The sequence below is a fragment of the Lathyrus oleraceus genome, chromosome 1 (assembly GCF_024323335.1).
Source record: "Lathyrus oleraceus cultivar Zhongwan6 chromosome 1, CAAS_Psat_ZW6_1.0, whole genome shotgun sequence".
NCBI lineage: Eukaryota > Viridiplantae > Streptophyta > Magnoliopsida > Fabales > Fabaceae > Lathyrus > Lathyrus oleraceus.
The window spans coordinates 114,613,799-114,685,887 of record NC_066579.1 but is presented as its reverse complement, the minus strand read 5'-3'; the positions used below and the strand labels follow the sequence as shown (position 1 = coordinate 114,685,887).

At 35.5% G+C, this 72,089-nt stretch overlaps 3 protein-coding genes across 4 annotated transcripts; 2 read left to right on the top strand and 1 right to left on the bottom strand.

The window, feature by feature from the left end:
- The first annotated feature begins 49,657 nt into the window (after positions 1 to 49,657).
- On the top strand, positions 49,658 to 50,508 carry LOC127115504 (stress-induced protein KIN2). Its single transcript, XM_051047034.1, has 3 exons — positions 49,658 to 49,780; positions 49,988 to 50,056; positions 50,270 to 50,508. Exons 1-3 carry the CDS (start codon positions 49,727 to 49,729, stop codon positions 50,342 to 50,344), a joined length of 198 nt encoding a protein of 65 aa, XP_050902991.1. The 5' UTR covers positions 49,658 to 49,726; the 3' UTR covers positions 50,345 to 50,508.
- Positions 50,509 to 51,602: 1,094 nt separating this feature from the next.
- Positions 51,603 to 56,054, bottom strand: LOC127120664 (uncharacterized). Of its 2 annotated transcripts, none has more exons than XM_051051188.1 (9): positions 55,675 to 56,054; positions 54,722 to 54,944; positions 54,409 to 54,610; positions 53,677 to 53,847; positions 53,485 to 53,601; positions 52,914 to 53,111; positions 52,772 to 52,831; positions 52,586 to 52,684; positions 51,603 to 52,330 (listed from the first exon to the last, which is right to left on the bottom strand). In XM_051051188.1, exons 2-9 carry the CDS (start codon positions 54,862 to 54,864, stop codon positions 52,211 to 52,213), a joined length of 1,110 nt encoding a protein of 369 aa, XP_050907145.1. In that variant the 5' UTR covers positions 54,865 to 54,944; positions 55,675 to 56,054; the 3' UTR covers positions 51,603 to 52,210. The 2 variants fall into 2 exon arrangements, with proteins under 2 accessions (XP_050907145.1, XP_050907136.1); XM_051051179.1 differs by having other exon boundaries at positions 55,822 to 56,053.
- A 12,425-nt stretch (positions 56,055 to 68,479) lies between these two features.
- Positions 68,480 to 69,472, top strand: LOC127094656 (uncharacterized). The gene has a single exon (XM_051033464.1). The coding sequence runs from the start codon at positions 68,480 to 68,482 to the stop codon at positions 69,470 to 69,472; it is 993 nt and encodes a 330-aa protein (XP_050889421.1).
- The last annotated feature ends 2,617 nt before the right edge of the window (positions 69,473 to 72,089 follow it).

Below are 72,089 nucleotides of genomic sequence, written 5' to 3'. Positions count from 1 at the left end.
ACCCAAATAACCCTCCTTTCTTCACCCAATGAGCCTTTATCTCATACTTCTTCAAGTGAAGAGCTTCAACAATAATACTAGACCGGGGAATCTCCTCCAATCCGCTAAAAGGTACTCTACTAGAAACAGGTATCCCTAAAATATGAGAATACTCCTCCAAGGTAGGCACAAGATGAAAATTTGGGAAAGTGAAACAACGGTAGAGAGGATCATAGAACTACACCAATACACTCAAAAGTCCTTCAACTACATCAACAGATAAGATGGACAGAAGCTTTCCATGACGTTGTTTGAAGTCCAAGGGATCTAATACAAAGGATTCCAGCTTCCTTAACTCTTTCAAATCTGGACATCTGAAACTGTACTTCTTAGTGTTCCTTCGTCCATAATCCATGGTCTGAAAATATTTTCAAATGATACCTTAGTTCCTTGAAATTTTCGTGTGATGAATGTTATGATGCGCATGAATGCATGAATGCAACAATCACAAATAAGGGATCACACACAAGGCAAACAAAGGTCAAGGGATGAATCAAGTCATTGTCAAGATCAATCATCCATTTTGGTGGATTATGGTTTTCACCTTATCAACACCCAAGTTCCATTGATATTGACAAGACTTGATTGGATCAACCAAGAATCAAGGGTTTCTTGCAAGTCACGAGCATGGAGTCTGGGTAAGAACCATCCCAAAGGAGTGAACTAAGGATAAGAACCTGTAGATCATGTTCTAAAAATTTCCCTGAGTCTTAATTCCATCTATCGGATATTACAATTTAAGATGAGTGACTCATCGACCCATAATATTCTCAAGAGAAACTCGTCTGAATGTAGTATCGCATAACAACTGTTATCAAGTCTACACTTGAACAGTTTCCGTACTATGTCCTAAATAGGCTAAGATGGGTTAAATGTTCTAAGGTTCTTAACTTCTCAGACCCAATTAGAAATAGTAATTCCTAACCATAAATACTTGTGTGATATTCTTAAATCCAAAGGAGTTTCCACTAAGCAGATGGATCTCAAGCCAACTTGTTAAGGACTACTCCACATAAGTCGAACATGACTATACCATCCTCCTATCTCAATTGCTCTCAAGTTCGGGTTAGAACTTATCTCACCACTCAGAGATCACCAAGCATAACAAGCAGATTATATCACACATACATATATACAAACATCCCATATATACAAAGATATTCACCCAAAAAGTAGGTTAAACCCACTGGAGACTACTCCCCAACAGACTCGCCACTTAATTTCTATAGCGGTAAATTCATGATCATCAATTTATTGACAAGCTAGAGATCTATTAACAAGAGTCGTCACCGCGCTTTTATTGTTTCCAAGGGAAAAGGGAAAAAGTACGAACAAAACCCAAAAATAAGAAGTTTTTAAATTAAAACTAAAAAAAGTCAGAGATCACAGGTAAAGGGGTTGGTTACACAGAGGGAAGGTGTTAGCACCCAAAGTGTCTTAGGTACTCCTAGGGAGCCCTTTTTGTGTACATATGTATTTTGTAAAAAGTGATGTTTACAAATAAATAGAATGGGGGATGAGAAAAGAATCCATTAATTATTTTTTTGTCTTTGGCAAGACCTTCGGTCTTGTGCCTACGTACCAACATAAAAATGAGGGATCAAAACCTCGTAGTTCGTGATACAAATTTCAAAATGAGTGTGTTGATTTTAACAAACTTTAAGTTTGAAAGGCACAAAGGCCTAAAATGATTTGAATGAGTTAATTCTTTTTGGCCTTTTTTTAAAAGTTTAAGTCAAGTATGGTTAAGTTTATTTACAAGTTTGATTTAAGAAAACAAGTTTGAAAAAGCAATGGCATAAGGCCAAAGTTTCTATCTTTTTGCAAAGTAGTCAAAGTTTAGAACAAAAGTAGTTCACACAAAGAAGGTTTTAAAAATGGAGGGAGAGATTTTGAAATTAAAGAGATGGGGAGAAGATGAATAGACTATCCTATGTACAAAATTAAAAGTTTAGAGTTGAAAAGATCTGACCAAATGGGTAGCACTCCAATAGACAAAAATGTCAATAGAAACACAGAATTCCCTTGGACTTTTAGAATTAAGCAACACACAAATGCACAATTACATTATCTTGAAGAGCAAGGTATCAAATAAATATGGCCTCATCCAAGCTTATCCATTTCATGATCTTCTTCAAAATAGCCCATGCAACAGCTAAATTCCAGAAGTCGCAAGTTCAAAATAACAGCTTCACAATGATCATGTTGCAGATGTATCTTATAGAGATCTCCAAAGATGTATCAGATGAATTTCAAATTGCAAGTACTTGGTTCTTCAACAACTTGGCATTGGCCAAGTCCTTTAGCTTAGGGAGGTTGCCTAGATTCTAAGTCCATTTGCCTAAGATCAAGCCAACAGTCCACTCAAAAGTTTTTTAGGGTTTTTATGATTATTATGTACATTAATGGTCAAAGACCACACAAACAAACAAAGTAACACAAAAAAAATATATCACACAATATGGTCCAAATGGACAAAGTGAAAATTACATTAACATAAACAATTAGAATGATATGTATAATGGCAAATGAAATAAAGTGCTAAAAGTAAATTGCATTAAAGTAAAAGCTTGAAGTTAAAAGTTAGTAGTTAGTAGGTTAGAGGTTATTTTTGTTTTGCTTTTGCTTTTCAATACATTCTTTAGAGAACACTAAATCCACTTATCACAAGCATGGATCCTTGAACAAAAACATCTTCCAAAGGAAGGAAAGAAGGTCAAGTTTCCACACAATACCATGAAAGAGGGGAGACTTACAATCTCACTAACTAGAATGCTTATGCCTTTTATGTCACAAATTTAGCGATATGTTAAGCAATCGTAATTGGACTTATGTAGAAGTCACAACTATTTGAGGCCGGGTAATAGAACTTTGGTGTTAATGCATGTTAGAGACATAGTATAATGGACTATGCTCATCAAACATACCACACACAAAAAGAATATGCAAAAGGTGTGGCCTAATTTCATCCATACTCATGTCAATTTTTCAATCAACTAGCATTAGGACTTTGAGATGTCATAGGCCAAATGGAGTGAATGAATTAAGAAGAGGAATGAGATGAAATGGGAAGGGGATGAATGCAATCACAAATTGGTCAAAGGAGGACTTTTACCAAATTAATATCATTCATTCATTTTGGGAGATGGAATGTACATTCCATCAATCCCCTAAATCCAATGATATTAATTTAACAAAGTCAAATCAACCTTGATCAAAGCCCCACAACAATAAGCAAACTCAATCAAGTCAATACAAATGGTCAACAACATTTAATTGGCATTTATTCAATTAAAAATAATAAAATAATGCATTTAAATCAAATATATTTTGTCCAATTCCTAAAATCTCACCAAAACACCAAATAAATGGCCTTGAGATTTATCATAGGTCAAACAAGGTCAAAGGACCTTGGAGAAAAAATTTCATAATATTTGGACATTTAAAAATATTTTTAAACAATTAAAAACAAATGAAAAATCAATTAATTCATAAAAAATATTAATAATGATCCAAAAAAAAGTTTTAATTCAGAATATGAAAGAGAAAAATATTTGAAATTTTTTGGTGAAAGTCCCATATTTTTGGATCAATATTGAATTTAATTTAAATTATTGAAGAAAATTCAATTAAAATAAAAATTCAGAAAACCTAAATTACGTGGACCATCAGATCTCCCTCATTAATTGAGGTGGCAGATCAGATGGTCCCTAGCATGCTATCCACCATGGACCTTAGTCAACGCGTTGCAAATGTGGTATTCAAAACCAATGCTCAGGATTAAAATAAAACACATGGATCCTATGGTTCAGATGCTAGTCAACTCATCGTCGGAGCCAGAGCTCCGGTCATCTTCTCCGGTGGACCTCACCGAACTGGTCCATCATGAACCATCACCATAATGAAAAACAAGGACATGATCTTGAAGAAAAAATGGCACTGAGCTCGAATCTGACCTCCATTCACTCCAATTCCAAATATATTGAGAGATACATGGAATTGAAATTTGAGGTACATGAACTGAGTTGCTTCGATTTGACCTCAAAGCAACTCAATCTTCTTGCCTGCATTGGTAGGAATTCAGACAACCAAAGAATCAATAGAATTGAGCAAGAATTTAAGAGAATAAAAGAGTTTAAAATTTCTGTAAAATACCTTCAATGAAGGTCTGAATTCAGTTGATCTTGATCTTGCTTGTGCTTGGACTCACTCCACTTGCTGGCAGGAGAAGGATTGAATGGTTAAAAAGCTATGGATTCCTGGAGAATTGAATTCCAAAATAGTGGAGATTCAAGCTCAAATTCAAGAGAATTTTTTAGGCTTATCCTTTGAGAATTGAGGGTTTGAAATAGGGGATCAAAGTTGGCGCTATTGTGTGTGAATTTCTGAGCAATTAAAGCTCTATTTATAGCTGAAATGGTTGATAATTGCACACTCACTTCCCAATTTTGGTAAATGGTGATGCAGTGGTACATGGGAATGCATAGGCCCGTGAAATGATTGCTAGAGGTCCAAAAATGAACATCAGATGCTCTGAAGTAAGCTTGGATTGCAAGGCAAATGTACATTGATGTTTGAAGTTTGACCCATGCCAAGTGATGTCACCCTGTTTAAGCCATGCGCAGCCTATGCATTTCTTGTCCAAAATGAATGAATTTGAGCTCTTTGGAAAGGTGAGATTAAGAGGAACAACTTTCATGTTCAACACTTTTTCATTTGGAGCTTGTAACTTGGAGAAATTTGAGGTGGAAGTTTGGAAATTTTTGACATATCAAAAATTTTCTGAGTGCCAAGCCATATGTCTAAATATTCCACCTTGCTTAACTTTTTACATGAGCTTCAAATGGGAAAAGTGTCTTCATAAAAGTTGTAGCTCTCTCAAATATCTTAAAAATGATAAAGTTATGCATTTTTGAAGTTTGGAAAAATCACTTGATATATGGTATAGGTCAAAAGTGACCTATAATATAGCCTCATATCACATGCTCAAAAAAGTTGAATTAGCTCCCACTCCAAACATAAAAGTTGAAGTAGACACATTGAATTTTATTTTTCAACTTGTAAATCTTTCATCTCATAAAAATTGAGCAAGTTATGGTCTTGGGAAGTTGACTTTCAAATTAGGGTTTAGACAAAATGACCTATAATGTTTCAACATAGAAAATGATTTTCCAAGCAAAACTAGCTCTAGGTCTCAACATGACAGTTGTTTTGAATGTCATTTAGAGTAAGTTTTATCTTGGAATCATTTTCATATGGTGAAAATTGTAGGAGATAGGGTCTAACGAGACCCAGTTTTGATCAGATGGATCCATCTGGCCAACCACCATCAACCAACTTCCTAATTTCCAATTCTCTTGACTTTCTTGGCTCATGGTAGATCATATATGCATAAGAGGATGAATTTTGAAATTTCCCTTGAGAAATTTGATCAATTGGTTAGATAGCTTGTTGGAGAAGTTACTCAAGATACCCAGTCAAACTAGGGTTTCCAAGGCAAATCACCCTCAAACTCTTGAAGAAAACTTGATCAATATAACATGTAGAGATAATTAGGATTCATATATGATGTTCATAACCATTCTTGAATCAATTCTTGGTTGTCCTCTTTGTTCTTAAGGGTCTCAAACCCTATATGTGAACTTGATGAATCAATGGAGATCATGCCCTTCCTACAAAAGAGTTAGACAAACACAAAGACATATTTTGGTATTTTGGTTAGTAAATGATAATATACAAGTATGATATAATCACAAAGTTCTTGGTGATCTCTCCCAAAACAAAACCCAATGAAAGAGGGGTAAAGAGGATGCCAAGACATGATCCCAATAATGATGCTTATCATGGAATTGCATTAGGGATCTTAGGGTCAAAATTGGGGTCTTACAGAGAGCTTTCAAAACCAGGAGGTTGATGAACATAAGCTTCTTCAGAAATATAACCATTCAGGAATGCACTATTAATATCCATCTGATAAAGTATGATGTTATGATAGACTGCAAAAGAAACTAAAGGAAAAATAGACTCTAACGTGGAAACTGGAAAAAAGGTTTTTGTATAGTATATACCTTCTTGCTGACTAGATCCTTGTGCTACCAATTGAGTTTTGTTTCTGACGACTTCGCCTTTCTCATTCATCTTATTTATGAAAACCCATCTGGTTCCAATGACACGGAAGCCTTTTGGTTTCTGAACAATATCCCAAACATCATTTCTGGTGAATTGATTAAGTTCATCTTGCATGGCCATAATTCATTCTTTATCCATAAGAGCTTCATCAATGGAGGTGGGTTCTATTAGAGACACCAAACCTAGAAGAGTCTCTTCAGAGGGTCTAAATAAATATCTAGTTCTGACTGGAGCATTCTTGTCTCCCATAATCAGTTCTTTGGAATAATAAGTTCTTGATCTACTCTTCTTCTGGTGAGTTGGATCAATGATTGCTTCTGATTGAGTCGTGTCTTCAGATTCTTTGGCTTTTCCTTCCGAATCTTTTTCTCCAGAGATAATATCTTTAGATTATAAAAGGTTGATCTTCAGATCTTCAAATTTCTCGACTAGCTTTGACTTTTCAGGGTCAAGCTTATCATTGAATTTAACATGAATTGATTCCTCAACAATTCGTGTTTCTTTATTAAATATTTTGTAGCCTTTAGAGCATTCAGAATATCCTAACAGTAAACACTAATATGCCTTAGAGTCAAACTTGCCAAGATTCTCTTTAGTGTTTAACATAAAACATTCACTTCCAAAAGGATGAAAGTACAAAATGTTGGGATTTCTGTTCTTCCATAATTCATAAGGAGTCTTACCTAGAATAGGTCGAATATAAATCATGTTTAGAATATAACACGTTGTGTTAATCGCTTCTGCCCAGAAATGTTTATCCAGATTAGTTTCTTGGATCATGGTGCGGGCCATTTATTGCAATGTCCTATTCTTCCCTTCTACAAATCCATTTTGCTGTGGAGTTCTAGGACAGGAGAAATCATGGGAAATACCATTTGAATCAAAAAGATTTTCAAATTGTTTATTTTCATATTCGCCACCAGGATCACTTATGACTTTGACTATTTTGCAATTCATTTCTATTTGCACTAGTGAGCAGAAGGTAGAGAACACAGAGTTTGACTCATCCTTGTGTTTCAAGAACTTTACCCATGTCCAACGGTTGTAGTCATCAGCAATGACTAATCCATACTTCTTTCCATTGATAGAAGCAATTTTCACTGGTCCAAACAAATAAATGTGCAGAAGTTCTAACGGTCTAGAGGTAGAAACAACAGTTTTAGATTTGAAATATGTTTTAGAAAACTTGCCTTTCTGACAAGCTTCAAAAAGAGCATCTGAAGCAAACTTCAGTTTGGGTAGAACTCTGACTAATCCAAGCTTATTCAACTGAAAAATCCTTCCCATTCTAACATGACCAAAACATCTATGCCAGACCCATTGCTCTTCATTAACAGACACTAGACATTTTACATTTTGATCTTCAAGATCAGAAAGTCTAATTTTATAAATGTTGTTTTTCCTCTTTCCGTTAAAAAGGATTGTTCCATCTTTCTGACTAACAACTTTACAAGAATTTTGATTAAAGATGATATCACAACCATTGTCACTAAGTTGGCTAATGGATAATAGATTATGCATTAGACCATCAACTAAAAGAATATTAGTAATAGAAGGAAGTTTGCTGTTACCAATGGTTCCAGAGCCAATGATCTTCCCCTTCTAGTTTCCTCCAAAACCAACAAAGCCTTCAGGCTTAAGTTCCAGATCTTGGAACATAGACCTTCTACCTGTCATGTGTCATGAGCATCCATTATCCAGGTACCATGACTGGTGTTTCACCTGAGCTGTTAAGGATGTCTCTTCAGAATCAGAGTCGGATTCTGATTCTGATAAAACCTTGTCTTCTGGTTCCTCAGAGCTTGTGGGATCCCCAGTAGTTGCCATCAGTGCAACATTCTATTTTTCATTGTCAGAATCTTATTCTTCAGATTCTGAGTCATCCCAGGTAGCCATCAACCCCTTCTTGACTTTAGATAAGTTCTTCTTGGGCCTTATGTCCTTCTTCAGTTTAGGACATTTATTCTTGTAGTGGTCTGGCTCCTTGCACACGAAACAGATAACTTATTTTCCAGAAGTTTGCTTCTTTTGACCAGATGAGGATTCAAAGCGACCAACATTCCTTCTGACTCCTTTGAATTTCCATTGACCACCTTGATGTGTTTCCAAAGTCTATTGACTCTCTTTGAGATTAGAAACAGCTCATCATCATCTTCTGAGTCTTCATCAGATCCTTCTGATTCTTCCTCAGCTTGATATGCTCTGGTCTTCTCAGGCTTGGATTTTAGAGCTACATATTTACCTCTCTTCTGAGGTTCATCTTCTTCTAGATCAATTGCGTGACTTCTTAAAGAACTAACAAGATCTTCAAGACTGATATTGTTGAGATCCTTGGCCAGCTTTAATGCAATTACCATCTGTCTCCATTTTTGGGAAGACTTATGATAATTTTCTTAACATGATCAGCTGTAGAATACCCTTTGTCCAGAACCTTAAGTCCTGCAACAAGCATTTGGAACCTTGAAAACATGGTTTCAACATTTTCATCATCTTCCATTTTGAAATCCTCGTATTTCTGGATTAAAGCCAAGGCCTTTCTCTCCTTAACTTGAGCGTTTCCCTCATAAGTCATTCTAAAATGGATTTGGCAGAATCTTTGTTTGTTATCTTCTCATACTCCGTATAAGAGATAACATTAAGCAATATGGTTCTGCCTTATGATTATTTTTAAAATCTTTCTTTTGTTGATCAGACATAGCACTTCTTGCTAAAATATTTCCTTCAGCATTTACTGGGTGAGCATAGCCATCAACTACGAGATCCCAGAGATCAACATCGTAACCAAGAAAGAAACTTACTATTTTGTCTTTCTAGTAGTCAAATGTTTCACCATCAAAAATAGATGGTTTAATAGTGTAATGATCTATATCATTATTATTATTAACAAGGTTAGCAGCGTTAACAACAACAATTGTTTCTCACACAACTGGATCAGTACTGAACATTGTGAGGTGTTGATAAAAAAAATTTATCACAATCAGAACCGGAGCTCTGTTACCAATTGGAGGTGTGAAAAACACAAGAAATGTGGGGTTTGAATTGGGTTTTAAAAGTAAAGTCTTTTTCCAAAACAAAAACACAACTAACAAGTTTAATAAAGAAGAGATAAAAACACAATGATTTTTATCCTGGTTCGCTTGAAACTCAAAGTTAATCCAGTCCACCCGCCAAGGTGATTTGCCTTATACACAAGGACTTAATCCACTATAATCAACAGATTAAATAAACATAAAAAATAATCTTCTTTGTCTTCTCAAGAATCCAACTAAACCTTAGTCTCCTTAAGGACTCACAAAGAACAACTTTCTTTGTCTTCTCAAGGATACCCTCCTTAAGGATTCAAACAAATACTTTGAAGAATATTTAGTGTGTTACAAGATGCTTCTACAGAAGCAGACTTACACAAATGAATAATAAATACTTAAAGAACACTGTATACAAAAGATGGTAGCTTTTCACAAAGAAAAATAGCTTGTCAAAATACTTAGGTAGATCAGCGTTTTCTTCAAGTCTCTAATGCATGCTTATATAGTTTAGGCATGTGACCGTTGGAGGGAAAATGGGGAAAGCTCCTTGAGAGGTTGTCCACTATTGGATGAGGAGGGAATGATACCATGTACTGTCCTTTCGCCCACATATCGAGTGATAGGTGTGATCAATAGTAGAGTCCTTGCCCATGAAATCAGGTAGTGGAAAGATTGTTTGATTTGTACTATGTACCATTTGATCACATCCCCATTTGATCTTATCTTCATATTCATTGGCTTCTAATAAAAGGTGATTGAAGCATGAAGTGAAGAAGTAGAGAGCTAGATTCATAAAATTCAGAACCTTTGGTCAGAACCTTGACAGTGTTAGTAGTCTAGCTTGAGTTCTTTAGTATCTTCATAGTCTTCAGAATCCTTAGTCAAAACCTTGATAACTTTAATTATTTTTCTTGAGATCTTCAGAATCTTCAGCTACATAACACAACTTCATAAGTTTTCCATTCTTCATAAGTTTGTTGATCATAGTCACGTCCAGAAGCAAAAAACTGAGAGAATATTGCAACAACAATATAGAGTCTCCTCAAAAGCTTTTGATGGGTGAAATAACTCAGAAGCAGAAAGAACATTGCAACAACAATATTGACGTCTTTCAGAACTTCTAATTGCATCGCAAAAGCGGATTTGAAACGCAAAGTTCAGAAACTGATGATCTTGCACATCATATGATCAGAATCAGAACTGGTTGTTAAAGCTACACAATAACAAACCATTAGGGTGCCAAAGATGTTCTCACACAAATACAACATTGTTATCATTAAAACTGAAGGTATAGATGTAGAACCAAATCTTGTTCTAATAGAATTGATTGATGTAGCTAAGCATTCAAAGCGTATCCAACAACACCCCTGAGACTTCGCGTGTGCAAAGTCTTGGGAGGTTTTGAGTGATGTATTTGAACGTGCTAAGCATCTATGATAACACCCTTGAATTTTAAGACGAGTATCAACTGCGTTGGTTTTTCCCTAATTTGCTACAATGTGCATTTGCGTTTTAGCGCCCTAAAAAGGGGACGTGGTATAAAACATAACATCAAGATCATAATATATATATATATATATATATATATATATATATATATATATATATATTATATATATATATATATATATATATATATATATATATATATATATATTCTCTATTATATAATTAATTTACAAATATATTAATTAAATTTTGGGGCCTGACGCAAGTGTATACCCGGTGCCTCCTTCAGATGTGGTATCCGGTTGACTTGATGTTTTACTGTCTCTGGGGTCCAGGCCTCTTCCTTGGGATGTGTCTGACCTCTGCTGTGCATTTACGAGTCTTCTTTCTAAGGTTGGAATGGTCTGGTTTACTTGGGTTTAGACCCTTTTTGGAAGGGCTCTTGATGTTCGTGAATTAGGTGTCCGTGACACTTTTCATGTGGATTTCGACCCCAACTAGAGACTCATGGCGAGATCCGGGTACCTATGGAATTTCTCTATTGATATGCCCATCCGATAGTATCAGATGGATCCTTACAGATGCCTCCCTCATCTTTAGAAGTTTATTCTAAGGTCGTGTCACGCGCCTCTCCCTTTTGGGTGACGTCAGGTTGTTGTGTTCATGTCGGTGACTTGAAATGTAGAGTTTCCCTCCTTTCTTCGGGCTGCTGGACTCAGATTCTAATTTGTCTCTCAGGTTGTCCGCGATCTTGTACTGATCGATGGTCAACTTCATAATGGTACTAGGGTCGGCAAAAGATGTTTACAATGATGAGACACTCTGTGTGGGTTTCTAGGGTGGTACCAGATCTAACACACCTCTTTGGGTGTCTCCGTCTGACCTTGCTCGTGTTCAGGCTGAATTTTCCCTTGGTATTGATGAGATTCGGACGAAGGTGTGCATGGCGGGATCATACCCGTGATATCGCTCGGCCGAGGGCGACATAACATTAGATTGACCCCAAATTTAAAATTTTGAATCTAAAGGTGTCCACCGACCGGCTTACCCCAATGCTTTAGGTTGATTCCCCTAGTTACCCGGGACATCGCAGTATTGGATTCTTTCTCCGAGGTATTTGATGACGTCACATCGCTGCATGTCAGAATCGACACAATCGATTTCTTGATGTCGGATTGGAATTCGATGAATCCATACAGCATATATTTGAGATCTTGGATCCTTAAAACTTCGATTTATTCACTAGAAATCTCTTCGAAGCTCAAATCTAAGGATTGAACGTGGAGTTATGAAAATCATAGTAATCGAAATTCCTTTCCTACAAACGGTGCCACTTTTCTATTACGAAACCAGAAATAGTATTGATTACATAAACTACAATTGAGCGGAGCTTCTGGTGCACTAGGTTGATGTGACATCATGGATCGAAGATTGTGGTCACAGTGCTTCTTAAAGTAGAGGTATCGTACTTGTTACGATGTCGTTAACTAGTGTTTGTGATCTCTAGTATGATGGACCTAAGAGACTGTACATGCATGATTAACACTCCAACGCCTAAGTCAGTTTAGGATTCAAGATACTTGGTAATGAAAATACATATTAGAGATTGTGTATCGTATAACCCTGTCGATTGATGGTCAACTTCATAGTGGTACTAGGGTCGACAAAAGATGTTTACGAAGATGAGACACCAGGTGTTAGTCTCTGGGGTGGTACCAAATATAACACGCCTCTTGGGGTGTCTCCTTTTGACCTTGCTCGTGTTTGGGATGGATTTTCCCTTGGATTTGATGATATTCGGAAAAAGGTGTGCTTGGAGAGATCGGACCCGTGATATCGCTCGGCCGAGAGCGACACAACATCAGATTGACCCAGATTTACGAATCTAAATCTAAAGGTGTCCACCGATCGACTTACCCCAATCATGAGGTTGATGCCCCTAGTTACCCGAGACATCGCAGTATTGGATTCCTGCTTCCAAGGTATTTAATGGAGTCACACCGATGCAGGTCAGAATCGACACAATCGATTTCTCGATGTTGGATTAGAATTCGATGAATCCATACAGCACATATATGAGATCTTGGATCCTCAAAACATCAATTTCTTTGCTGGAAATATCTTTGGAGATCAAATCTGAGGATCGAACGTGGATTTGTGGAAATTGTAGTAATCGAAGTCCTTCCCCACAAACTATGCCACTTTTATAGTGTGGAACCAAAAATAGTGTTGATTGCAGAAACTACGATGGAGCGGAGCTTCTGATACACTGAGTCGATGTGACACCGTGGATCAAAGGTTACGGTCACGGTGCTTCTTAAAGTAAAGGTATCATACTTGTTAAGATGTCGTTAATCGGTGTTTGCAATCTCTGATACGATGGACCTAAGAGAGGGTACCTGCATGGTTAACACTCCAACACCTAAGTCAGTTTAGGATTCAAGATAGTTAGTAATAAAAGTGCACATTAGAGATTATGTATATTAGAACCCTTTACCGGGGTATTTATGCCTTAAGTTTGGATGAGTACGCTAGATGATTGGTCTCGTTCTATTGGATATTTGGCCAGCGCATAGCAGTGGGTCTCGGCTTTTCGACCAACGTAGAATAGTGGATCCTAGATCTTTATCTGGCATTGAACAATTAGTATATGAAAAACAAAATAAATTTATTTTTGCTACATAACCAATTATCTCTTTTTTGTGAGGCTAAAAATTATTATCATTTTTATAGTAATTAAATTTGCTCTCATAAAAAAAATTTATTGATTAATTTAAAAAATTTAGGAATTAAATCAAATCTCATAATTTTTTCATCAAGTTATTTAAAAATTAATTAATTTAATTTTTTTATAAAAAATAAGTGTACATAATAGAAAATATAGCGAAACTATAATAGTTTGAATATAATTTTTACATGTATGTATTATAATAATGAGTTTCAATTTATCGTGGATGTACAATTTCTATAGATATGTAGCTTTATATATTAAATAGAGAAATAGAGAAAATAAACCAGTGGGTATACATGACTTTTAGTTAGAGGAATAGAATGAGGTATACATGACTTTTAGTTATAGGGATAAACGGAGATGACTCATGGGATATGAAAATAGAAGTGTTTTAAGTAGAAGAGATTTGTAAATAAAACGTTACACATATTCCTTAAATAAATAATAAAAGTTTTAGAATATTGTGTTTTGAATAATGTCACATAAAATTTTAGTGACGTGGCAAGTAATAGGATGAGTTGTCAACAAAATAGTATAATTCAGTTTTAATATATTATGCATCAAAAGTTATAGGATCCTCACAAGAATATAAATAAAATGTTCTCAATCGCTCAAGTGTTTAGGTTATTGTTGCCACTCGAAACACATCACTCAAGTAATTAAAAAAAAAATCAAGTCAAATTTTAGAATAACTAACAACTGTGAGCGACATCACACAAAAAATGAAACTAAAAAGTAATTATGCATTACATTTATTATAAAACTCAGAACTCTCTAAAGTAATAATATATCAAAAATTCTAACTTATCACATTAAAAATGTCAAGACATCATGTATATTTAGGATCGTCTTTAAGGACGTGCAAGATAGACGCACATACCACAAAATTTTTAGCGAAAAATCTTCACATGACCTCCAAAATATTAAGACGGCTTACTCATATCATGCCACAAAATTTATAATCATATGATAATGATTTTACTCCCAAATAATTCAGTTTTAAAATTGAATGAAAAATCACTTATGTTATAGAGTAACTAAAAATAAAAAATAAAATTTGTAAAACAAAATTTATCTCCCAACACACTCAGATCATTCATTATTCTCTCAGTGAATAAAGATAATTTTAAGCACATTTTTAAGACAAGAAATATAAAATATTTGACAGGAAGATAACTCAAATGTTTTACTCAAATAACTCAGTTTTAAAAAAAAATATAAAATAACTCACATTTCAGATTAATTCTCAAACCACTCCACTTTAAAAAAAACGTCAACACATAGGTGCCAGATGAATTGGCACATATCCTTAAATTTAAAAGGGAGGTGTCAATTGAATTGGCTACAACGCATGGTGTTGTCAATCCAATTGGCACCTGTGTGTAAAGAATGAGAGGAGACGCCAATTTATATGGCTCCTCTGTGTATTGTGTAGTTTTTTTTGTATAAATAGAGGTGTTTTATGATTCATTTTTCCATATCTCTTTTCATTATACCCAACCCCATACCTATAGAAAATTTCGGCCAACAAACAGAGAAACTTACAATCTTAACATGCCAAACACCCAACCATAATACCAAGAGCATACCATATACCACCATCAACAAGAGGATCATCATCAAGACACCCAACACATCACCCTACCATAGTCGCCTTAGCCAAAACACACAACGATCATTTAGCATCAACCGTCCCTCCTCCTTCTATAGCCAAGAAGCCCAAACATCACAAAACCAAAACATGAAACAACCATACAGTTACCAATATCAGGTTTCTCACTCTCTTTTATGTATGCATATTTCAGATGTATTGGTAATGGTTTTAGCTCTATCACATGTGGCTTCCTAATGGGGAAGGTATTTTCGAGGGAGAACCTGCAATGTTTACATTCAGAGCATCGCTTATGTTAGCAGAAGAATATATGCAAATGTCATCAATGGCAGTGTTATCACTGTTGTGATATAATCTAAGTTGTATAGTGTAAGTCCAAGGTTAAATAGAGTTTAGGGTTTGTTACTTATTATACAAGTTAGTTGTATAGAAATAGACATATTTTGTAATTCAATTTGTATAATCATAATTAAATAATATCAATCCTTATTTTCATTCTCTCTCATTCTTTCTCTCCTCACTAAAAGTGTCTCACGCACTAACAAATTGGTATCTAGAGCTCTGGTTAGATTCTTGATCGTATTTTCAAGAATCACACATCGATGATCATGTTTCCTGAATCACGGGTTGTTAATCAATTTCTACAAAGATGAATGATATTATTGGCATTCATAATCATCTTTCAATTCTTGACGATAAAAATTGGAATCGATTGAGCAAACAGATAAAGTCCTTATTCGGCTTTATGAAACCTAGAAGTGGTTACTAATGGCATCTCTGAGCTTGCTGAGAATACAATTGATGCTCAGAGAGTCGCGAACAAGGAGACAAAGAAGAAGGTGAGAAAGTCAAAGTACTAAGAAGGAGGTGAGAAATTCAAAGTCTTCAAATTGCAAACTTTGCAACGGCAGTATGAATTGCTGCATATGAGAGAAGATGAAAAGGTTGTAGGCTATGTGTCGGAGGTGCAGAATCTTGTCCATCTCATGAAAAGTTATGGTGAAACCCTAACTAATAAGATGATAGTTGAGAAGGTAATGCATACATTTACCTCTCACTTTGATCATGTTATCGTACTTATTCAGGAATCCAACAATCTTGAAATCCTAAAACTGAAAGACTTGGTTGGTTCGTTGGAGGCACATAAGATTAGGATTGTCGAAAGGAAAGGGGTTCAAGATTCAATACAAGAATTGCATGCTCATGCTTGGAAGAACCATGGTGGTTCCGACAAGTTTAAAGTCAAAGGAAACGAGACTTAGAGTAAGAAGTATTGGTCAAACTCTCAAGAGCATAAGGTCAGTGATAGGGCTTCTGAATCCTCAAAAAGAGGAGAATGAGACTCCTATCAGAAAAAGAAAGATAAAAAAGATGTGCAGTGTTATAACTGTGAAAAGTGGGATCACTTGGCCAAGAATTTTTTGTACAATAAAGACAATGGACCACAAAATGCAGGGAGGAAGGAGTAAAACTTCACACCAAGATTCAAATGATTATGAAGATAGGATGGTTATGGCTGCAGTTGCAGATGGCTATATCGATTCCAATATATGATTTTTTGATTCAGGCTGATCGAATCACTTGACTGTCTAAAAGTGTGGTTAGCATATTTCGACTCGTTAAAGAAGAACAAGGTCAAATTGTAGCGGTAAATTCATGACCATTAAGTTATGGATAAACTTAACGTTAATAAAACCAGAGTCGCCACCGTGCTTTTATTGTTTTCAAAGGAAAAGGGAAAAGTACAAACAAAACCCAAAGATAAGAAGTTTTCAAATTAAAACTAATAAAATTCCAGAGATTACAGGTAAGGGGGTTGATTACACAAAGGGAAGGTGTTAGCACCCAAAGTGTCCTAGGTACTCCTAGGGAGCCCTTCTTTATGTGTGTATGTGTTTTTGGTATAAAAGATGTTTGAGAAAAATAAAGTGTGGGGATGAGAAAAGAATTCATTGATTATATTTTTGTGTTTGACAAGACCTTCAAACTTGTGCCTACGTACCAACATAAAAATGAGGGATCAAAACCTCGTAGTTTGTGGTATCAATTTCAAAGTGAGTGAATTGCTTTTAACAAAAATTTAATTTTAAGAGAGGCACAAAGGGCCTAAAAGAGTTTGAATGAGTGTTATTTCTTTTTGTCTTTTTAAAATTTTAAGTCAAGTATGGTTAAGTCCATTTATAAGTTTGAATTAAGAAAAGAAGTTTAAAAATGCAATGGCATAAGGCCAAAGTTTCTAATTCGCAATAAAGTCAAGGTTTAGAAATCACAAGCAAAGAAGATTTTGAAAGGGGGGAGAGATTTGAAATTTAAGAAATGAGAGGACATGAAGAGACTAATCCTAATCAAAAATTTAAAAGTTAAGAGTTGAAAAGATCTGACCAGTGGGATGCAATCCAATAGACAAGAGTGTCATATAAAAACCCATTTTTCCCTTGGACTTTAAAATCAGGCAATATCAATACACAAGTAGCAAGATGAAGAGCCATGCATCAAATAAAGATATCCACATCCAAGCTAGCAACTTCATAGTCTTCTTCTTAATCTCCCATGTATCAGATGACATACTCCTTGAATGACTCGGAATAAGGCATTAGATGCAGATTCAAAGTAACACTTACATCAAGACTACGTAGCAGATGAACTCAAGTGGATCTCAATACTTGCATCAGATGAAGGCTCAAACTTGATTTTAGAAAAGTTGGAATTGGCCAAGTCCTTTTGCATAGGGAATGTTGCCTAATTCTAAGTCCAAAGCTTAGATCAAATCCAACAGTCCACGCAAACATTTTTTAGGGTTTTTGTTGTTATTTGGTTTTTTAGGGTCCTAAGACTACAAACACAAACAAGATATACAAACAAATATATACAATCACAATATATAGCTCAAGTGAGAAAAGGGAAAATGGCATAAACATAAACAAGTTAAATGATATGTAAATGGAAAAATGATAAATGACTTGAATTCTAAATGACATAAAGTAAATGACTTGAAATTAAAAGCAAATAGAATAAAGGTTATTCAAATGTTAGTTGATTAGATGTTAGTATTGTTTTTGCTTTTCAATTGATTAAGTCATTCTTTGGAGAACACTCAACCCTCTATTCACAAGCATGGATCCTTAAACCAATACATCTTCCAAAGGAAGGAAAAAGGCCAAGTTTCCATTCAATACCATGAAAGGGGGGAGACTTACAATCCCACTTACTAGAATGTTATACCTTTTTGGTCAAAATTTAGCACTATGTTAAGCAATCGTAATTGGACTTATGTAGAAGTCACAACTATCTAAGGTCGGGCAATAAAAATTTTAGTGTTAATTCATGTTAGAGATATGGATAATGAACCACACTCCTAAAACATACCACACTTAAAAAGAAAATGTCATAAGGGTGGACCTAATCTCATCCATACTTGTATTGGTTTATGAACCAACTAGCCTTAAGATATAGAGATATCATTGGTCAATGGAATAGATGGGATAGAATGGGATTGATGATGAAGAGGGAGGAGAAATGACATAAACACAAATTGGTCATGGTAGGAATTTTATCAAATTAAAATCATTCATTCATTTTGGGAGATGAAATGTATATTTCATCAATCCCCTAAATCCAATGATTTTAATCCAACAAAAGTCAAATCAACCTTGACCAAGGCCCAAACACAATAGTCAAACTTCGCAAGTCACTAAAAATAGCTTAACACAATTTATTCACGATTATACAATTAAAAATCAATTAAAAAAGCATTAAATTAAATTATGTTTGATAAAAAACCTAAAATCTCTTCAAAATACCAAATAAATGGCCAAGAGATTTATCCTAGGTCAATGAAGGTCAAAGGACCTGGAACAAAACATTTCATAATTTTTGGAAAGTCAGAAGTATTTTTAAACAATTAAAAATATGCACAAAAACAATTAAATCATGAAAAATATCAATATTGATCCAAAAAATAATTTTAATTCAGAAAATGGAAGAGGAAAATATTTGAAATTTTTTAGTGAAAGTCTCATATTTTTTGGATTAATAATGAAATTAATATGAATTAATGAATATAAAGCAATTAAAATGAAAAATTAGAAATTCAAAAATACGTGGACCATCTGATCTCCCTCATTAATTGAGGTGGCAGATCAAATGGTCCAAAACGCGCGTTCCATGTGGTCTTGAATCAAATGAGCAGCACGCATGGTAATTAGAAGCAACGCTCAAGATTAAAACATTTCAAAAGGATCAGATGGCCTGGATTGATCCAACACACCACCGGAGCCCTAGCTCCGGTCATTTTCTTCGGTTAGGGCCACCGAACTGGTCCAACCAAAACTCAAAGAAAAATAAAAAATGAGTACACTATTTTGAAGGAAAAATGCTCAGGAGCTCGAATGTGGCCTCAATTTTGTCCAATTCCAAGTATATAAAAAGATACAGGGATTTGAATTTTGAGGATCATGAACTGAGTTGCTTCGATTTAACCTCAAAGCAACTCAATCTTGTTTCCTACATTGGTAGAACTTCAGACAACCAAAAATCAACAAGAATAGTGGAGAATTGAGTGAGAATCAAAGAGATAAAAATTCTGAAAATTTACCTTCAATGGAGCTTTAGATTGGCACGACCTTGCTCTCAATTATCCTTGGCCTTGCTTCATATGCTTGATGGAATGGAAATGGATCAAGGAGAGGGATGGACTCTTGGAGTTTCAATCTCAAAACAATTGGAGGTTTGAAACTTGATTTTCAAAGAAAATCTTCAAGCTTATCCTTTAATGGTGAGGGTTTGAGGTTGCTGACTCAAAGCTTGGGCATGAGGTTCTCATTTCTGAGCAAGAGATGTCTTATTTATAGGACATGAGATTGATAATTGCACACTTTCATTTTTGGCAAAAGTTTGAAAATCTCTCTCGCATGCTTGCATGGCCGTGTGATAGGTCTATCAAGTTATGCACTTAGGTACAAAATTGAGTGTGAATCATGCTAAAATCATGTTGTCAAGCCATGCATTCGTATATGAAAAGTGGAACTATAAATCATCCAAATGGTCCTTCAACTTTAAGACATGCGCAAGTGTCTCATACGTTATCCAAATGAGATGATTTTGGATGTTTTAGAAAGGTTAGATCAAGAGGAACAACTTTCATGTTGAACACTTTTTCATTTAAAGTTTGGATCATGATGAATTTTGAGGTGGAAGTTTTGAAAATCAAACATATTAAAAAAAAATCTAAGTACCAAGCCATATGTTCACTTCTTCCACCTTGAATAACTTTTTCTATTGACTTCAAATGAGAAACGTTCCTTCATAAAAGTTGTAGCTCTTCCAAATACCTTCAATTTGGTTACAAATTTTACCTTATTTGGATTTATAATGAAGGAGTTATTTATTTTAGAAGTTGATGAAAATCACTTGTTCAATGGTCTTGGCCCAAAATGACCTATAATGTTTCCTCTTGGCACATGCATTTGAAAGTTGAATTTAAACTTCCTCCAAACATAAAATTTGAAGTATATATCTTTAATTTTATCATGCAATTTGAATGGATTTCATCTCATAAATATTAAGAAAGTTATGGTCTTGGGAAGTTGACCTCCAAACTAGGGTTTAGACAAAATAACCTATAATCTTTCATAATAAAAATTGACTTTCCAAGAAAAAATAGCTCTTGACCTAAACATGAAACTTGTTTTGAATGTCATTTAGAGTAACTTTGCTCTTGGAATAATTTTCATATGACAAAAAGTGTAGGAGATAGGGTCTAGAGAATCCTAGTTTTGACCAGTTGACTTTCTCTGGTCAACCACCATGAACTAACTTGCTAGCTTGATATTATCTTGACTTTTGGGACTCATGGAGGATCATATATGCATAAGATGATGTAATGTGAAGTATCCTATGAAATATTTGATCAATTGGTGAAGAAACCTATTGAAGAAGTCACATAAGATACCAAGATGAATTAGGGTTTCCAAGGCAAACAAACTCCAAACTCTTAATGATTCCTTGATCAGAATGTCATGTGAAGATCATGGAGATCCATATATGATACTTAAGGCCAATGTAAACCTTTTCTTGATTGAGCTCCTTTCATTGAGGGTCTTAAACCCTAGATATGAGCTTGATAGAACATAGGTGAGCATACCCACTACCTACAAAAGAGTTAAACTATACATTGACATATTTTAGGTATATTTGTTAGTAAATGGTAAAAACAAAGTATGATACAATCAAATTATGTTTAGCGATCTCTCCCAAGGCAAACCCAATGAATGAGGGGTAAGGAGGATGTCAAGGTCTGATCCCAATGTCAATGCATATGATGAGATGACATGAGGGATCTTAGGGTCAAAATTGGGGTCTTACAGCTGCCCCTATTTAAGGACGTTCTAGATGAGGAGATGAAGGTTAAAATCTTCGCATCGACTCAGTAGAATGGACTTAAATAACAACATATAGAAACAAATTTTGGTCCCTAAGAGACCTTATGATTCATATGAATGTTAAAAATATCTATGTGGGGAAAATGTTGCCGCAAAGGAAAAGAATCCGGAGAGATCAAAAGTCCGCAGGAGTATAATGCATTCCGTATGGAAAACTCGCTGGGGAGACAGAGACTCTGGGGGGGTAAAAGGTTACGCGTAGGTCAGGCTATGACTTAAGACTGTTGGGGGACACAAGCGATTCCATGAAAATAAATCAATGGAAAGACTCAGCCGGGGGATAAAAGGAAAATCTGCAGAGGAAGCGGGTAGATAAGAATAAATTCGAAAGACTCGAACCAAGTAGTGAACGACGATCTCACTGGAAAATACGCACTCAAACTCGACTGGGGAAGAAATGATCTTCAACACAGGAGTAAGAGAAGTTTATTATCCACTATCAGTTATTGGGTAAGGAGATAACATAATATGTCAGAGAGGACATCCGTTACCGGTTAGGGTAAACATATCAAGGATGAGTCGCTGAGGAAAGAACCGAATAGGATTTACAACTACCGGTTACTGGGCAGGAGACCACAAAGAAAGAGAATGTCTGACACTGATTAAGGTGAACATATCAAGGATAGACTCAAAGGGAAGAATATCCATTATCGGTTAAAATGAATATATCAAGGATAGACTCACCTGGGGACATTAGGAAGAATATCCATTGTCGGTTAGGATAAACATATCAAGGATAAACTGCCTAGAAAAGTAAGAATTATATCTATCTGTTACTGGATAGAATATCGGAAAGAGAATATTCGTCATCGGTTAAGATGAACATATCAAGGATAGGCTCTGAGGGGAAGCAGGATTTACAACTATTGGTTACTGGGCAGAAAATCGCAAACAAGAGAAAATCCGTCATCGGTTAGGATGATCATATCAAGGATTAACCTTCTGGGGAACAAAATAGGGATTACGGCTACCTTTTTACTGGGTAGAATACCAAAACGAGAATATTCGTCATCGGTTAAGATGAACATATCAAAGATAAACTCAGAAGGGAAAGAGTATCTGTCATCAGTTAAGATGAACATATCAAGGATAAACTTCCTGAGAGACGTGAAAACGAATCCGCTGGAGAGAAAAAGGCTACTTTTGTCGGGTATTGGGGAAGAAGTGAAATACTTCCAAATTGAGAAGAATATTACCATTTACTGGGTAATAGACTCTCAGGGGACCAAAAGCATCTATCTAGGTAAGATCTAGAAAGAAACGGTCAATCAAAGACTCAACCTAATGAGGATATAACTCAGGGGGAGTGATTCCATCCAGATAATCAACTGGGGAGGAAGCTAAAATAATGATCATCCACGAGGAAATAACTCAGTGGGGAATGAGAAAGGTTAAATTCTTTCTGCTTAAGGGGGCTGACACTCTACAATTGAGGGAGGACATACATACCAAATATGCATGGGGGAAAAGGATACCACCGTAGCAGAGGATCAGAGAAACAATGAATCACAAAGTGAATTATTAATGAAATGATGAAATTTATGAATGTATATGTATATGTATATGTATATGTATATGTATGATGATTATGCTGACAAAACAATCATAAAGGATACAAATGTCATTAGTCTACATCATCAATACAATACTCAGCCAATCTTCACAGGAGGGAAGCATCTGCCGGAGAGAAAAAGTTGCAAAGGAATGAACAAGGATCATCCACCTCAGAGGCTCAATCCTGGCTGGGGAAAAGGAAAAGGCCTGCCAAAAATCTGCACCATCAACTCTGCGGGGGATTTTAGGTCAAAACCATATCAAATGGGAGACAACCTTGCAGAGGATCGAAAATACTGCTCAAGAATCAAGGCTAACCGAGGTCAGGGACAACTCTGTTGACGACTTGAGGGGAAACAAAATTTGTTGAATCTATGCAACCTGTTGTGATAATGCGCCTATAACTCGAGGGAGACAATTACGAACTCAGCTGGGGAAACCAACAAAACTCGGCTGGAGATGCTGAAATGTTGCTGGGGAAGAAACAGAAATCACACCAACTGCTTAGGGTAAATCAACAATGCTTCGCATTTTAGGGCTTACATGTTCTTGGACCGCTGTGGACATCCCTTAAATGAAATCGATTGCTCTTTAAAAAGTAATTGCTTTTATTATTTAAGAAAACATGATTTTATTTTAAATCTTTAATTTCAAAATGATCACAATAAAATTTAATTCTATTTAGCTGAATAAATAAGAGTATAAACAATTGGATAAAAAGCTCAACTTTATTTAATAGGATGATAATCTGTAAATGACAAGACTCCATAGATCTTTACAAAAGTTGAAAAATGGTATTTTACATGGAAAGGGGCTACATTGAATACAATGATCACTAATCCTTATACCAACTTTGATATTCGATGTGCTCTTAGCTTTGGTTGAAGATGAATCAGAACCAAACATTATGCTCAAGAAAGTCTTCAAGACTGAAGATCAATAGGATGTAGTTACTTGCCATAATCCCTAATTTTTGCATAAATTTCCCCAAGGTGGCATACTCAATTTATCGGGATCATTCTTTTCTTTTTATGTCTCTAACTTTTGCCTGGATCGCCCTTTCGGATTTTCAATCCACCGAGATGCTCATTTTTGCCTAAGCCGCCCTTTCGAGTTTTTAACTTAGCGAGTTGTTCTTTTCTTTTTAGGAAAAGTATTTCTTGACTGCATCGGCGTTCACAGGATGCGTGAACTCTTCACCATCCATAGTTGTAAGAATCCAAGCACCGCCTGAAAAGGCTCTCTTGACAACATATGGGCCTTCATAATTAGGAGTCCATTTTCCTCTAGAATCTGGTTTGAAAGATAAGATCTTCTTGAGCACAAGTTCACCTTCTCTGAATACACGAGGTCTGACTTTCTTATCAAAAGCTTTCTTCATTCTCTACTGGTATAACTAACCATGACACATGGCAGTTAACCTCTTCTCTTCAATCAAAATCAACTGGTCGAATCTGGTCTGACACCATTCAACTTCACTCAACTTGGCTTCCATCAGCACACACAATGATGGGATCTCAACCTCTACCAGGAGCACAGCTTCCATTCCATAAACAAGTGAGAAAGGGGTTGCTCCTGTTGAAGTGCAGATGGATGTACGGTACCCATGCAAAGCAAATGTGAGCATCTTATGCCAATCCTTATACGTCATAACCATCTTCTAGATGATCTTCTTGATGTTCTTATTCGCAGCTTCAACGGCCCCATTCGTCTTGGGTCTATAGGGAGAAGAATTATGATGTACAATCTTGAAGTCTTTGCAAAGAGCTTCCACCATATTATTATTCAAGTTAGATCCATTATCTGTAATGATCTTACTTGGCACACCATACCGACATATAAACTGATTCTTGATAAACCTCATAATAACTTTCTTGGTCACATTCGTATACGATGCCGCTTCAACCCACTTTGTGAAGTAGTCAATAGCCACCAGAATGAAAGGATGTCCATTCGAAGCTTTGGGCTCAATCATGCCAACCATATCAATTCCCCACATGGAGAATGGCCATGGAGAGGAAATGACATTTAACAGTGTCGGAGGAACATGAATCTTATCTGCATATATTTGACACTTGTGGCATTTCTTCACAAACTTGGAACAGTCAGATTCCATTGTCAACCAATAGTAACCTGATCTCAATATCTTCTTTGCCATAGCATGTCCATTGGAGTGAGTGTCAAAGGAACCTTCACGTATTTCAGTCATCAACATGTCTGCTTCGTGTCTATCCACGCATCTGAGCAGAACCATATTGAAGTTTCTCTTGTAAAGCACATCACCATTCAAGTAGAAGTTTCCAGCTAATCTCCTTAAAGTCTTCTTATCCTACAAAGATGCCCCAGACGGGTAAATATGACTTTGGAGAAAGCATTTGATGTCAAAATACCATGGCTTCTCATCTTTGATCTCCTCAATAGAAAACACATGCGCTAGCCTATCAAGACGCATCACAGTCAAATTAGGAACTTCATTCCAAAACTTCACTACAATTATTGAAGCCAACTTTGCAAGAGCATCTGCCATCCGGTTTTCATCTCGAGGGATATGATGAAATTCAACCTTTGTAAAGAAAGTCGAAATCCTCCTCACATAATCTCTATATGGTATCAAACCAGGTTGATTTGTCTCCCACTCACCTTTGATCTGATTCACGGCCAAAGATGATTCTCTGTAAACGTCGAAATACTTGATTCTAAGATCAATGGCCTCTTCAAGCCCCATAATGCAAGCTTCATACTCAACCATATTATTCGTACACTTGAAAGTCAATCTAGCTGTAAACGGAAAATGAGTGCTTTGAGGAGTAATAATCATTGCCCCAATGCCATTACCATATTGATTAATAGCTCCATCAAATACCATGCTCCACCGGGAACCAGGTTATTGCCGTTCTTCAAGCAATGGTTCATCACAACCCTTCATTTTCAAGTACAAGATCTCTTCATCAGGAAAATCATATTGCACTGACTTCTAATCTCCAATTGGTTTGTGAGCCAAATGGTCATCCAAGACACTACCTTTGATTGCTTTCTGAGATCGGTATTCAATATTATACTTTGATAACAACATCTACCAACAGGCAATCCTCCCAATTAAAGCAGGCTTCTCAAAAATATACTTGATTGGATCCATTTTGGATATCAACCAAGTTGTATGATTCAACATATATTGACGCAGACGCTTAGCAGCCCAAGCCAATGCACAACAAGTCTTTCCTAGCATAGAATATTGAGTCTCACAGTCGATGAATTTCTTACTCAGGTAGTAAATAGCGTATTCTTCCTTTCCAGTTTCGTCTTCCTGACCAAGAGCACAACTCATACTTTCATCAAGCTCAGTCAAATACATGATCAACGGACTTTCTTCAACAGGCGGAGACAGAATCAGAGGCGTAAGCAGATACTCTTTAATACTGTCAAAAGCTTTCTGGCAGTCTTCGGTCCAATCACAAGATGAATCTTTTCGAAGAAGCTTGAATATAGGCGCACACGTGGCAGTCATGTGCAAAATGAATCTTGAGATATAATTCAAACGGCCGAGGAAACCTCTGACTTGCATCTAAGTTTTGGGCGCAAGCGTCTCTTGTATTGCTTTGACCTCGGCAGGATCAACTTCAATACCCTTCTCGCTAGCAATAAAGCCCAACAACTTACCAGACGAACACCAAAAGTACATTTATTGGGATTCAAGCGGAGTTTGTACTTCCTCAAATGCTGGAATAGCTTTAACAAATGCTCAACATGTTCTTCTTCATGACTGGACATAGCAATCATATCATCAATATAGACTTCGATCTCTTTATGCATCCGATCATGAAAAAGAGTGGTCATTTCTCTTTGGTATATTGCACTAGCATTCTTTAAACCGAAAGGCATCACTTTGTAATAGAATGTTCCCCGGGGTGTAATGAATGTGGTCTTCTCCATATCTTCGGGTGCCATTTTGATCTGATTATAACTGGGAAATCCGTGCATAAATGAAAAGACTTTGAATTTAGTTGTATTTTCTACCAACATATCAATGTGTGGCAGAGGAAAATCATCTTTCGTACTAGCTTTGTTCAAATCTCTATAATCAACGCACATGCGTACTTTTCCATCTTTCTTCGGAACAGGCACAATATTGGCCACCTATTACGGATACTCATCAGTAATATGGAAGCCAGGATCAATCTGCTTCTTCACTTCTTCTTTGATCTTTACTGCATATCAGAATGAGTCCTTCTCAACTTCTGCTTGACTGGCAGGCATTCTGGCTCCAACGGTAATTTATGCTCCACAATCTCAGAGTCTAACACAGACATGTCTTGATAGGACGACACAAACACATATGAATATTGTCGAAGAAGATCAGTCAACCCCTTCTTAACCTATGGACACAGTTGAGACCCAATCTTGACTTCCTTCACATCATCTTTGGAACCCAAGTTGACTAACTCAATCTGCTCTTCAAATGGCTGAATGGCTTTTTCCTCGTGCTCAAGTAGACGAGACAATTCATCAGACACTTCTTCATCACTTGCTTCCTCAACCTCAAACACAAGGAATTCAAAGTTTGGAGAAGGAGTAGGATCATTGTATTCAATTGGTTTAGAAACCAACCTGCATAATAATTTGATATTTTGATTTTAGAGAAGTGAATTGTGACCAAATATTATGTAGATGGACAATTATTATTTATTTATGTTTTTTGTAATTACCATTTTCAGAAAAGAAAAAAGTAAAAATAAAAACATCATAGATGTGGATGAATAGAATTGCATTTTATTAATGATCAAATTGAAAGATGCCTAACAATGTGCACCTCTCCCTTAGGCATAGGAGAAGGATTTTCAAATATAATAAAACAATTACTTAGAGCGATGAACAATAACAGGAACATTGACTGCAATCCAATTGTTGCAAGCTTTTCCATGTGTCACAAAATTGGTGCAGTCTTCATCTTCATCATCCTCAATTATAGCAGCTGAGTGTTGTTCATTACCATGGATGAGCCCTCCGCTACGGAAGCTAGGTTAAACATCTTCATCTTAAGTTGCAGATGACCCTTGCTGGAAGCCTAAACCGGACCAGTTCTTGTTCTCGGAGACCTCTACCATCCGGTCCCACTGATCAGAACTACCACCTTCAATAATCTTCTGAGCGTCTTTGAAAGAGGACATGGGTGCCCCAGTTTTCTTCTCTTCAGTAATAGATAGAGCTTGGAACGGAGCTCCAATCTCATCCTCAACTTCCACATATGAGAAAGACGACAAATGACTTACTAATAGCGCTTTCTCCCCGCCCACAATGACGAGCTTACCATTCTTTATGAATTTCAATTTCTGATGTAGAGTGGACATCATAGCTCCTGCCTCATGTATCCATGGCCTTCCTAACAAGCAGCTATAGGCCAGGTGGGTATCCATTACCTGGAAAGTAATTTGGAAATCGCTCGGACCTATCTTCATTGGAAGGTTCACCTCACCAATAACAGTCTTGCGAGAACCATCAAAAGCTTTTACGATCACGCCACTGTATCCTATCGGAGCTCCTTGGTAGGATAATCTTGACAGAGCTGGTTTGGGGAGTACATTCAATGAAGATCCGGTATCAACCAATACATTGGACAACGCATCCTCCTTGCAGTTCATTGATATATGTAGTGCCATATTGTGGTTCCTACCCTCCTCGGGGAGTTCTTCATCATAGAAGCTCAGATTATTGCAGGAAGTGATGTTAGCCACAATGTGGTCAAATTGATCCAATCATCATGCTCAACATAGGATTGTTCCAACACCCTTTGCAATGCTTCTCTGTGCACTTCATAATTCATAAGCAGAGACAGCACTGAAATCTTGGACGGAGTTTGGAGCAACTGCTCCACCACATTGAATTCACTCTTCTTTATCAAACGAAGCATTTCATCATCATCATTAGGATTTAGCTTGCTGGGTTCACCAGACTAACACGTAGGAGCACTAACTGGATTTGCTGCATGCACTTCCACCTTCTTACCAACATCCTCTACATCTTTTGGGAAAACGGGACCAAACACATGACTACTACGGGTCACCTTCGCAATATCACCAATGTTCACAACAGAATTAGTTGTAGGCAATGGGACCTCTTGACCATTCTACATCATTGTTGCATTATACTGATATGGAACAGCTCTATCGGATGCATACGGGACAGGGCCCGCTAACCGTATCACTAACGACGATACTGGTCTATTGCTGATGTTACTGCTGCTACTATTAAATTGAATCACTACCCGCTCAGGGGTCTTAAACACTGGTACTATAACATTGATATCATCTATGTCTCTTGATTGTTGAATCTGGATTACATTCTCATCCATCCACTTTTGGATATCCCTCTTGACGATTGAGCACCCATGGAGGTTCACACTGCAGATTGTATAACTATCGTGGTCGTGCTCACAATCACTAATCGTACACAGGGTCTTGTGCCTTATCACCAAGGATCGATGAATACGTCTCACATCAAACACTCGGAAACTTCCCGGACATCTATCTACCATATTGATAGAGGAATTACCATGAACTGGCAATGGATTAGCTTTAACATTCGACGCACGGTCCTCAAAGGACACCATCCCACTCATTACTAGCTTCTGGACCTCATACTTCAATGAGTAGCAGGTCTCGATATCATGGCCAGGAGCCCCTTGATGAAAGGGACAACAGAGTTCTAGCTTATACCACCATGGAAGTGGTTCTGGAATTTGTGGCGGATTTCTTGGTTGTAGTAGGTTCTTGAGAACCAAAGACGGATATAACTCAGCATATGACATAGGAATAGGGTGGAAAGAGACCTTTTTTCTCTCAAAGTTCTATTGTCGTTGTTGATTATTGGTGTTGTTATTGTAGTTGTTTGTTATTTGTTGTGGTTGTTGTTGACGTTGTCGTTGTTGAACTAGAATAGATTGATTGTTTGAAAATACTGGAATAACTGAGGAAACTTGATGATGATGTTGACGCGGTTGCGGACTTCTTCTGACATGAGGCCTCCTCTGCGTCCCTGATGACACTATATTGGTTTCACCTTCCTTCTTCCTAGCGAAACTGTTACCATACTTCTTGCTCGAAGGTATCTCTTTCTTAGACAAACGTCCCTCACGGACACCCTCTTCTAATCTCATCCCCATATTTACCATTTCGGTAAAATCACTGAGGGCACTAGCAATCATGCGTTTGTAATAAAACGAACTCAAGGTCTTAAGGAATATCTTGGTCATCTCTTTTTCTTCCAACGGAGGATTGATCTGAGCAGCAAGCTCTCTCCATCTCTGGGCGTACTCTTTGAATGTCTCTTTGTCCTTCTAAGACATAGAGCTCAGTTGGTCTCTATCCGGCGCCATATCAACGTTGTATTTGTACTATTTCACAAATGCCTCACCCAAATCATTAAACGTGCAAACACTTGCACTATCCAATCCCATGTACCACCTCAGAGCGACACTAGTCAAACTGTCCTGAAAGTAGTGAGTCAATAACAGATCATTATCAGTTTACGTCGATATTTTTTTAGCATACATGACAAGATGGCTAAGCGGACACTTATTTCCCTTATACTTTTCAAAGTCAAGGACTTTGAACTTCACCAGGATATTGACGTTTGGCACTAAGCAAAGTTCCGCAGCACTCTTACCGAACATATCCTTTCCCCTCAAGGTCTTCAACTCCTTTCGCAACTCAAGGAATTAGTCTTTCATCTCATCCATCTTCTCATAAACATCCGGACCCTCAGACGGCTCGAAATGGTAGATGGTGGCCTCAACACGAGGAAGAGTGTGAATACCTGGAGGCGGCACAGACATGATCGGGCTAGATGCCAGCATGGAAGCAAAAGTAGGCACAAAACCTTCGGGTACAAAGTTCGGCGGCATTCCCCACGGGAATTCGGCTGGCATAGTAGGAGCAAACTTAGTGGTAGGCACAGTTGAGGTAGCAACCTCTGAGATGACAGTCCTTTGAGGAGGAGGAGTTGAAGGCATTGGAGAAGACTGACTCTGAGCAGCTAGAACAGACTCCATCATGGCAGTCAAGTGGGCAATCTCGTCCTTCAACTCTCGGTTCTCTTGTTCCAAGTGTTCCATGATTCTCGGATGATTGGTGTGAGTATTGTATCGATGAGTCAGCTTGGCTGAAGCACAAAAGAATAACTAATAAGACATTTAGCAGAAGAAAAGCTTGCTATGCAAATGATGCATGAAATGCAATGCTTTGATTGTTTTTATTTTCAAGGAACATTTTATTTGCAAATATATAATAATAAAAATTGTAACAATTTGATTGACCATAAATATTTCTTTCATTTATATAATTTGGAAGGATTACACTGAGTACAATTTTAGAAACCAAAATACAAATACAAGAGAAAAGGAAACTAATCATCCTAAGGATCCCCTAACAACGGTGTCAGATGATCTGGCTGCATGCGTGTACTTCCTTCGGATACGTCGGATCTCGGACTCAAAAGAAGTCTTTATTTGAGCCTTCTCGAGGACAAGCTGATCAACAATCTTCTTCCAAGCACTGGAAGGCTGAGGCATACTAGAGGAAGATGGACCCTTTGGCTCTCTCTGTCTCTTCACTGCTCGGTCTTCAAGAAGTTCAATAAGCGCATATTTGTCCTTAGAGTCAAGTTGTAACTCCTCATGCTTTTGACTCAAAGCATGGAACTGTTTTTCCCACATATCCTTCTCTTACTTCAACTTGGTGAGTGCGTCTTCCAACTCCTCTACATCTTGGTTAGGGAGAGTTGATGGCTCAACCACAACCATAGATATAGGTCTCTCACAAGCATACGGCATCTTCAATTCCAAAGCTTTCTTCTTCACCCAAAGAGTGTAAGCTTCCAAAGCTACACACTTGCAGGGACCAAGCTCGGATATTCCTTCCTTATGCACATTATGCCAAGCGTGAATCATCTTCTCCTTCAAAAGTTGGGGATCTTTACCCTCTTGATAGAAAAGACCTTCTAATTGAGTGTTATTAGGTTTGTCTCTCAAGGGGAACCAAAGTTGACGACGAGCCAAAGCAAGGTTGTAGTTAATTCCTCCTTGTGTACTAACGAGAGGCACATTAGAGAATTCACCATAACTATCAATAATATCCAAGCTACCCAATGAAGAATCATACCTAACTATATCATCATTAGTGAGAGACATAAGTCTCTAAGACCACCGTAGACATTGTTTGTTCTCCATAAAAGCAGGCGTCTAAGGCAAGTGCGAAATAAACCACTTGTACATAAGAGGAATACAGCACACAATAGCTCCACCACCTTTAGAATTCCTTAGATGCAAAGAGCAGTACACATCACCCAACAGAGTATGTATATGATTCCCAATCAAGAAGATTCTAATGGTATTAACATCAACAAAACCATCAATGTTAGGGAACAAAGCTAAACCATAGATGAGCAACACAAAGATAGCTTCAAAATCATCCACACTATCGGCTTGAGCAAAGGCAGTAGCTTCCCCAATAAGGAACTCAAAAGTCAACCCAAACATTCCTCCTTTCTTTATCCAATGAACCTCAATCTCAGACTTCTTCGAGTGAAGAGCTTTAGCGACAATATGAGATATGGGAATCTCTTCCAATCCACTAAACAACACTTTCTTAGAAACGGGTATTCCCAAGAGATGGGCATACTTCTCCAATGTAGGCATAAGTTGATAATCGGGAAAAGTGAAGCAACGGTAGAGAGGGTCATAGAACTGGACCAAAACACTCAAGAGTCCTTCAACTACATCAGCAGATAACACAAATAACAACTTCCCATAACATTGTTTAAAGTCCAAGGGATCCAATACAAAAGATGATAGCTTCCTTAGCTCTTTCAAATCGGAACATCTGAAACTTACTTCTTAGTGTTCCTTCATCCATAATCCATGGTCTGAAAATATTTGCAAATAAAATCTTAGTTCCTTGAAGCTATTTTTCATGTGATGAATGTTATGATGCGCATGTATGCATGAATGCAACAATCACAAATAAGGGATCACACACAAGGTAAACAAACAAAGGTTAAGGGATGAATTAAGTCATTGTCAAGATCAATCATCCATTTTGGTGACTTATGGTTTTCACCTTATCAATATCCAAGTTCCATTGATATTGGCAAGACTTGATTGGATCAACCAAGAATCAAGGGTTTGTTGTGAGTCACGAGCATGGAGTCAGGTTAATAACCATCCCAAAGCGGCATACTTAGGATAAAACTTGTAGATCATGTTCTAAAAAGTTCCCAGAGTCTTAATTTCATCTATCGGATATTACAGGTTAGGATGACTGACTCATCAACCTATAATATTCTCAAGAGAAACTCGTCTGAGTGTAGTATCATGTAACAACTGTTATCAAGTCTACACCTGAACAGTCTCCGCACTACATCCTAAATAGGCCAAGTTGGGTTAAATGTTCTACGGTCCTTAGCTTCTCAGACCCCAAATCAGAGAAATGAATGCCTAACCACAAATAACTTGTGTGACATCAGTAACTCCAAAAGGGTCTCCACTGAGTGGATGGATCTCAAGCCAACTTATTAAGGACTACTCCACACAAGTCGAACATGACTATATCATCCTCTTATCTTAATTGCACTCAAGTTCAGGTTAGAACTTATCTCACCACTCAGAGATCACCAAGCACTACAAGCAAATTATATCACACAAAACAAATATACAAACATCAAATATAGAATTATATACACATAAAAAAGTAGGCTAAACCCATTGATGACTACTCCCCAGCAGAGTCGTCACTTAATTTATGTAGCGGTAAATTCATGACCATTAAGCTATGGATAAACTTAATGTCAATAAAACCAGAGTCGCCACCGCACTTTTATTGTTTCCAAAGGAAAAGGGAAAAGAACGAACAAAACCCAAAGATAAGAAGTTTTTAAATCAAAACTAATCAAATGCCAGAGATTACAGGTAAGGGGGTTGGTTACACAGAGGGAAGGTGTTAGCATCCAAAGTGTCCTAGGTACTCCTATAGAGCCCTTCTTTATGTGTGTATGTGTTTTTGGTATAAAAGATGTTTGAGAAAAATAGAGTGTGGGGATGAGAAAAGAATTCATTGATTATATTTTTGTGTTTGACAAGACCTTTGGACTTGTGCCTACGTACCAACATAAAAATGAGGGATCAAAGCCTCGTAGTCTGTGGTATCAATTTCAAAGTGAGTGAATTGCTTTTAACAAAAACTTTAGTTTAAGAGAGGCACAAAGGGCCTAAAAGAGTTTGAATGAGTGTTAGTTCTTTTTGTCTTTTTGAAATTTTAAGTCAAGTATGGTTAAGTTCATTTACAAGTTTGAATTAAAAAAAGAAGTTTTAAAATGCAATGGCATAAGGCCAAAGTTTTAAATTTGCAATAAATTCAAGGTTTAGAAGTCACAAGCAAAGAAGATTTTGGAAGGGGGAGAGATTTGAAATTTAAGAAATGACAGGACATGAAGAGACTAATCCTAAGCAAAAATTTAAAAGTTAAGAGTTGAAAATATCTGACCAGTGAGATGCAATCCAATAGACAAGAGTGTCATATAGAAACCCAATTTTCCCTTGGACGTTAAAATTAGGCAATATCAATACACAAGTAGCAACATGAAGAGCCACGCACCAAATAAAGATAGCCACATCCAAGCTAGCAACTTCATAGTCTTCTTCTTAATCTCCCATGTACCAGATGACATACTCCTTGAATGGCTCAGAATAAGGCATTAGACACAGGTTCAAAGTAACACTTGCATCAAGACTACATAGCAGATGAACTCAAGTGGATCCCAATACTTTCATCAGATGAAGGCTCAAACTTGGTTTCAGAAAAGTTGGCATTGTCCAAGTCCTTTTGCATAGGGAATGTTGCTTAATTCTAAGTCCAAAGCTTAGATCAAATCCAAGAGTCCACACAAATATTTTTTAGAGTTTTTGTTGTTATTAGGTATTTTAGGGTCCTAATACTACAAACACAAACAAGATACACAAACAAATATATACAATCACAATATATGGCTCAAGTGAGCAAAGGGAAAATGGCATAAACATAAACAAGTTAAATGATATATAAATGGAAAAATGATAAATGGCTTGAATTCTAAATGACATAAAGTGAATGACTTGAAATTAAAAGAAAATAGAATAAAGGTTAGTCAAATGTTAGTTGATTAGATGTTAGTATTGTTTTTCCTTTTCAATTGATTAAGTCATTCTTTGGAGAACACTCAACTCTCTATTCACAAGCATGGATCCTTGAACCAATACATCTTCCAAAGGAAGGAAAAAAGTCCAAGTTTCCACATAATACCATGAAAGGGGGGAGACTTACAATTCCACTTACTAGAATGTTATGCCTTTTGGGTCAAAATTTAGCGCTATGTTAAGCAACCGTAATTGGACTTATGTAGAAGTCACAACTATCTAAGGTCGGGTAATAGAAATTTTAGTGTTAATGAATGTTAGAGATATGGTATAATGAACCACACTCCTAAAACATACCACACTTAAAAAGAAAATTTCAAAAGGGTGAACCTAATATCATCCATACTTGTATTGGTTTATGAACCAACTAGCCTTAGGATATAGAGATATCATTGGTCAATGGAATGGATGGGATAGAATGGGATTGAAGATGAAGAGGGAGGGGAAACGAGATAAACACAAATTGGTCATGGGAGGAATTTTATCAAATTAAAATCATTCATTCATTTTTGGAGATCAAATGTATATTTCATCATCCCCTAAATTCAATGATTTTAATCTAACAAAAGTCAAATCAACATTGACCAAGGCCCAAACACAATAGTCAAACTTCACAAGTCAATAAAAATAGCTCAACACAATTTATTCACAATTATACAATTAAAAATAAATTAAAAATGCATTAAATTAAATTATGTTTGATCAAAAACCTAAAATCTCTTCAAAATACCAAATAAATGGCCAAGAGATTTATCCTAGGTCAATGAAGGTCAAAGGACCTTGGACAAAAAATTTCATAATATTTGGAAAGTCAAAAGTATTTTTAAACAATTAAAAATATGCACAAAAACAATTAAATCATGAAAAATATCAATATTGATCCAAAAAATAATTTTAATTCAGAAAATGAAAGAGGAAAATATTTGAATTTTTTTTTGTGAAAGTCCCATATTTTTTGGACCAATAATGAAATTAATATGACTTAATGAAAATAAAGCAATTAAAATGAAAAATCAGAAATTCAAAAATATGTGGACCATCTGATCTCCCTCATTAATTGAGGTGGCAGATCAAATGGTCCAAAATGCGCGTTCCATGTGGTCTTGAGTCAATTGAGCAGCACGCGTGGTAATTAGAAGCAACGCTCAAGATTAAAACATTTCAAAAGGATCAGATGGCCTGGATTGATCCAGCACACCACCGGAGCCCTAGCTCCGATCATCTTCTCCGGTGAGGGCCACCGGACTGGTCCAACCAAAACTCAAAGAAAAATAAAAAATGAGTACACTATTTTGAAGGAAAAATGCTCAAGATCTCGAATATGGCCTCAATTTTTTCCAATTCTAAGTATATAAAAAGATATAGGGATTTGATATTTGAGGATCATGAACTGAGTTGCTTCGATTTGACCTCAAAGCAACTCAATCTTGTTGCCTACATTGGTAGAACTTCAGACAACCAAAAATCAACAAGAATAATGGAGAATTGAGTGAGAATCGAAGAGATAAAAATTCTGAAAATTCACCTTCTATGGAGCTTCAGATTGGCACGATCTTGCTATCAATTATGCTTGGCCTTGCTTCAGATGCTTGATGGAATGGAAATGGATCAAGGAAAAGGATGGACTCTTGGAGTTTCAATCTCAAAATAGTTGGAGATTTGAAACTTGATTTTCAAAGAAAATCTCCAAGCTTATCCTTTAATGGTGAGGGTTTGGGGTTGTTGAATCAAAGCTTGGGCGTGAGGTCCTCATTTCTGAGTAAGAGAGGTCTTATTTATAGGTCATGAGATTGATAATTGCACACTTCCATTTTTGGCAAAAGTTTGAAAATCTCTCTTGCATGCTTGCATGCGCGTGTGATAGGTCCATCAAGTGATTCACTTGGGTCCAAAATTGAGTGTAAGCCATGTTGAAATCATGTTGTCAAGCCATGCATTCGTGTATGAAAAATGGAACTTGAAATCATCCAAATGGTCCTTCAACTTTAACTCATGCGCAAGTTCCTCATACTTTGTCCAAAGGAGATGACTTTCAACTTTTTAGAAAGGTTAGATCAAGAGGAACAACTTTCACGTTGAACAATTTTTCATTTGAAGTTTGTATCATGAAGAATTTTGAGATGGAAGTTTGGAAAATCAAACATATTAAAAAAAATCTACGTACCAAGCCATATTTTCACTTCTTCCACCTTGAATAACTCTTTCTATGGACTTCAAATGAGAAAAGTTCCTTCATCAAAGTTGTATCTATTCTAAATCCCTTCAATTTGGTCACAAATTTGACCTCATTTGGGTTTATCATGAATGAGTTACGCATTTTAGAAGTTGATGAAAATCACTTGTTCAATGGTCTTGGCCCAAAATGACCTATAATGTTTCCTCTTGGCACATGCATTTGCAAGTTAAATTTGAACTTCCTACAAACATAAAAGTTTAAGTAGACATATTGAATTTGATCATGAAATTTTAATGGCTTTCATCACATAAAGATTGAGCAAGTTATGGTCTTGGGAATTTGACCTCCAAACTAGGGTTTAGACAAAATGACCTATAATCTTTCACCATAAAAAATGACTTTCCAAGAAAAACTATCTCTTGACCTCAACATGAAAGTTGTTTGGATTGTCATTTAAAGTAAGTTTTCTCTTGGAATCATTTTCATATGACAAAAAGTGTAGGAGATGGGGTCTAGGGAATCCCAGTTTTGACCAGTTGACTTTCTCTGGTCAACCACCATGAACCAACTTGCTAGCTTGATATTCTCTTGACCTTTGGGACTCATGGAGGATCATATATGCATAATATGATGTAATGTGAAGTATACCTTGAAATATTTGATCAATTGGTGAAGAAACTTGTTGAAGAAGTCACATAAGATACCCAGATGAATTAGGGTTTCCAAGGCAAACAAACTCCAAACTCTTAATGATTTCTTGATCAGAATGTCATATGAAGATCATGGGGATCCATATATGATACTTAGGTAAAATGTAAAGCTTTTCTTGATTGAGCTCCTTGCATTGAAGGTCTTAAACCCTAGATATGAGCTTGATAGAACATAGGTGTGCATACCCACTACCTACAAAAGAGTTAAACTATACATTGACATATTTTTGGTATTTTGGTTAGTAAATGATAAAAATAAAGGTTGAAACAATCAATTTATGATTGGTGATCTCTCCCAAGGAAAACCCAATGAATGAGGGGTAAGGAGGATGCCAAGGTGTGATCCCAATGTCAATGCATATGATGAGATGACATGAGGGATCTTAGGATCAAAATTGGGGTCTTACACAAACTTGATGATAATATCTCGTTGAAAGTAGAAGGAACTGGCGACATAGTTATTCAAAGGATGGAGAAAAAGTTATGATCAAAGATGTACTATATATACTTAGAATGAAGTGCAATCTACTAAGTGTTTGACAACTGGTCGAAAAAGGTTTCTCATTAATTATGAAACATGGATCCTTGGAAATGTTCGACACTCAGAATGATTTGGTCTTAAAATCTCCTTTATTGGAGAATAGGAAATTCAAGACCATGATCAATTCGAATGAAGTACAATGTCTAAAAATTGTTGTCGACCATAAGCATAGTTGGCTATCGCATTTGAGTTTTGGACATTTGAACTTTCTATCACTCAATCAATTGATTACTCAATATATGGTAATTGGTATACCAAGTCTTGAGATGCCCTAAAAACTTTATGAAGGTTGCTTAGTCGGAAAGCAATCTAGAAAGTCTTTCATTTTGACTATGCTAATGAGATCCTCTTGCATACTATAAATAGTACATTCAGATGTATGTGGACCATTTTAGGATCATATCATTGGTGGAAATAGGTATTTTGTCTCATTTGTCGATGAGTATAGTCGAAAGCTTTGGATCTATGTGATCAAGCAAAAGGACGAAGTATTTGCAATCCTTGAGAGATTCAAAATACTAACTAGAGTGAAAAGAAGATCAAGATTCTGCAAACAGATGGAGGTGGAGAATATACATCAAAGATGTTTGAAGAATTGTGTGTAGAATATGGTATTGATCATGAGGTAATTACTCCTTACACGCCTCAACATAATGGAATAGTATAAAGAAGAAACATGACCATATTGGACATGGCGAGATGCATGTTGAAGTAGAAGAATTTGCCAAAATCCTTATGGGGTAAAGATGTTTCCACCATTGTTTATATTTTGAACAGATACCTTACCAAGAAACTGAAGAACAAGCTTTTTGAAGAAGTGTGGAGTGGAAAACGACTATCATTGAGTCATATGAAGGTGTTTGGATCTATTTGTTACAATCATGTTTCTGATGTGAGAAGAAGGAAGCTTGATGACAAGAGTAAACCTATGATTCTAGTATGATATCACAAAACTATAGCATACAGGTTATTCAATCCAATCAATGAGAATATCATGATGAGTCGAGATATTGTTATTGATGAAAATTATGCTTGGGATTGGAATTATGGTGATCCAAATAATAAGCCATTGATGATCTATGTCATCGACGAAGAAATCGATGAAGTCGAAGTCGAAGCAATTGTTGATATTCCTGTCGAAGCGGTTGCTGACATTCCCGACACAGTTGAAGTCGAAGAGAGTATGGCTAGCACAAGCCAGAGACCTCAAAGAACTAGAGTCTGTCCAACAAGACTTGAATACCATGAAGTGACTGGTGATGAAAAAGTCACATCATATGGTGAATTAGTTCATTTTGCTTTACTTCCAGGTGTTGAACGAATCAACTATAGTGAGGCTTTAAAGAATATGAAATGGATGTATGTTCTGGTCGAAGAGTTACAAGCAATCAAAACAAAATAACACATGGGAGTTAGTCGAATTGTCGGTATATAGAAAAGTTATCAAAGTGGAGTGGGTGTTCAAGTTAAATCACAATGTTGAGGGGTTGATAGCAAGACATAAGGCGAGATTGGTAGCTAGAGGATTTCCTCATAGAGAAGGACTCGACTACTCTAAAGTATATGCATATGTCGTAAGATTGGAGATTGTCATATTGGTTGTAGCCTTAACATGCAAGCACAGTTAGTTGACATTTCACTTAGATGTGAAATCAATATTTTTGAATGGTCCCTTAGGTGAAAAAGTATATGTCAACAACCTCATGGGTTTGTGATACAGGAGGAAGCAAAAAAAGTGTATAATTTGCACAAAGCGCTCTATGGCCTCAAGCAGGCACCTAAGGCATGGAGCAAGAATATCGGCTCATACTTAGTCGAATTGGGATTCCTCAAATGCAAGCCCGAGTATGGTGTCTATGTTCAAGTTATGGCACAAGATATAACAATCATCTTACTATATGTTGATAACTTGCCGCTAACTAGAAATAGATTGATGAACTTGTCGAAGTTCAAAGAGCTGATGATGAGGGAATTTGAAATGTCGGGTCTGGGAAACTTATCTTATTTCCTAGGCATGGAATTTCAAATGTCGAAACAAGGTATGATTCTCAATCAAAGAAATTATATTAAATAGATACTTAAGAGATTCATGATGGAAGATTCTACTCCTGTATCTTCGCCTGTCGAACCAAATTTGAAGTTGGATAAGCATGGAAAGGAAGACAAAGTCGATGCAACTTTGTTCAAACAAGTTATTGGATCTCTGAGATATGTGTGCAAAAGTCAACCTGATATAGGGTTCTCAGTCATATTAGTGAGCAGATACATGAGTGAACCAAGGGTGTCACACATGAAAGATGCAAGAAGAATCCTGATATACTTAAAAGGATCAATAAACTATGGAATTCTATTTTGACGAGACTCTGAAAGCAAAGAAACTATGGTTACTTTCTATTTAGATGTTGATTGGTATGGAGATCAGGAATATCGAAGAAGCATAACTAGTTATTTCTTTCAAGTATTTGGTGCCTCAATCTCATGGTGCTCGAGAAAGTAACCGGTGGTGACATTGTCATCGTGTGAGGCTGAATATGTAACAGGATCCTATGTTGTGTATCAAGTAATCTGGATCAGATTTGTGCTGGAAGAGATTGAGGTCGAAGTGAAGAAACCTATGGTGTTGCAGATCGACAACAAGTCAATCATAAATCTTACAAAGAATCTAGTTTTGCATGGAAGGAGTAAGCACATCGAAGCTAGATTTCACTTCTTAAGGGATAAGGTAAATTGAGGTGAACTTGAAGTAAGGCGTTGCTGAAGTGAAGCACAGTTGGCAGATATTTTCACCAAAGGTTTGAAGATCGACAGATTCTTGAATTTGAGAAAGAAATTAGCAATAGTTCAGATAGACTGTGATTAGAGTATGTTCGACAACTTGGATTATAGGGGTATATTGTGGTATAATCCAAGTTGTGTAGTCCAAAACCAAAGTTAGTTAGGGTTTATGATTTTTTACTTAGTATAAAAGCTAGCTACATATAAATAGACATATTTTGTAATTCAGTTTGTACAATCATAATTCAATAATATCAATCCTTATTTTCATTCTCTCACATTCTTTCTCTCCTCACTAAAAGTGCCTCACGCACTAACAATCACGGGTATCGACAATGACATTATTAGTACACAATGTTATTAGTGACAATGGATATATTATTAGTGTTTATGCAATCATTAGAACTATGATTATCATCATGTAAGGAAGACTCAATTTTATAGCATGCATAACATAACTAAACATCAATGCAATTGTCATAAGTATAAGTGTCAATATACTCAAACAAGGATGGGAGATCTTTAGTGAACTCATAAATGCACTCATAAGTCCCCTCTTCATAAATTAAATGATCTAGTAACTCTTGTGAAAAGAGAGAGTTCTCTTTTACATTTTCAAGAATAAATTAAATAATGTTACCCCCGAATTTTACTGAGATTATCCATGCATAAACATCAATTTTTGTTATAGCAATTTTTAAGAATGATCAGCTTAAAATAAGAGGTGTCTTGTTGGAACTTGTCTCTATATTAATTTTGAGGATGTAAAATTATGCATACAAAAAAAAGATTAAATCATTATCTTTAATAAGAACATCCTCGACGAGTTCGATAAGACAAACAAGACTTCTATTCTCCAACTAAAATATGAAACCTGATGACATCCATCCTTACTGGTATTTAGTATTTATATTTAGTACATTTTAATAGATGTTATCAATTATTTTGTTTAATATCTTTTTTGATCTTGTATGTTAACCTCATGGTTCTTTTTGGTCCCTTCACTTAAGAAAAATCATATTGGTCACATAAATGTTCAAAATAGACCATATTAGTTCTTTCCATTCATTTTTGGTCCCTTCATTTTTGGATTTTTCCATTGCTAATTAGATGAAAATTACTAATATGATGCATTTTGAAGAGTTGAGGGACCAATATGATACTTTTTTAAATTAAGGGACAAAAAAACCTGAGGTTAACTAAAATGACTGAAAAGAATATTAAAACTAGTTATTTTTATTAATTTCTAGTCTAATAATGTTTATAAATAGATTGAGCGTGAATTCTATACCATTGTGGTTAGATTGTGAAATCAATCTTTTTATCCATTATTTTCTATTATTTGACATATTTTCTGAAAGATATAAAAGACTGACTAAAAGCTAAGAAAGTCATGACAAAGTCCATGATAGCTAAGAAGGAGGAAAAAAAGTCACTTGAAAAAGTTATGACCCAAAATAGTAATTTGAGAGCCCAAATCATGTATATTCCAGCCTAAGGCAAGCTTCAAGTATGGAATGCATTGTATTCCATCAAGGTGCACTACTTTTCCACGTGTTCAAGTGCGTTGCATTTTTACGAGAATTTATGATCCACTTTTCATACCAATTTACAGCAATCACTTCCAAAAATAGTATCACTTGCACTACTATTTAAATAAAGGCTAAGAGTGAAACCAATACATCAAATTTCTTAGGGTAGAATAATACAGTAAAGAGAAGATATCAATAAAGGCAAAGAGAGAAGGCACACTTCAACTATGGAGTTAGAGATTCTCCCTATAACCTTTCATGTGTAAATCTTTACTCTTTTATTTGGTTCTCTTATTTGAACCATGAGTAGCTAAACTCTCAATTGTTGGAGATGAGTAACTAATTTTGTTAATATTCTTGTATTCTTAAATGAATTTTATCTTTTGAATAATTACTATTATGTTGTTTATTTAGTATTCGGTCTTAATATTTTTTATTGATTGAACACATATAAAATGATGGGTTAAATAAGTTTTTGGTCCCTCTAAATATGATCAATTTCACTTTTAATCCCTCTAAACATTTCCTTCAAATAATGATCCTCCTAATACTTTTCATCCATATTTTTGGGCCTACATGTGGCAATGCCATAGTGGCAAAAATATTGACATGGATGTCACATGACAATTATTTCCATTTTTTATTTTTATATTAATTAAAATTTTAGTTACGAAAAGTTTGTCGCTAAGAAGAACATCATACATAAACCCAGAAATGGTACCTAATCTGTAGCTAATTCCTAGCTAATCCCTAGCTAATTTAATCACATCATTCTTATGAACTAAAATTCATTTTTTTCATGACTTTTTTCAAGAAAGTTTATAATCTTATAAAGATCTCTCGACTAAAAATCTATTTTTTTTTACTTGAGATGAATTATATATGAATTGTTTTAACGTCGATTTTCCATGAAACGAAAATAACACAAACATTGGCATATGATTGAATTTTGAGATGATATTTTGTGGAAACCTATCTCATAACACAAAAAATGTATCTGCAAAGTTTCTTGACATTCTGAATAATTCTCGCTTTACTTTGATATTTCAAACACATATATATGTATTTCTATCGAAAAGTCAAAATAAATCGAGATTTATTCATAATGCCGTGAAACTTTTCATATCCTTTTTATGTATTATCAGATAGGTCTCTACAAAAAATTAGCTCAAAATTCAATCATATATCAACGGATGCATTGTTTCCATTTCATGGAAAATCGACGTTAAAAAAATCATATTTAATTTATATAATATCAAACAAATTTAAATTTTTGTGGTAGGGATCCTTATAATGTGATAAACATTCATGCCAAAAACATAAAAATAAACAAAGTCTAGGTCATAATAATGTTTTTCGCCTCTACAAAAAAATACATATACATGTGTTTCGATCGAAAACTCAAAATAAATCGAGACTTATTCAAATTTCATGAAACATTGCGGATACATTTCATGTGTGATAGGTATATTCAAAATATCAACCCAAAATTCAATCATATATCAACGTTTTCATTATTTATGTATCATAGAAAAATGACGCTTACAAAATTCATATTTAATTTATCTCAGGTAAAACAAAATCAACTTTTTGTAGGAGAAATCCTTATAATGCGATAAACTTTTATGAAAAAAGACATGGAGAAAACAAAGTCTAGGTCATTATAATGATTTTCCCATATATATATATATATATATATATATATATATATATATATATATATATATATATATATATATATAGAGAGAGAGAGAGAGAGAGAGAGAGGAGGCACATATAGTGCAATGGGGCTGCTGCCTCCACTAACTTTTTAAAATTAATTATACTAACATATTTTATATTATTTAAATAATAAAATTTTAATAATTTAATATTTGTTTTAAATATAATTTAAGATATTTCTTCTACTAAATTAATATTTTCTTAAAAAAACAATTATAAATATTTTGTATTTATTGATATATTTATTTTTTGATAATATAAATCAACAATTTTTTAAATCATCATGATGTGTTTATTTTTAAATTTATTTTTTGTTTTGTGTACAAAAATAATGAACAATAAATTCTTTTTAATAGAGATTAAAATGGTGCATTGGAATTTTAAAATAGTTTTACATTATTCTTCAATAAAAATTGATTAATATACTATGTCATAAATGTAATTTTAAAATATAAGTGTATTTTGACGGAATATAAGTTGTTGATTGATTGTCAATATAAAATTATTTTAAATTGTCGATGTATATTCTTTTTTCCGTTTCAACAATAGCTTTGTGAAAAATCAAATATCTAATAATATAAAATATTAAAAAAAAAAAATTTGATCACAAAATAAAAATATATATTTTAATAACATTAAAAATAAATTTATCATACAATAATTTAATTTAAATTTATTTGCCCCCACTTGTTAATATTTCTGACTTCATCCCTATATATAGAGAGAGATAGATAGATAGATAAATAGATGTGTGTGAGTGTGTGTGCGTGCGCGCGTCTGTGTGTGCGCGTATGTTCGTGTGTGTATGTGTTCACGTGTGTGTAAATCAAAATAAATCAAAATTTCATGAAATATTGCATATCCATTTCATGTCCTATGAGATAGGTCTCTACAAAAGGTTATCTCAATATTTAATCATATATCAACGTTTGCGTTGTTTCCTTTTCAAGGAAAATTAATGTTAAAGAAATCATATTTAATTCATCTCAAGTATAAAAAATTAATTCTTTGTGTGAGAAATCCTTATAAGGTTATAAACATTCGTGCAAAAAATGATGAAAAAAATATGAATTTTATGTCATAAGAATGGTGTGTTTAAATTATCTAGCGATTAGTTAGGAATTAGCTACAAATTAGCTACCATTTATGGGTAAGTTATGGTGTTCATCTTAGCGACGGACTTTCTGTCGCTTTAATTTTAAGTTATATAAAAAATAAAAATGGAAAGAATTGTCATGTGACATCCATGTCAGCATTTTTGTTACGCTCACATTGTCACGTGTATGCCTAGTCATCACAAAATTCTATATGGTATGTCACATCAGCTTCTTTTAAAAGCCGTTAACACGAGAGACCAAAAGTGTGGATGAAAAATATTATGAGGATCATTCTTTAAAGAAAATTTTTAGATTGACTAAAAGTGAAATTGGCCATATTTAGAGAGACTATAAACATATTTAATCCTAAAATAATTTATAATTTATTTTATGAAATGAAAGTAAAATTAATAGTTGTTATAAACTAGATATTCTAGTTGACCGCCGCCGAGATATAGATGGTTGAAACTATAAAACTCATATATTTAGGTTGTGTAAACGTTTAACCCTAGATTTTAACTTACCAATAGAGGAGTTAAACTAATTTGTTAAAGCTATAATCCTAACAGATTAATATTATATAAACTTGGGAATATGTAAGAACATGGAGTAATATACTTAATTGGCAAGGTCAAATAAGGATTACGAGAGGAATTCCAAAAGTAGCATCTTTCCTAATATTTTTTTATCATTAATTTTACAAACTTTTATCTTTCTTATTATATTATTCAAATTTTGTTCAACTATTTCAAATATTAAATTCAATTTTAAACTTAAAATCAGTCATTGTACTCGATACTTAGTGGTAGTCATTGTGATATTACTTGCAACGATCTAGTACACTTGTTAGATTGTCATCAACACCTATACGATGTAAATGACCCAAAGTAAGAGACTTATAAAAAGAATTAGACATATTAATAATCGAATTCACTATCACCTATGGTACTCAGGATATTAAAAACTTCAGGGTCTTTGCACTCTTCAGTATGCTTTTGTTATTGTATAGTTGCAGATATATCTCTACTCATTTTAACTCTTAACATTCCCCTTGAGCTTCCTTTTTCTTGTAAAAAACTCCTTGAGGAACTTGGAATATCTATCCATTTTCTTGATTTTCTCAAGAAGTGGAATATTCATATTAACCTTCTTGAAAATATCCTAGATTTCCATATTTACGTCTTTCTAATCCATCTTATTAGTCTTCAGAACTCTTTGGGGAAATAGGAGGGGCACGGATGGTTCATCATTTTTATCAGAATCTTCATCAAAATTTTATTAGATGTAGGTTCGTGAGTCGATTTTTTTTCTTCTACTTTTCTTTATTTTTTTCTCCATTCAAATTTGTTTCTACACCTGCTTCAGCTTCTTTGTCCTACCTAAAAGTGATTTTACTAACATTTAGATTTTGTATTATTTGGGAAGGAGGGTGTCCACACCCATGAACTTGTATCTTATTCATGGAAGTTAATAGTTGTTTAATATTTTCTTCCATGTTTTGAATAGTTACATTTTTCTCTATTGTAACTTGAGATTATTTACCGCCATCTGTTTAATAAGATCTTCCAAGGAGTGATCATAGTTTGCATCTATTGTAATGTTTTGCACAAATGGTGATGATTTAGGTTGTTGGTGATACATAGTATAAGCGTTTGTGTATTCTGATTTTGGATGATTTCTCCAAGTAGAATTATACTTGTTAGAAGACATGTCATAGTTGGAATAAGTCATGTCATTATAAATGTTTGTTGTGTAGGCTTGAGGAGTATCAACAATAGCACCCTCTTGTCAGGTAGTACATGAATCTATAGTGTATTCTATATATGGGAAAATAGCACAAGTTCTTAATGTTTGAGCCTAACACAATACCCTTTTTTTCATTAATACGATGAGTTCATCATGTTGGCTCTTCATCTTCTTGTGGATATTGGCTTGTATCGCATTGACTTTCTTTGCTATCACCATTGAATTTCTTTTAGTTGTAAATTGTTTTTCCATCACCATTTTCTTAAGGGGTGTGTTTTTAATCAGTATTCTTGCATCTATAGGTGTTTTATCAACAAGTGTTCGTCCAGTATCAATGTCCATTCTGTTTCGACCCATATGCATCAACCCTTCATAAAATTAATGGATGAGCAGTTGTTTAGATATTGGATGGTGATGAAAGCTTGCATACAATTTCTTAAATATCTTCAAGTATTCATGAAAAGATTATGATTTAATCTTCTTAATGTCATATATTTCTCTCCTGGTTGAAAAAAACTCTGAATTCAGGAAAGAACTTCTCTAGGAACAGTTTCTTTCCAATTGTTCCAAGTTGCTACATAGGAGATAGTACAACCAATATTTTGTTGCATCTTAGAGTGAGAAAGAGACTAACCTTAATTTGATGTGCTCTTTTGGAACTCCTTGAGGTTTCATGGTTATGCATATATTTTGTAACAATTGGGTCAAGGGAAAGCATATGAGAAGAAGGGGTTTTGAGACTTCCAGAGCAACTTAAGTTCCACTCTTAGGATACACTTAATTAAAGTGTATGATTGAATGAAGATCATTAGATGCCATAACGACTAATACGTGCATTGTGTAGAAGATGTGAGATTGCTGAAAAGTCTAAAATTTTCCTCTCTGTCTTACTCAGTCAATGACTTGTGTATCAGAGTATTTGTAGGTACCACTCCCACGACATCGGCCAAAGCATCAATGAACAATTAGTTACTCGAGCTCACTATCTCATCAAAAAATCAAGTATGTCATCAAGATTTATTAGGTCCATAACGAATCACATGCACATAGTAGATTTGTAAATAGATTAATTGGAGATGAGATCTCATCTAAGTTTGATGATTCGAGTTACAATGCTCCTCCACTTTATTTGACTTTTTTCCCTCTCCGTGGTGAAGCCTTTTCCAGATCATCATGATGTCACTAAAGCCTTTATGATTCCCTAGGCGACGCATATGCTCGCCTAACAATCATGTTCTTCAAAAACTCCAAACTTTCTCATTTGATTCGCTAGGCTATTTGTTGAATCATCTAACATATTTCTCAAACTTAGTCCTTATAATTTTTATCTTTAAAGCTATCCTTGATCAATCACCCTACACATGAGATATAAATAGGTCAAAGTAACTATGATCAATACCTAAAATCTAACCATCTAATATGCACAATGAATTGGGATATTTTCATATATTTTTTTAAAACAAACTTAATAAGTGTCGTGAACTATACATAGACAACTATGTAAAATTGTCACTTATCACATTTCATTAGTAACATATCAGAATTTAAACCAAACCAAAAATTCACTTCCTATAACAAGAATCTGCCAAGATGACCCATTCTCCTTATATTTTTCTTTTAACTAGCATTTATCTAGAAAAAATAAACTTGTAATTTATGTTTCAATAACCAAAATCTAATCTTAATTACTCATAATTAAAGTGATATACTTAGAGATTAAATTAACCTTCATTCAAATTAACAGAACATCTACATTTTTATTAAAATCACATGAAAGAAAAATAAATCTTTTCCCTCTTTACCCTAAATCCAAACACATTTTAGTATCTCTTTACTATTAGCGAATAGAGTTTTGTACCACTGATTTCAGTCATAACATCAAATTTAATTTTCTCAATAATAATTATCAATAAAAATTTATCATACTAGCTAATTAAGGAAAGTGATTAGGCTTATGATTAATAAATCTCCTCCACATATATGCAATTTTTGACCAATTAAATACCTAAGTTTTTTTCTAAGAATAGTAGCATACGACATGTTCTCTTGTGAAAACGTATATGAAGGAGCAAATAGTGAATCTCAAATTGTACACGTGTTGAATAATACAATGATTTGAGAAACTATATAAACTCCAATTCACATTAAGAAATAAACATCACAAACATTACAAAGTTAATCTTCATTTCATATTCATTTAGTTTATAACTCAACATTTTCATAGAAGATGGATTCACAAAAGATGAACTACAATGCTGGACAAGCCCAGGGCCAAGCTGAGGTATTCCTCAACCCTAATTAGGATTTTTTACCTATAATTTTTGTCGCGTCAAAATATCGATATAATTTAGACCTTTTAAATTGACTATAAAATTAAATCATAGATTTGATGTCAAAATACATCTAATTTCTTTTATATGAATTGAACTGTTTCATTAATAAACGACTCTAGAAATCGAGCTCTTAATATTTTTTTATGTTGTTGTAGGAAAAGACAAACACCATGATGGATAAGGCTAGCAACGTTGCTCAATCGGCTAAAGAAACGGCACAAGAGGTTTTTATTTTTAATTAACTTTTTAATTATTATTTTATATTTAAATTTATTACGGTCATTCTGATTCAGTCATTCTCGAAATGTGAATCGTGTCTGTGAATTAAGAAAAAAAAATTGATGGTGATATAATTTGAAAAATATTGTATTAATAATTTTCATTTTTTATTTTTTATTTTTTATCCCATTAAAAGTAATGTTTTATTTTTGGTATAGGCTGGGCAGCAAGTGAAGGAAAAGGCACAAGCAGCTGCTGAAGCTGTCAAGAATGCAACAGGGTTGAACAAATAATTTCAATGAAGCTAGATGGATGATTAAGCCAAATTTAGTTTCTCTTAAATAAAATTTGTTCATCTGCTTAATTTATTTTGCAAGAACATTTTATTTTTCAAATGTAATGATTCTACATTTCCATAAATGAGTATATTCAGGTTTCAAATTTGAAATGGCATAGAAATTTATTTCATTCATTTCCAAATTGGTGTCCAAAATCTAATACACATTTATGTTTTATGGATTGAATTAAGGAAACACTTATACATGATTGACTTATGCAATTGCACTAATAAACACCTAATCATAACTTTCAAGAGAAACAAGTGCACTAATTAACATTGAAAAGTGATATTTTAAAAGTTAATTGAATAATAAAGTTTAAAAGTTAATTTTAGAATTAGATATTTTAATTTTAGAGACAAAAGTAATTCTGTTATAAAGCAAAGTCAAAATCAATTTTATATTTTTAAGTGTATGTTTGGTTTTAAGATTAGAGCACTTGGAATTAATATGTGAAAAATTGATTATTTAAGTGTTTGAAAATGAGTTTAAAAGATCACAAACGCAAGTCTATGCTGAAAATGAGGTGTATTGGGATGTGAAAATGAGGTTTCAAATTCATTACCAAACACACACTATGACATGTTTGATTGCTATCAAGTAGTATAATTGATTTTGCTATTGATTTTACTTAAAACATATTATGGTTAGTTTTTAAATTTAAACGTGATTTTTATATTAAAATTTATTGATAAATTTATTTTTTAAAATTTTTTCTAAACATAAATCATTTATCTTCAATTTATTTTTAGTCATAATCAATTTTATAAAATCAATTCATTCAAAATCAATTTATTTTACCGCATAACCAAATACATTAAAATTAACTACTGCATAATCAAACACATTAAAATTAATTAATCATACCGTATACCGCATAACCAAACACATTAAAATTAACAATTCTAACTAATCATACCGTGTATATTTGATTTAACTTTTATCAATTTTAGAAATATAATATATAATTGATTTTAGAATTATTTTGAAGTGTCATGATACTTCTAAAATTGAATTGCAATTTGACATTCAACTCACATTATGCAATTTAATATTCAACTCAATTTTACATAAAATTATTCTAACCTAATCACTTTATATTCAACTCACTTTAAATCAGAATTAATTTTACATAATCCATTCACTTAGAATCATTTTTTTCCGCAACCAAATATGTGCTTAACTAGTTTGAAGTTATTCAAAAAAAGATTAATGAACACAATTAACATTTCTTATAAATAATTGAGTTTTGATGAATTACATTACAATTGACTCTTTCTATATGTACTATCACAAAAACAATAATAACAATTTTTATGACAATTTCATCTATACACAGTACTAGTAGGAAACAAGAAGAATTGAGTCAACAGATTTTCACATTCACTGAAGCCTAACACTTGAAGAAAACAGTCATTAACTGATACAATTGTACAAAGAATGTGAAATATGGTCACAATTACAGAATCAAATGGTATGATTCTCACACTAGCAGCAAAAGAGACCTACAGTTAGAGGTGTTCGATTTTCGAATAGTTCTGCAGGTCCATTCTGGTCTTCAAATGTTTGTGGCGTTGTCGCAGTAGTTCTTGATTGTTACAAAAATACAGAAACATACATAAATGCATATTTTGTTTGTTAGTTCAGTCATTGAATGCGTCTTCCGTTAATAAATGTGATTCATCAAATTAATAACAAAAACATACTGTATGATGTTTCTGTAATTTCATACATTCAAGAACTATAGTGACAGCCAAGTCTCACATTTAGAAACCAAAATGACTTTTTACTCAGTTTTCTTCTGCGTGTCATACTTCGGCTTCAGTTGCTCTGGATGCTTGGAAGAATTGGCTTTTCATTTTCGGAAATTTCTCCTGATCGACTTATCTTTCCATTCTTCTTCTCGTACTCTAGTTTCAGTTCTTCTAATCGCTTTGTTATCTGACAAAGAATAAAAATATAGATGCATAATCATAAGAAATGCGACTTGAACAAATATAATATATTTTGAAATCCAAGAAGAAAAACAAGTATTTTTGGGTCTGCATCGGTGTTGTTAAATAGCGGATATAGCAGCGCTATATAGCACTGTAGCCTAGCAGAAATTGTTGGAACCGCTATTTTTGGCGAATCACAATAGACAACATTGGTCTGTGCAAGTGAAAATAGATTGAAAAGTATAGGAAGGAATAGAACCTTGATGGAATAAGCCAACGGCAATAACGTGTCAGGATTCATTGCATCCTCGGAGAAGTTTTTCAAGCCGTGTATCAGTTTCTCAAAGGGTAATTTAACCTGATAAGCAAACGAAAAAACAAGCAATGAGTGGAAATTCGGTTTGAGTCATAAAAGATACAAGGTCACATTATGCGTATTACTTACCAAGTCATCATGGCAGTACTTTAAAAGGGCCAAGCCAACTTTAAAAACAATTTTAACACCCTGGAAGGACAAGAATGTCGTTATTATAAAAATTAGGGTTTGCACGCGACAAATGGAACTTCTTTGGGAGAGCGTGGCTTACCTCGTAGAGAAACACATCCCAGATTCGCAGAGCTAAATGGAATGGAAAGGAATATGAAAATACAGTTATGAACCATTGGCTTGCATACATGCTAGGATTTATCATTTCTTGTGAAAAATGTTCTCCCAACTTCGGTAAATGCTCCCTCACCAAACATTCGAATTGAAAGAGGTATTGCTGTACCAGAGGCAATCCTGCCTACATTCAAAGAGGCAATTAATAGTCACAACATGTGTTCAAATTAAAACATTTCAAGGCCTTTAGTCATACGAGAGCCAGTGCTGTCAAATAGCTGCTATAGCAGCGTTAATAATAGTGTAACAGACTAACAAAATTATGAACATATGGCTATTGTTCTGTGACACGCTATTCGGTACAAGAGTTGTCAAATAGCTGCTATAACAGCACTGTGTCATTGTGGCATAGCAGAATTAGAAGTTTAGAACAACCGCTATTTTTCGCAATATGCGATTGACAATACTGCAAAATGAATGTTACAAGAGAAAGGAATAACATAATACATTGACAGTATCAACAATCAACTAATGAATTCATGGAACAGAATAGTTACCAGATACAGGCCCTCCATTGGCGCATGAACGGCACCTTTAAGCAATGCCACCAATAACCAAAATGCATCCTCCTCGCTCATGTAAAGAAGCAAAAGACCAGCTAAAAACCCCATTCCCTGGAATTTCAATTTATCAATATTAGGAATAACTTTGCAACAAGCACAAAAAAGTGACAGGTTCCTGAGTAAAACCTGAACATATCCTACGTCTCTGTCAAAAACTGAGTAAGCTTTTAGAACATTGTAGAGAGACCGTTGCCCAGGTCCATGTCTTTGTTGGAAGAATACATGTGAAGGGAAAGTCCGAGAAATGTCTCGAATTATATCCAATTCAGAGGCCGATGTCTCATATATCACCAATTGCTGCAATAAGCATCATACTTAGTCAAACAGACAAATGTGGAACAGTTGTTGGATAATATTCGGACCAATGTCAAAAAGAACATGGAGGAAACCTCATAATATAAATAATAAATACACCCTATTCGGATAAACAAATTAATTAAGAGTGTACAGCATAAACATTTATCATGTTTATGCATAAGCTATTTCTATTAACAAGATAAAGTAGTCAAATTATTTTCATTTAACCTATAAGCTGTTTCTGTAAGCTATCCTGGAGAGCTCATGAAAATTAAGTTGAAAACCGTTCATGGACGTGTCATAATTTGTCTCTATATGCACACTCGAACAGACTCATGAGTATTTATGTCAGTAGATAAGTTCAAATAAGTTAATCCCAAGAGACCTTTTAACGCGTAGCCGTCAGAAACCTAATTGTACATGTAAAATGTAAAATTTTCTTCAATTCATATTAGTTAGTGAACTGCAACAAGAACAAAACTGTGACTAGCACTAATCATAGCTTATAAACATTGTACAGATAAGTTACAATATATTGTTTGAATAAGTTAACTTTATTACCTCGTAAACTCCAGGATTCATCAGCAATAGGTCTCGGCTTCCAGATATTAACTGCCAAACAAGGCCCCTTAAACAATCAGGAATCCCTTTCCTGATACGCCTTTTAACAACATTAGGTTTTTTCCTTAGGTAATGTTTCCAATCACTCCCACCAACCCCAATCATCTTCCTCCATTTTCTAACCCTTCTCCGCTCCTTAATTCTGATCAAAGATAGATGACTATAAAGTTAAAAATAACCGACCAAATTTTGATGCTAATTCATGCTTAAAAACACAGAAACACATAAAGCAGCAAGAGAAAAAACAACGTACTTCTCGTACTCATATGCTGATCTACTCGTCTTGACTACGCCCTCAGAAGTATTAGCATCCGGTTTTACAAACCCGAATCTATCCAACGATCTTGGTGAAGGAAGTGGACCTGTTTCATAGTCGTCATTTCTTTTCTTTTCCATTCAAAAAGCACAAATTAGCGCTCTCAATCCAGAACATAAATGACATAGTTTGCCTCCTTAAACATTACAATGACAAAAACCTGAAAATAAAAAGTGCATAAAAGATGATGTCATTATCATTTTACTAAAACCATTGTAAAGAAAAGAAAATAAATTTGCACACACATAATTGTAGTATTTGCTTAATTCATCTAAAGTTGTTGACATGCACATCAAATATTGAGTAACCGAATCCTGCAAATTAACAATGTTGTTAAATTGCGCCTATAGTTGCGCTATAGTGCTATAGCATAGCGAAAGTTATTGTTCCACAATACACTATTTAGTACAAATGTTGTCAAATAGCGGCTATTGCAGCACTACAGCACTCTTGTGCAGCGGAATTTGAAAAGACGACTATTTGCTGTGATTGGCTGATAACTTTACAAAATTCATTGATGTCTCTTTAGCACCGACACCTTTAAAAAAAGTGTGCCAGGCCGTCCGTAACGGACACGGACGCTTGTGATTATTTTAACTTATTCATTTTTCAAATTATTATATGTGTTGACGTGTCAGAGTCAGAGTTGTATTTCTGATATCCATGCTTAATAGACTGATATATCCCAAAAAGTAAAGTAAAAACATGTTTCTTTCATTCTTCATTAAGCTATAACTTATAAGAGAAAGCTATGATTGTGCTCCCAAAGATACACTATCTATAAATTTCAGTTTTTCCATTCAATGTAAAACAGATACTTCTAAACTTCACAAAGAGCTAAAAGAACACAATTTACAACCAAAAAAAAAGTGTGATGGCATGAACCATACCATAAATCTAAGGGTATATGATGTGATTTCAATTCCGCTTTCAAGAAACAACAGATTATTCGATCAAATGATGAAAATCAGCGGTGATAACAAAAGGGGTTAATTAGGGTACCCAAAATTCTCAAAAAAACATTATCAGCTACGAACCTTGAAATTGTGAATGATGATGGGGTTAATTGATTGAAGGGTACTGTGTGTGAGATTGTGAAAGAACAAGAAGATTTTTTTATGTGGAGTCGCCTGAAAAACCCTCGAAAATTGGAATTGGAGGTTGAACGGTTGTTTGGAAGAAGGAAGGAACGATCCAAAATAAACATGAAATTGAATGAGTTGCCAGATAAAGAAGAAAGGATCTTTTTCTTTTCTTTAGGTAAGGAGAAAAAATTGATATTTGTGTTATAATAATATTTCCCCATTAAAAATATCTATTTTAGCAATAGATGAAGATTTTTATTTTTAAAATAACTATTTTTTAATTAATTTTTTTAAAGTAATTATAATTTTAAATAAAATACTAAATTAACCATGTTTTTAAAAAAATCGAAGATAAGTGGAGTAGCCATGCATGTTGGCGCATAGCGCATGTATGCATTCTCTAGGAGCATGCGCCACATGCAATGGCTATTATATTGCTTAGGATTTTCTATATATACCTCAGTTTCTCCCCGTCATTTTTCGTCGACCTTCATCCATTCCACATCATTTTTCACTCATCTTCGAATACGCGTGTTGTTAGACGGTCCTTTTACTTTTTTCGCATCATTGTGCCAAACTACCTCTCCTTGATATCCAGACCAATAATCCTCAGTTGCTACCACCAGAAAGTTATTGTTGTACACATTGCGTAGGTTTATGACTTTGTAAACGACAAATAATAAGTTGGAAGAGTCATGTCGAGCCTTTGAACATGCCACTATGACATGAGAGCAAGGCATACGGAATGCTTGGAACTTTCTGCAATCGCACCAGCCTCTATCTAGTTCTACTTGGTATTATCCCCCTGGTCTCCCCCTCATTATGGTCCGTTGTGTCATCTACGCTGAACCAACATTTGCTTTGGTCAAACATTGTAACGACATGTGTGTTAGCTTTGGCAGCTTCCTCCTTAATGAATTTCATTGAAATTTCACTAAACAGCTGCCCCGATTGTAACATTGAACCCTATGAACGTCTGATCTCAAACAGTGACCCTAACCTAAAGTAGGTTACTCTCACTAAAGCGGTTATCAGTAGGTTCCAGATACCTTTGAAGACAAAGTTCATTGATTCCACGAGATTTGTTGTCATGTGTCCCCGTCGTTGACCATTACCGAATGCCTTGGTCCACTTCTCCAATGGAATATTGTCAATCCAACGTACTGCATCTGCATTTGTCAATCTGATCTCTTCGTGGTAATGTTTGAAGGAAGGTTCTGTTAATGCATACCATGCATTCACAACCTTCTTCCGTAGCATCTTGTCTTTGATCTCCCGCATGAAATATTGAGCGATATATTTAATGCAGTAGACATGCGTAGAAGGATGGTCCTGCCAGCCATTATCAAGGTTTTTATAAGCATTCTCAATTGATGGATGTCTGTCTGAAATCAGTCATAAGTTAGGCTGAGGAGCAACGTGTAATCGGAAATTTTTAAGAAAAAAACTCCATCCATCGGTAGTCTCCCTTTCAACCAGAGCGAAGGCGATTGGAAAAATTTCATTGTTGTCATCTTGTGCCATTGCCATGAGTAGCGTTCCTTTATATTTACTATACAACCATGTTCCATCAACTTGTATAATAGGTTTACAAAAAGCAAAACCTTTGATGCACGGTTCATACGCCTAGAAGAGTCGTTGGAATATGTCATTGCCACTAACACAAGTCTCGTATGGGGTATATGTCGACAAAGTCTCCAAAATGGCAATAGTCCCCAGAGCATAATGCTTAAGTGCCACCAGGTATTCTGGAAGTTATTTATACGAATCCTCCCAATTTATGAATACTCGTTCAACCTCCTTAGTCATAGATATTCATGCCTTCATGTACGAGGGGGTATAATACTATCGTGTAACGATATGCGATATTACTGTAGTCACCTTCAATGACGGATCCTTGCTAATGACAGACAAAATTTTATCGCATATTAACTGAGAGTTGAGTTTTCCATGATCCTGCATCGGATTGATGATTATGCAAGTGTGAGTTGGACCCATAGAAGCTATCTCCCAAGAATCACTCATCTTCTGGTAAGATGTTGTCAACCAGAACATGCAAAGCACATTACGACACAAGATCTTGTACCTCGTCACATTAGTTTGATCGACGGTATAATCAGCTGAGATTTCCATGTGATACTTTTTTAATAGCTCCCACACATTCTTATTTTGTGTGAAATATGTATCCCACTTTTAAATATCATTTTGTTTGCATATATGGATTGTAAAATATATTTGGCGATGGTTCATTTACACTTAAGTTCAAGTTTGTCATGTGTTGAGGCAGATAATACACATGACCAGAAGGTAATGGCTCTTGCTCATGGTCGATAGTGTCATCTCTCACCATTAGATCAACCAAAATATCTTATTCTTCTTCTTCTTCTTCTTCCTCGTCAACAACATCGACTTTGGCTTGTTCGTCGTCGTCCATTTCGCAAAAAACTTGTGACCGCTCAATGATATGAGACAATTAATTTTGTTGTAGTAAAATATACAACTCAATATCGTTGAACCTGGAATGTTCATGATTGAGAAACATATTTTGAACATCTTCATCGTCTCGGACCTTTAGCTGAAAAAACTTGACTTGGTTGTTGTAATACCCCAATTTTGACCCTAAGATCTCTCATGTTATCTCATCATATGCATTGGTTTTGAGATCACACCTTGGCATCCTCTTTACCCCCTCATTCATTGGGTTTGCATAAGGAGATATCATCAAACACATTTTATTGTATCATACTTTTTTTTTCATTATTTACTAACCAAAATACCAAAAATATGTCTATGTATAACTTAGTTTCCTTTGTAAGTAGTGTGTGCATCCACCAATGCCTTGTCAACATCACAACTATGGTTTGAGACCCTCAATGCAAGGAGATCAATCAAGATATGGTTCATATTTGTTATATACATCATATATGGATCCCCATGATCTTCATTTATCATTTTGATCAAGATTTCATCAAGAGTTTGAAGCTTGTTTGCCTTGGAAGCCCTAATTCATCTAGGTATCTTGTGTGACTTCCTCAGCAAGTTTCTTCAATATATGATCAAATATTTCAAGGGATACTTAATTATACATCATATTATACATATATGATCCTCCATAAGTCCCAAAGACCAAGATAAATTCAAGTTTGCAAGTTGGTTCATGGTGGTTGACCAAAGAAAGTCAACTGGTCAAAATTGGGGTTTCCTAGACCCTATCTCCTACAATTGTTTTCATATGAAAATGATTTAAAGATAAACTTTACTCCTTATTACATTCCAAACAACTTTCATGTTGAAGTCAAGAGCTAGTTTTGCTTGGAAAGTCATTTTTTATAGTGAAAGATTATAGGTCATTTTGTATGTACCCTAGTTAGGAGGTCAACTTCCAAGGACCATAACTTGCTCAATATTTATGAGATGAAGGTCATCCAAGTTTCATGATTAATTTTAATATGTCCTCTCCAACTTTTATTCTTTGATAAACTTCAAATTAAACTTTCAAGGGCATGTGCCAAGAGAAAACATTATAGGTCATTTTGGGCCATTACCATTGAACAAGAGATTTTCCTTAACTTCTAAAATGCATAACTCCTTCATGACAAATTCAAATGAGGTCAAATTTATGACCATGTTGAATCTGTTTTAAAGAGCTTCAACTTTTATGAATGAACTTTTTCCATTTGTAGCCCATAGCAAAAGTTATTCAAGGTGGAAGAAGTGAACATTTGACGTGGGACTTAGAAAATTTTCAATTATGTTTGATTTCCCAAACTTCCACCTCAAAATTCATCATAATCCAATATTCAAATGGAAAAGTGTTCAACATGAAAGTTGTTCCCCTTGATCTTACCTTTCCAAGAAGTCCAAGGTAGCTTCATTTGGCCAAGGATTGAATGAATTGCTCATGGATTTTCTTTAAGGTTCCATTTGGATGAATCTCATTATCACTTTTCAAATTCAAATGCATGACTTCATGACACGCTTTCAGCATCCCTCATGACCAACTTTGGATCTTTTGATATCATTTCATGGGCCTATCACACGCACATGCATCCATGCAAGTGAGAATTACTATTTTTGGAATTTTGATGGAAGTGTGTGGAAATGAATTGTTCGGCCTATAAATACATTGCCTCATGCTCAGAATTATAGATACCTTGCCCAAGCTTTGATCCTGCAACCCTACCATTCACCATTAGAGGATAAACTTGAAGGTTTTCAATTGAAAATCGAGTTTCAATTTCACTTCTGTTTTGAAGTTGAAACTCCAAGAATCCAAGTTATTCTTTGATCTAATTCAACTCCTGCAAGCTTTTTAAGTCAAGCAAAGGCGATTTGGAAGCAAGATTCAAGCTCCTCGAAGGTGATTTTTCAGAAACTTCATCTCTTCAATTCTCTCTCAATTCTTCACCATTCTCTTTGATTTTTAGTTGGCTGGAGTCCTACCAATGTAGGCAACAAGATTGAGTTGCTTTGAGGTCAAATGGAAGCAACTTAGTTCATGATCCTCAAAATTCAAATCCCTATATCTTTCTATATACTTGGAATTGGAGAAAAGTGAAGCCAGATTTGAGCTCCTGAGCATTTTCTCTTTGAAATAGTGTCCTTGTTTTTCATTTTTCATTAAGTTGAAGGTGGACCAGTCCGGTGAGGTCCACCGGAGAAGATGACCGGAGCTCTAGCTCCGGTAGAGTGTTGACGTATCCAGAACCATTTGATCATCATCTCATGTTTTAATCTCAGCATTTCCTTTTAATTACCACGTGTGTTTTGCATTGACTAGAGTCCACCATGGATGACACGCGTGTGGCCATCAGATCTGCCACCTCAATTAATGAGGGAGATCTGATGACCCTTGTTTTTTGGCCATTTATTTGGTGTTTTGAAGGGATTTTAGGTTTTGACCAAATTAAAATGTATTTTAATTCATTTTTAATTGGATTTTTAATTGATTAGTTGTTTAAAAATATTGTGGAGCCATTTGTATGGTCTTGTGATGTTTGAATTTCTGTTTGGGCCTTGGTCAAGGTTGATTTGACTTTTGTTGGATCAAAACCATTGGATTTAGGGGATTGATGAAATGTACATTTCATCTCCCAAAATGAATGGATGGTTTTGATTTGATGAAATTCCTCCCATGATCAACTTGTGTTTCTATCTTCCCCTCCATCTTCATCTTCATCCCTATTATTTCACATTCCTTCATTTGACCAATGAAATCTCTAATGTCTAAAGGCTAATTGATTCATCAATGACCTTGTGTCAGATGAACCAACACAAGTATGACTGAGATATGTCCCTCCCCCTTGATCTTTTCTTTTAGTATGTGGTATGTTTTAAGAGTTTGGTTCTTCATACCAAATCTCTAACATGCATTAACACCTAAATTTTTATTGCCCGACCTCAGATAGTTGTGACTTCTACATAAGTCCAATTATGATTGCTTAACATAGAGCTAAATTTGACCCTCAAGGCATAGCATTCTAGTAAGTGAGATTGTAAGTCTCCCATTCTTCATGGTATTGTGTGGAGACTTGACCTTTTTTCCTTTCATAGGAGCTAGTGGCATACTTGCTGAATTATCCAAGTTGGAGCCCTTCTCATGGAAGATATCTTGGTTCAAGGATCCATACTTGTGAATGAATGGTTAAGTGTTCTCTAAAGAATGACTTAATCAATTAAAAATCACCATTAACCCTAGACTAACATTTGACTAACTCTTGTTAATATTGCTTTACTTTCAAATCATTTACCTTATGCAATTTAAATTTCAGCCATTTATCATTCATTGTCATTTTACATTTCATATAACTTATTTATGTTTATGTCATTTTCACTTTGCTCATTTGAGCCATATCTTGTGATTGTATATATATTATTTGTGTGTTTTGGTTTTGTTTATGGTCCTAGGACCCTAAAATATCTAATAACAACAAAAACCCTAAAAACATTTGGTGGACTGTTGGACTTTATCTGAAATTTTGGACTTAGGATTAGGCAACATTCCCTGTGCAAAAAGGACTTGGCCAATGACAATATTCTGAGACTGAGCTATTGTGAACTGAGCCTTCATCTGATGCAAACCTTGGGATTTGTTTGAATTCATCTGTTGCTCTTCCTTTGTGCTTAATTGTTATTTGATCTTGTGTTTGATGCTCTGCTTTGAGTTGATCAAGGAATATGTCATCGCATACATCGAAAGATAAAGAAGACTACTAGCTATGGGATTTACTTGCTGGGATGTGGCCATCTTTATTTGATGCTTTAATATTCATGATGTCTGGATATTGCTAATTGCTCATTGGTTATTGCTTGATTGAAAGTCCAAGGGAAAATGGGTTTCTATATGATATTCTTGTCTATTGGATTGCATCCCATTGGTCATATCTTTTCAACCCTTAACTTTTAAATTTGTGCTTAGGATAACCTCTTCATCTCCTCCCACTTCTTTAATTTCAAAATCTCTCCCCCTTTTCAAAAACTATCTTTGCTTGTGATTTCAAACTTAGACTTGGTTTTAATGATTAGAAACTTTGGCCTTATGCCACTGAATTTTCAAAACTTTTCTTAATCAAATTTGTAAATAAACTTAATCATATTGACTTAGAATTTCAAAATACAAAAAGAAATAATAACTCCATTCAAACTTTTGGCCCTTTGGTGCCTTTCTTATTAATTTTTTGTTAAAATCAATTCACCTACTTATTTGAAATTTTTGCCACAAACTAAGAGGTTTTGATCCCTCATTTTTATGTTGGTACGTAGGCACAAGACCGAAGGTCTTGTCAAACACAAAAATATAATCAATGAATTCTTCTCTCATCCCCACACTTTATTTTTCTCAAACATCTTTTATACCAAACACATATGCACACATAAAAAAGGGCTCCCTAGGAGTACCTAGGACACTTTGGATGCTAACACCTTTCCTCTGTGTAACCAACCCCCTTACCTATAATATCTGGCATTTTATTAGTTTTAATTTTAAAACTTCTTATCTTCGGGTTTTGTTTGTACTTTTCCCTTTTCCTTTGGAAACAATAAAAGCGCATTGGCGACTCTGGTTTTATCGACGTCAAGTTTATCCATAGCTTGATGGTCATAAATTTACCGCTACATAAATTAATTGGCGACTCTGCTGGGGATCAATCCTCAGTAGATTTAGCCTACTTTTTTGTGTGTATATATTTGTATATTTGATGTTTGTATATTGTTTGTGTGATATAATCTGTCTGTTATGCTTGGTGATCTCTGAGTGGTGAGATAAGTTCTTACCCGAACTTGAGTGCAATTAAGATATGAGAATGGTATAGTCATGTTCAACTTGTGTGGAGTAGTCCTTAACAAGTTGGCTTGAGACCCATCTACTCAGTGGAGACCTTTTTGGAGTTACTGATGTCACACAAACCATTTGTGGATAGGCATTACTTTCTCTAATTTGGGGTCCGAGAAGCTGAGTACCATAGAACATTTAACCTAACTTGGCCAATTTAGGACGTAGTACGGAGACTGTTCAGGTGTAGACCTGATAACAGTTGTTACGCGATACTACACTCAAACGAGTTTCTCTTGAAAATATTATGGGGTGATGAGTCAGTCATCCTAACCTATAATATTCGATAGATGGGATTAAGACTCTGAGAGCTTTTTAGAACATGATCTACAGGTTTTTATCCTTAGTACACACCTTTGGGATGGTTCTTAACCTGACTCCATGCTCGTGACTCACAACAAACCCTTTGATTCTTGGTTGATCCGGTCAAGTCTCATCAATATCAATGGAACTTGGGTGTTGATAAGGTGAAAACCATAATCCACCAAAATGGATGCTTGATCTTGAGGGTGACTTGATCCATCCCTTGACCTTTGTTTGTGTTTGCCTTGTGTGTGATCCCTTGTGTGTGATTGTTACATTTATGATACATGTGCATCATGACATTCATCACAGAAAATAAATTTGAAGGAACTAAGGTCTTATTTGCAAATATTTCCAGACCATGGATTATGGACGAAGGAACACTAAGAAGTACAGTTTCAGATGTCCTGATTTGAAAGAGCTGAGGAAGTTGTCATCCTTTGTATTAGATCCCTTGGACTTCAAACAACGTCATGGGAAGCTTTTGTCTGTATTATCTGCCGATGTGGTTGAAGGACTTCTGAGTGTTTTGCTTCAGTTCTATGATCCTCTCTACCGGTGCTTCAGTTTTCCTGATTATCAGCTTGTACCTATGTTAGAGGAGTATGCCCATCTCTTGGGTATACCCGTATCTGACAAATTACCTTTTAGTGGATTGGAGGAGATTCCCAGATCTCATATCATAGCTGAAGCTCTTCATCTGAAGAAATCTGAGATTGATGCTCATTTGGTGAAGAAATGAGGTATTCTTGGGTTGACTTTTGAATTCCTCATTGGTAGAGATACTGTTTTTTCTCAAGTCTGTAGCATGGATGCTTTTGAAGCCATCTTTGTACTCCTCATCTATGGTTTAGCTTTGTTCCCTAACATTGACGGTTTTGTTGATTATTGATTCTAAGTGTTGGCAGCAATTTTGGTAAAACAAAGAGTGTTCACAAGATGTCATATGTGATGTCGTAACATAAGATATCCTATGTACCTGCTGGAGTTAAAGAACATGTGCAAGCAGGATTGTTTCAGAATGCCATATACAATGACAAGGCTTCTGATATTGGTTGTACCTGCTGGAGCTTAACTGGAAAACATGTTCATGCAGGATTGTTTCAGATGACATACACAATGTCATGGTATCTGATATGGTTGTACCTGCTATAAAAGGAAATTGGATTATGCAGGATTTTTTCCAAATGTCAGACCCGATGTCATGACATCCTGTACACAAAACATTCAATATGAATGTTTGGTGTTTTGTGATTGCACAATTAATGGCAATCATTGGTTGATTGAAGATATGGCTAGCTGGCGCATTCTATCAGGGATTTCAACCAGATTTACTTATTTTCCAGGGAGATCTATACAGCTGTTATAAAAAGATTTGATTGGAAAATAGATTTAGGGTTTTTAAGATGTCTAATGTTTCTATAAAAGGGGACTCAGAAAACCTGTTTGTACACACAACCAAGACTGAGCGAAATTTAGAGAGAGCTAGGGTTTGTGTCTGTAGGTCATTCAAGTCATCCATTGATGATTGAATTGGACTGATTTGTCTTCTTGATCAAAGTTGTGAAGCAAGATCAAGAGTGTGTCTTCTTGATTGAAACTGTGAAGTAAAATCAAGAGTTTATAATTGAAAAGTATTTTCTTTTCACAAGGGATTGTTGTTTAAAATCACGGGTGTGTGATTGTAAGGGAAGTGAGTGGGTTCTCATATCTAAGAGTGCTTAGGTAGAAATTGCACGGGTAGAGATTAGGTGAGAAAGACTGTAACTTGGTGAAGTGTACGGATAGTCTTTGAACTAATTCTATTATAGTGAATTTCCTTCCTGGCTTGGTAGCCCCCAGACGTAGGTGAGTTGCATCGAACTGGGTTAACAATTGCTTGTGTGATTTGCTTTACAATTCTGTTTAATTATCCGTTGTGTATTAACAGATATTAGTGTCGTGACATTACCTTCGACATCTTATATCTGATACCAGAATTTCAATTGGTATCAGAGCAGGCATCCTGCTCTGGTTCTGGGTGAGATCTAAGGGCAATACTTTCTGGCACAATGGAAAGAGATGGAGGATCTGTTCATAGGCCACCAATCTTAGATGGTTCTAACTATGACTATTGGAAACCTCGAATGGTAGCATTTCTAAAATCCCTTGACAACAAAGCGTGGAAAGTTGTGTTAACAGGTTGGGTACACCCTGTTATTACTAAAGAAGGAGAAGCCACCACTAAGAAGCCTGAAGAACAATGGTCCAAGGAAGAGGATGATCTTGCTCTTGGAAATTCTAAAGCTTTGAATGCCATCTTCAATGGAGTGGACAAGAATATTTTCAGGCTGATAAATAACTGTGAAATAGCCAAAGAGGCTTGGGACATTCTCAAGACCACTCATGAAGGCACATCTAGGGTAAAGATATCTAGACTTCAGCTGCTCACCTCCAAGTTTGAAAACTTAAGGATGAAAGAAGATGAAAACATTCATGAATTTCACATGAGTATCCTTGAGATTGCTAATGCTTCAGGAGCCCTGGGAGAGAAGATGACAGATGAAAAGTTGGTAAGAAAAATACTCAGATCACTCCCTAAGAGATTTGGAATGAAGGTAACTGCCATAGAAGAGTCTCAAGACATCTCCAACATGAGGGTAGATGAGCTAATTGGTTCCCTCCAAACCTTTGAGTTAGGATTGAATGATGGTGTTGAAAGGAAAACAAAGAGCATTGCCTTCATATCAAACACATAAGAGGATAAGAGTCAGGAGGGTGATGAAGTTCTTGTCAATGAAGTAGCTATGTTGGGAAGGCAGTTCAATAAACTGTTGAAAAAAATGGATGTAAGATCAAAGGCAAATGTCAAGAACATCTCATCTGACATCAGTAAATCCAACAATACTGGAAGAAAAGCAAGAACAGATGAGAAGCTCAAAGAAGGAAAAGAGGTTTAGTGCTATGAATGTGATGGGTATGGACACATCAGGACTGAACGTGGAACCTACCTCAAGAAACAGAAGATGAGTCTTGTTGCCACATGGTCTGATGAGAGTGATACTTAAGAGGCTGCAAATATTGTGACTGCTCTGACAGGAAGATGGGAGTCTGATGAAGACTCAAGTGATGATGAAGTAACCTTTGAAGAATTGGCATCTACCTACAGAAAGTTGTGTCACAAAAGTGTAGAGCTGTGCAAACAGATTGATAGCCAGAAGAAGGAAATTACTCAACTTGAGAACGAGAAGATAGAATACTTGGAAACCATCTCCAAGTTACAAACAGAAGCAGTGGTTCTGAATGCCAAGCTAGACAAAAATCCACAAGCTGAAAATCAGAAGATAGCACAGTTGGAAAGTGAGAAGGCAGACCATGCAAAAATCATCTCAAAATTGAAGACTGGAGTCATGTTTCAAAATTCTAAATTAGAAGAGATGACCAAGTATGTAAGAATGTTAAGCAATGGGTCTGACTCCTTAGACAAGATTCTTCAAATTAGACAAATAACAGGAGACAAATTTGGCATTGGGTATAATAACTCAAAACCTGAGAGCAGTGACACTGGTGTCAAACCTCAAGCCAAACTTAGGTGCATTCAAAAACCTGTGATGTCACATAATATGTCACAGCGCCAAAGGAGAAAACAGTTGAAAGGAAAACACCAAAGATGGAGATGCCACTACTGTGGGAAATTTGGTCATCTAAAGCCATTCTGTTATAAACTGTATGGCTATCCTAGGTCTGCTCATCATCAGGATCACCATCAATTCAGACCCAAACATCACATGCCTATCATCAAAAAGTAATGGGTCCCCAAACCTAAGGTTACAAGTCTGATAGCTCACAGTCCCCTCAGAATCTCAGCCAAAGAAGAATGGTACTTTGACAGTGGATGCTCCAGACACATGACTGGGAACCAAGACCTGCTAACTGATCTGCATCAACATACTATAAGTCATGTAACCTTTGGAGATGGAGCAAAAGGTGAAATCAAGGCAACAGGTAAACTTGATTGCCTTGGAGTACCTAGACTTGACAAGGTTCTACTAGTCAAAGGACTAACTGCAAACCTCATAAGCATTGGCCAACTGTGTGATCAAGGTCTGAATGTTAACTTCACCAAAACTGAATGCCTAATCCTTGACATAAAGACTGAAGTAATTATGAGAGGAATCAGGACCAAAGACAATTGTTACATATGGAGCTCTCAATTGGATTGTCCCTTAAAGTATTGGGTGAGTACAGATGCCCTCAAGAGTGATGAAAAACAAGGCTGGGGAAAATGTCACACAAAGATGTCACACCAGAAGTCCAGAGGAGAAAAGGTTATGATGGCTCAAAAAATTGAGAGGGTAGACCAAACAGGTGGACATTTGACCAGTCACAGGGAGAATGGAACTGTTGGGACTAAGCCACAAAGGACTCTGTGCAAAAAGGCCAAGGACAATATGGAGAAGATTTGGGTGACTCCTGTGAAAGGTATAGAAGATGATAACAGTTGGGCTCAACTGGGTTGGATGAACCATTTACTGGTTGCAGACAATGTTACACATAATGTCATAACATTGTATTATGACTTCCTGAATGTTGAAGCCAGGTCCAAAAATCACATTCAACACAGATGGACAAAATACTGTTCTAGCTATTGTCACTCCATTAGGAAATTTGTGAAAGACAAATTCAGAAGTCGAGTTTGGACTAGAACTAGCAGACAAGCTTGCAAGGAATTTGGGTAAAATTGAAAATGAGGAAGGGAAATTAAGGATTTGGACTCTTGAGAAATTATGGCAATTAAAAAGAAAAGATAAAAGAAATAAAAATAATGTCTGCCATTTTAAAAGAAAGAGCCACATTAATAATAAATCATTCCCAAGCTTTGAAAACAGTATCTATTCCCTTAACACACGCTACCTAAACTCAGCAACTGCCATTCCCATTCAACTTCTAAGAAAAGCTCAGCTAGGGCAAAGAAACCTTCCTCAAAAGTCCTACAGCATGTCTCAACATCCATCGTCATCTGGTTCCAAATCCTCCAAACATGCAAAGACTTCACCTATGGAGTTTGTAGATGAAGACGTTATGGACGTCACTCCTCTATGCATGATACCGGGCGACACCACAGGTACCTCCTCCGATGCTGAAGATAAGCAAGGTAATACCTCTGGTAACTCCTTCCTTCCTAAAGACATGTATTACACTGATCGCGCTATAAGGAGACTGGTTACTAGAATACTGAGTGAAGGACACAAAGTTGAAGGGGTCTCTACCCCTCTGTCCAGAAGGGAACCCTCTCCTGAGAGAGAACCCCATGCTGATAAAGATGATGATTCATCTAGATCAGAAAAAGAGGTGGTTGCTGAAGGGCTTTGCTCTCTAGGTAAAACCCTACCTAACAAGAAACAAAATGTGCCTCAAGAAAAGATTATTGATCTGGAGGAAGAAAGCACTGAAGGAGAAGATGATCCTTTGGTTCATCTGGTTAAACCTAGCATAGCTGAGAAACTGAGAACTAAGAAAGGGAAAAGTATGGCTAAAATGAGAGCTGCTAGAGTGAAAAAGACTACAGGAGTAGGACCCTCAAAACCCTGGAGCAAGGTTGAGGTTAGAAAAAGAAAAGAAAGACACAACTTTGATTCTGAGGAGGATGTTAAAGACGATGTCCCAGACATCTCCCCTGCAAAAAGGCAGGTTGTTCAGAAATCTCCTGGCAAGGCTGATGTTGTCCATCTAGACAATATCTCCTTTCATTTGGAAGATGGAGCAGCAAAGTGGAAATATGTTATTCAGAGAAGAGTAGCCATTGAAAGAGAACTTGGACAAGAAGCTGTAGAGGTAAAGGAGGTAATTGAGCTGATCAAAAATGTTGGACTCATGAAGACTGTGGTAACCTACCCCAATGCTATGAGGGGCTGGCTAAAGAGTTTATTGTTAATATCTCTGAGGATATTCATGATAAGAACAGCAGGGAGTTTTGCAAGGTATTTGTAAGAGGCAAATGTGTAAAATTCTCCCCAAGTGTCATCAACAAGTTCCTAGGAAGAGGAATGGATGGAGGAGTAGACCTAGAAACCATAGACAATGAGGTCTGTAGGGTTATCACAGTTGGCCAAGTTAAGGAATGGCCTAGTAGAAATCACTTATCAGTTGGAAAGCTCAGTGTTAAATATGCCATCTTGCACAAGATTGGCTCAGCTAATTGGATTCCTACTAATCATGCCTCTACTATCTCCATCAATCTTGGAAGAATCATTCATGCAATTGGAACAAGGGTTAACTATGATTTTGGCAAGTTCATATTTGAACAAACCATTAGACATGCTTCTACAAATGCTATGAAGTTACCCATTGCCTTTCCCTCCCTTATTTGTGGCATTATCCTGAGCCAACAACCAGGGATTCTGAGCACAAGTGACATCCCAAGCAGGAGAAAATCCCCTATGTCCATCCATTACAAGCTGTTTGAGGGAAGTCATGTCAATGATGTCATGACATCTGCCAGAAGGGAGTCTGCATCCAAAGGAAGTCTGATTGACCAACTAAAAGAGACCTGCAAAGAATTGGAAAATGGTATAAGGGTGGCCAAGGCCAGAAAGGAAGCTTTAGAAGTTCTCATCTGTAGCCTGGAAAGGGAAGACAGAGAAAAGGCTGGAAAGGACTCAAATACAAGATCCCAATCCTGTTCTGAAAGCTCAGAAGACTCTGAAGGTGTAGCTGAAGATGAAGATGAAGGTGAAGGAGATACTTCTTCTGATTAATGGTTCCTGCCTGTATTGAAGACTAGGAGGTGTGGTGGAAGTTGGGCTGCTGTTTGGAAGGCTGTTGTCTTGATTGGTTTTTGTTTTTGTATTTTGTGGCAGTCCTCTTGATGCCTGTTATGTAATATTTAGGACTCTTAATGAGTTCCTTGGATTTGTTCATTATTCCAGCTATCACATCTGTGTTTAATGATGTTGTGTACTTCCTGAATATTTTGTTCTAACATGCTTAATGTTATAACATCAGTTTTAACTTTCTCTGCTAGGCTAACAGACATTTATTTTGTCTGATTGGTCACCTTTGGTCAATTTTGACTAAAAAGGGGGAGAAGTGCTTGATATGGAAGTTGGATGTGGCTGATCAGAAGGACAACTATTATTGAAAAATGTGCACAGGTGTTGATGTTATAGCAGATGTCAGTGTGACATTCTGGCTGGTACAGGTGCTGGAGTTACAGTAGCTGTTTTTTGGTGAATGCACAAATTTAGGGGGAGAAGAAGTACCCTTGTGCATTGTGCATTTGTGTGTCTTACTAGTTGCGTCCATAACTAGTAATTCTGTTGATTGTTGCACAATTTTAGGGGGAGGAGAAGTACCCTTGTGCATGTGTGTATTACTAGTAGCCATAACTAGTAATTGTTTTTGCTTCTGCTGCTGATTAAACTACTGTTATGTGGTTTAACTGCTGATAGTTTGCCTTGTGAACAAAAAGGACAGATATATGTTTTAGCCAAAATTTGCCAAAGGGGGAGTTTGTTGATTCTAAGTGTTGGCAGCAATTTTGGTAAAACAAAGAGTGTTCACAAGATGTCATGTGTGATGTCTTAACATAAGATATCCTATGTACCTGCTGGAGTTAAAGAACATGTGCAAGCAGGATTGTTTCAGAATGCCATGACAAGGCTTCTGATATTAGTTGTACCTGCTGGAGCTTAACTGGAAAACATGTTCATGCAGGATTGTTTCAGATGACATACACAATATCATGGTATCTGATATGGTTGTACCTGCTATAAAAGGAAATTGGATTATGCAGGATTTTTCCAGATGTCAGACCCGATGTCATGACATCCTGTACACAGAACATTCAGTATGAATGTCTGGTGTTTTGTGATTGCACAATTAATGGCAATCATTGGTTGATTGAAGATATGGCTAGCTGGCGCATTCTATCAGGGATTTCAACCAGATTTACTTATTTTCCAGGGAGATCTATACAGCTGTTATAAAAAGATTTGATTGGAAAATAGATTTAGGGTTTTCAAGATGTCCAATGTTTCTATAAAAGGGGACTCAGAAAACCTGTTTGTACACACAACCAAGACTGAGCGAAATTTAGAGAGAGAGCTAGGGTTTGTGTCTGTAGGTCATTCAAGTCATCCATTGATGATTGAATTGGACTGATTTGTCTTCTTGATCAAAGCTGTGAAGCAAGATCAAGAGTGTGTCTTCTTGATTGAAATTGTGAAGTAAAATCAAGAGTTTGTAATTGAAAAGTATTTTCTTTTCACAAGGGATTGTTGTTTAAAATCACAGGTGTGTGATTGTAAGGGATGTGAGTAGGTTCTCATATCTAAGAGTGCTTAGGTAGAAATTGCACGGGTAGAGATTAGGTGAGAAAGACTGTAACTTGGTGAAGTGTACGGATAGTCTTTGAACTAATTCTATTATAGTGAATTTCCTTCCTGGCTTGGTAGCCCCCAGACGTAGGTGAGTTGCACCGAATTGGGTTAACAATTGCTTGTGTGATTTGCTTTACAATTCTGTTTAATTATCCATTGTGTATTAACAGATATTAGTGTCGTGACATTACCTTCGACATCTTATATCTGATACCAAAATTTCATTG

Coding starts and splice junctions, on each gene's coding strand:
- LOC127115504 (XM_051047034.1), top strand. CDS start 49,727: ATGGATTCACAAAAGATGAACTACAATGCTGGACAAGCCCAGGGCCAA. Junction 49,781..49,987: donor AAGCCCAGGGCCAAGCTGAG/GTATTCCTCAAC, acceptor ATGTTGTTGTAG/GAAAAGACAAACACCATGAT. Junction 50,057..50,269: donor CTAAAGAAACGGCACAAGAG/GTTTTTATTTTT, acceptor TTTTTGGTATAG/GCTGGGCAGCAAGTGAAGGA.
- LOC127120664 (XM_051051188.1), bottom strand. CDS start 54,864: ATGGAAAAGAAAAGAAATGACGACTATGAAACAGGTCCACTTCCTTCA. Junction 53,848..54,408: donor TGAATCCTGGAGTTTACGAG/GTAATAAAGTTA, acceptor TGCTTATTGCAG/CAATTGGTGATATATGAGAC. Junction 52,685..52,771: donor AGTACTGCCATGATGACTTG/GTAAGTAATACG, acceptor TTTGCTTATCAG/GTTAAATTACCCTTTGAGAA.
- LOC127094656 (XM_051033464.1), top strand. CDS start 68,480: ATGTCTCAACATCCATCGTCATCTGGTTCCAAATCCTCCAAACATGCA.